The sequence below is a fragment of the Pholcus phalangioides genome, unplaced genomic scaffold (assembly GCF_987345545.1).
Source record: "Pholcus phalangioides strain wild (caught in Gottingen) unplaced genomic scaffold, Ppha-v1.0 ptg000042l_1, whole genome shotgun sequence".
In the NCBI taxonomy this organism is placed as follows: Eukaryota; Metazoa; Arthropoda; class Arachnida; order Araneae; family Pholcidae; genus Pholcus; species Pholcus phalangioides.
This window is the reverse complement of record NW_028301628.1, coordinates 20,182,298-20,254,386: the sequence shown is the minus strand read 5'-3', so window position 1 is coordinate 20,254,386 and position 72,089 is coordinate 20,182,298. Positions and strand designations below refer to the sequence as shown.

The following is a 72,089-nucleotide window of genomic DNA, read 5'->3' as shown; positions in this document are numbered from 1 at the left end:
CACTTGAAATCATCAAGGGGGACAACAACACAACAACTTTCTGTAATTGGTTTTTTTAGGACAGTATGGCAAAATGTAGTTAGTTTTTTTTATATTTTGGTAACTACACAACCTCTTGCATCATGAATGGCGTAGTTGGATGCGGTAGGACGGTCGATAAGATGCTCGCCTAAAGTACCAAAGGATGTTTAGAAGTGTCGCGAGTTCGATCCCCGGTTCGTCCTTGTCAGAAAACTTTCCTGACACAGGGCCACAACAAAAAACGGCGACTTGACCGCAGCAAAAAATTGCTACCGCAGGGAGTCCCCCATCGAGGGGTTAGCGCACCAACCTCTCGATGAGTATAAAAAACAAGCCTGCCGTTCGGAATCGGCAATAAAAAATTGTAGGTCCCGATCTAATTAGCCCTCGTATGCAAAAAATGACCGTGGTGCGACAAAAATCATCAAATGAATGACGTAGTTGAGGTTATTTGGACTTCACGTTATTTGGACACTTTTTCTAATTGGAATTACGCTTCTAGGGTCAATGGTTCGCGAGTTATTCCAGAATAAAGGGACTTTCCTATGCACCATATATAACGAAGAAACTCTTCCGAAATAATCCACTCCCCATATAATATAATCTCATCTCCCATTTTTTCCGCTCTTGGTTTCCAAGCAGGTGCGAAGGACCGGGCCACAAAATATTTACGGGCCGTAAAATGGGAACGAAACATCCACGTATGTCTATTTCATTTTGACTAACTGCTTTACAAAGCCCTAGCTTAAAATTACTGTGGAACCTCCCCTAACGGACATTTTTCTGATCCCCGGTCATGTGGAATAGGGCTTTAATGTATTTCACTGCCCGTTAGCGGACGCTCTCGATAGCGGACAGTAAAATCAGAAAATTCTTGGTCATAAACCAAGATTTCATCATATTCAACTAAGATTATGTTTAGTGCCAAGCTCGGTTTGGTAAATATGGTAAATCGCCAACTAATAACAAATTTAAACAACATTACTATGTAACAAAATACTATTGGTGAATTCGAATGGTAATGTTGGTTTTGTTTGTTGATAACGTGTTGAGAAAACCAACATTAAAGGACTGTAATGTTGCTATGAATGGGTTTTTGTTTTTTCACGCTTATTTTAATTCAATTGAATTTTATTGCAAAATACGTATAGTGTGCATTTGCATATCATGTACGGGTAAAAATTATTTAATTTGTTTAATGAAGAGAAGAAAAGTTATCTTTTTTTTTTCTCAGCCACCTCGTTGGGCATTTTGCCTGTTGTGGCGTTGTATTTGTATTTATATTTGTATTTATCAGACTTTCCAACTTTATGCTTAATCTCCGGTAAAAGTGACATATAAATGTTAATAAAAATCCAATTTAAATTTTCAATTCAAATTCAACTTTCTTTGTCGAGATGGTTGGTGATTATGTATAACCACCGATGTATCACTTTCACTGTAACATATGCATTTTTAACGATATAATGTTTAGGAACCAATTGCGATCGAAGACAAACGTCGTATTACGTAATACGTAAGTCGTAGAAACGAAGTTAGACTGTATATCGTACCTCCTCATTAGCGGACAAAATTTTTGGTCGCGTGGGTGTCCGTTATCGAAAAGTTCCACTATATATGCATTTTTTTGGATGCGTGGGCGTGTAAGAGGTACGAGTCTCATAAATTCCCAGTTTATTCGGTAAACAACATTTTTTTTTTTTGCCTTAATGAATTAAATTAGATCAAAAAAAAAAAAGCACACACACACACACAAAGGTGTTTTTCGCGAATAAAATTTCATTGATTTGGCGATGTGGTAGCGTTGCCATCAACATTTTTCGAAAGTTTCTAACCGAATACCGTATAATTGTACAAATCACTTGCGTAAGTCCCCCATCCCGAGACATATTTTTCTGTTGTTTTTTTTTTTCGTTTTCGACCATGGACAATAAATACCGTGTCTCGATTGTGTTTCGTGGCTAGACACTCCATTAGCTTTTAAATCAAGTTGAAAATGCTATTAGTACTACTACTACTAGTAATTAAAAATACTGTCCACAAAAAGAATGGGGTGCTTAATTGCCACTCGCCACCATCAGTAAATACGTACAGATATGATGTGCAAGAGCAACCAAGATGGTAAAAATTACCGATCATTTCTTTCCTTGGCGTTTTACCGAAGCCCATTCAAAAAAAAAGAAAGACGCATTTCTTTTTAGTTGCATTAAGAATTCTTAAGTTTCTGATTCAAACCATATCAGAAACAGAAGAGGCGACATGACCGCAGGAAAAATTGCTACCGTAGGGAGTCTCCCCATCGAGATGTATAACAATAACAAGGTTAGCACCAACCTCTCGGTGAGTATAACAATAACAAGCCTGCCGTTCGGAATCGGCAATAAATTGTAGGCCCCGGTCTAAAATTAGTCCTCGGGTGCAGAAAATGACCGTGGTGCGACAAAAAGGGATCAAAGGATTTTAAAAACATTAAAAACCGTTAAAAGTCCATCAGGCTCTGGAATGAAGAGGATACACATATTTTTTTTACATCTCGCTCACAAAATATGGCCTCCATCGGATTTTCAAACACTTTCGCTAGTTTTTTCCGAAGGTATCTATTGACATCGGTATTTTGCACTCCCTAATCACCGAGTCAGTCCCTTCAGTGATGAAGGGTTCTGTACCTTTTTTTTTTATGTAATAAATGCAGCGGTGCTGCCAGGGATGGTTCGGGGTCGTGGCTCTCCATCAGGGACTGTCATGCAAAATATCCAACACGTCCCCTATACGTTAGAGGTTCGTTGTGAATATTAACGTGGGGAACGTGTCTGACTTTTCTACCCCCTGATCACCGAAAGTGCAAATTTAAAATACCACTGTCACACTATTTTGTATGTATGGTACTAATATAGGCTACAGCAAAATAAACCCTTTAGTATTAGTGAGATACAATCGACGCTGTTTATAACGACTATACGTTATACGGTTCTCGACCTTTTTTTTCGCAACCCCCGCCAGGGCAATTCAACGTACCTTCTACCACCCTTTTGCATGATGTGACTTCTACCTGTTAGAAAATTGAGTTTTTTCCTGTAATTAATGCCATTAATTATCCAGAAACTGATTAAAACTCACTTATTTAATACCGTTTTCGGTTATGGTTAGTTTTGGAATATTTTTTAAAATTAATTTTAAACGAAACCAAAAAAGGTACTGTTTTTTAAAAATTTTGAAAAAAGATTTAAAAAATTGAAATAGTTCTTCACTCGCTGATTTCTGCCAGAACAACAATATACAGGGTGTCCCATAAACAGAGGTACAAACTTTAAGGAGAGGTAGAGAACATCAAAAGGATCGAGAATTACATAGGAACACCCACATGACCGAAAACCTCATTGGTACTTCGCTAGGCGGCGCTGTTCGTGATTAGCCCTGGGCAATGAGTTTGAAGAATCTTCAAGCGCTTTGGCGCTGGAAGGGAAATATACTGTACTAGACCTTGACCGTGAAACTTATGTGATTTTTTTCTTCATTCGAGCGGTAGTTGCCGTAGGAGGAGCAAGCATGCAACTGTATATACGAACAGGGCGCTGGCAGAAAAAAATGAGGAGTAATCATGCATTTCTCAATAAGCGTTGTCATGAACAGCTCCGCCTGGCGACGTACGATGACGTTTCCGCTCATGGGATCCTGTGCGATTCTCAAGCCTTTTGAAGTTCCCTACTTCCCCTTAAAGTTTGTACCTCTGTTTATGAGACCCGAGAGTTCCTGTATAATACAAGTAACCTTATACAGGGTGACTTATTGTTATTACAGAAACAGGTTTATGTGTGTATAGAAGCTGTTATTTTGGATGGAAAAATTCATCTTTGCCCCCCCCCACACCCCTCCTACTCTACGTGGACTCGAACACCCCGGTCTCTCATGTGCTGGACGAGTGCTCTAGCACTCAATTCAAGTCCAACGAAGCTAGAGATCACGCAACTTTATCCGTCCGATCCTCAGGCATGGCGGACTCAATGTGTTTGGTCATGAGACACATTCTATCTGACACTCTGGGGGATGAACGTAGGGAATAGACTCATATTCGTAGACAAAATATTCAATCGTTGGGAATATATTTTCCAGGTCTGGACGGGGAAAGTCTAGCTTCGTTGACCTTGCGTTGAGTCGCCAGTGGCTCTGTCAATTTTTAAAAAGCTTACAACCCGGAACTGACAGAGCCTGGATCGTGTCTGGTCTGACAGTGGCTCTACCAACTAAGCCAGTAGTTCTCAACCTTTGGAAGACCGTGGACCGGTTGATTTCTTGATTAGAAGGCCCAGTAATGCGCACGCATAATGGGGTATAAATGGGTATAAATGAATCGGTGAGCTATTCACGGCCCGGTTTGACTGATGTCAGGGCTCTGTACCGGGCCGCGGCCCGGCGGTTGAGGAACGCTGAACTAAGCTATGGCGATAGATAGAGCCGGGGTCTTCGTGATGTTCGTTTTTCCCTTTTTTCCCTCTAACGGTAAGAAGGGAAAAAATCACGAAGGCTCCGGTAGAGCACTCGTCCGGCATGCGAGAGATCGGAGTTCGAGTCCGAAGATTATTTTTTTTTCTCCAAAATGTCAACATCTCTACCAAGTCCGGGATTACAGTATAAAAGTTTTATAAAAGTCCTTTTATAAAACATGAAAAATTCAACCAATAAGCTTATCGGTTGCATTTGCTCGAATGTAACCTGTGAGCTTTGTTGGTTGGATTTTTTTAATATAAGTAAATGTGGACAAATGGAGAAAATCCACAAGCAGTCAGACTTTGCTTCTCTTGACTAATTTGTTCATTTTCATTATCGAGGTCTAGTTGCTGCTGACCAATTGGTTAAACAATAAAAGTTAAAAAAAATTCTGACGTTTCTGAATTCAGGTGTGAGAGAAGCGGGTGCCATTTTTTTTTCGACCTTAACTTGTGGCTCGAACGGCCATGCTAATATTTTGTCCACTACTAAACCATACATTTATCTCGTCCGCATTTCTCTGCGGAACTTCTAACGAATCAGTACATATTGGAATGTGCGTGTACGTGTAGTGAACCTAACGTGAAGTTTGATTCTGTGTAGTGCTGCCATCTGTCATTTATTCTCTACCTACGAGTGAAGTGTAACGATTGAATAATTGTATCGTTGTGTGGGCCTGTTGTTTTCTGTGGCGAGACTTTTTAACGGGGAGATCGGCTCTCGCATTGGTGCCTCGAAGTTAGGTATTTCATCAACATTTTGTCTGCTGAGCAAGGAAGGAATTGTCAGGTTAGTCCTAAAAATAACCTCAAATTTTATAACAACTTGTAATAAAAAAAAGAGCACTACGTTTTCCTTTGAAAAACGGCACCCTTTGAATGTGTGTATATGTATGTTGTTTAAGAACTCAGTTCAGTAATAAATAATCGGCTTTGATGATCGGAAACCGGCAAAACCGCATGACCTAAATTTGTGTACCTGACAGTCTGAGTGCGTGTATAGTGTTGCTTGTAAAACATGAAATTCATAATAAGATTATAAATGCTGAATTAATCAGTCAAAAAGTTTTGGATGACTAGTGAGCAATTTCAGAAACGACTGTCTGCATAGAAAGAATTCAAAATGATAATTTGTAAACTTTCATGGGGGGGTTTTTTTGTTGTTGTTGATAATTTAAAGCCTATTTTAATATTGTTCGGCCGGAATGCACCGAAATTGTGAACCATTTGTTTATGAATTGTGTTGTTTATAAAATTAACTTAAATTATATTTTAAAATTAAATTTTATTTTAATAAAATAAAATTTATTTTCATTCCAACCTCTGGAAACCAAATTCCAATGAAAATACAAATGATTAGCAAAATTCGGGAAACATTTCGCAACTGATTATCAGTAACTGCTTCCATATTTTATTCAAATATCACACCTGGTTCGGAATTTTTAACATAGATGGGGCAAAAATCTACACGCGAAACTATACTCGCACTCAGACTGTTAGGCACACTTCCGGCACAATTCAATCGGTAGTAAATTGTCCTTGAGTTGTCAGGGCCGTCATTTCAACTTTTTCCAGGGAGGATGGGCAGAGAACATGTACTCAAGGTATGCATATATATATATACCATTTATAGTGTATTTTCAAAAGCCAGGGTCCCTATGAAGGAATATTTCCTGACTCCCCGCAAATGACGGGCCTGGGAGTTGTGCTCGGTTTGAAAGAAACAAAGTAAATGTTTCCGTAAATCGGGGGCCCCTAAGCATGATAAGAAATAAGTACTACAGTGATGCCGATTCTTGAGTAATGTAACAGATTAGTTATCTTAGGATCCTACGTGAATATTCATGATCAAATAACAATTTGTAGTCATTTTACGGATCCAGTAAATTTTACTTTTGTAATTCGAACGATTTTCGTTGTCCCTTTGAGCTTCGAATTAACCACGTTCGATTGAATAAGTACGTATAAGTCGTCTATCTCAGTTGCCGGTACCCACCATCGCTTACGGGAAGCGTTTCTCAACCAGGGGAAGTGTCTTTTCAGGTGCCCACAATCTCTCACTCGAATAATTCTTCACCGTTTTAAGAAGTTTTTTTTTCTCCTGTAATTCAAAAATCGTTATATTCCTTCTCGGCGAATTTTCTATAATGAAGGCAAATAATAATAATAACGAACGGTTCTCGTCTTTTGCCTTTCATCAGCTAAAGAAACGAAAACTCATCTAAAAAAATCGTATTTTTGAAGCATGAAAATCGCATATGAAATGATTCTATCGTTATCGAGGAAAATCGGATGAATGATGCCTCATTATTTTTATTTTATTCTGTGTTTGTGTCCATTTGCTTATTTTCTTCCCGCTCCATAGACTTTTCGTTAACGAAAATACGTATTTGTATTTATGCACGTAATAAACCTCTTCTCTATCACCAAGTCACGATACATTCCCAGAGTTTAGAAATAACGATAAAAAGGGGGTGGGCGGTGACGGCCCATCGTTTCCTCTTTATCTCTTTCTAATTAAGATCTAGCTACGATAGATGCTCCACAATACCTCGATCGTAATCGTTATATATTCCTCGCTCTTTCTCCGTATATTTCGTTAAACAATTATCTTTATCTCTCTTTTTTTCCTCATTTATATTTGATTATATCATAAGTATAAAGATGAAAATGTGAAAGCGATTGATTATCTTCGCTCAAAGATGAAATGGAACTCGGTTTGAGATTCATACAAGGGTTGCCTAAAATTTTACGCGAATACTTTCGGAGAATGTAGTGGAAAGTTGCCACTCGAACGAAAAAGACCTTACATGTTCAACCCATGGCCAGCGAGCCAAATGTGGCCCTCGGAGTCATCCGGTGTGGTCCGCGACCTCAAACCCAATTTTGTAAAAAAATCGACGAAGTCGATCGACATTCCCAGATCACTTAATTGAACGGCCCGCGATACGTTTTCAAATGTGTGACTGAAGTAGCCCGCACTCTCTCCTAAACGTTGAACACCTCCTTTATAATAGACCAATAATTGCCAAAGGACGTGCCCGTGTGCCGTGAAATTGGTCAGCAGTGCCACGAGATTATTTTGGAGGTGAAATTATATTGAACATAATAAGAGTTGTACACACACTACCCATAACAAGCATTAAAACAGAAACAAACTTTACGTTACGTTCGCAACACGTACACGCGTATTCCAGCATGTACCAAATTCCGTAGAGGAATGTGTACAGGGTGCGCGTACGGTTGAGTAGCGGTGGTAATATTAGTGGGCGGTATCAGCTTTTGTTCAAAGTCTGATAACAAGAAACAGAGAAAGGACGCATTCTTTCCTTTTTCTTCGAGGTGGTATACGATTACACGTACACCATAAATAACGGGAAAGTATCGCTGTTTTTCTCTTCCTTGTATACAGTCGAATCCCGTTTTAACGAATACCGTTATAGCGAAAATTTCGTTTTAACGAACACTTTTCTAATCCCTCAGATAAGTTTACATAGGAACAATGCAAAAACCTGGAATTCCTTTACAACGAAGTTTCGTTATAAACGTTCGTTATAACGTTCGTTCGTCGTAACGAAGTGATTTCTCCGGTCTCTTGTAGTTCGTTATAACCGGATTCGACTGCATATTCCTCTTGAAAACAGGTGGCAATTTCTAGAAGGTTTAGTGATTTCCACTGTGGCAGTTATAATTCGGATCAGAAAAAAAAATGTTAAAAACTGCTTTAAAAGGGTTAATACGGTTTTTTGTCCGCTTATGCGGGAAAACGACGTTTTTATTTCCCGTTTCTCTTTTTTCTACGAAGAAACTTTGATACGTTATTGACATTCGTCGCGCGTAAGCTTTTTGGCTTCACGTTAGTGCGTGTAATATATATTGTCACATAAATAAATAAACATTTCTCTATAATAAAATGCGTACACACGCACGAGTTTACTTACGTACCCGCGAGTGCGCAAGTAATCACGATTGACGCGAAGAACCTCCGAGGAGATGACAACGGGTAATAACACGGCCGTGATGGCGATGATGCATCAGCGCTTCACAATCTTTACTTTTATCGAAGGAAAAAGGTAATAAGTTGAGAAAAAAAAAAATGACGTCGGCCATTGATGAACGAATAAACGGAGTGGAAAGTATCTGAACTTTTTTTTTCATTAGAGAAAAAACCGCTCTAACGAGAGCGAAAATAACACAATTTTCAAGTCTGAGCCTCACGTGTCGGAACAGCTCTTAGAATGTCGTTAAAATAGCGCTTTCGCGAGGGACATCAAACGTCAACTTTTAATGCAATTGACGAATCGAATGTATATTTGTCAGCTGTGCCACGGTTTGCGGCACTTTTTCTCTAATGCAGTGGGTTCCAGGACTTTTTGAAACGTGACCTCTCTTTTGACAAGAATTTTATCTGTGACACCCATCTTACATAGAGTGACCACGTGTCCCGTTTCCCGGGACATTCTTGATTTCTTGGTAATGACGTGCATTAATTTCTGTAATCAATGATGAATGAAATCAATTTGTTTTTCGTTATTTAGTCGACGGAACTGTTTCATTGTGAGATTAGGAAGTACCCACACACTTTTCAGCTTGGAATCTTGCAGTAGATGCCATCAACATAGACGCAAGTTAGGACGGAATGGGTAACTTCCCATTACCAAACATAGGGCCTAGCAGGAGCCGGTCTTCAGTTTGAAATCTCTCCCCAGATACCTTTAACACTATTACTGACATAACATGAAAATTCAAGCATTTACCATCTTCACTTCAAAATACAGAAAACTCATGGCAGCACCAGCAAGAACATGAAACAAGCATAGCTCTGACAACATAAATAAATGCGTTGTGGGCCACACATGCAATCAGAAAACACGTATCGGCAAGTATTGAGAGTAATTCCGCAGGGGAGTATGTAGAAGGTGCATGTATAGAGTTTAGTAATAGTAGTTGAAATGTATTTGGCACACACACGTTGCACACACAGTATTTTTCTTCTTTTAGCAGTGTCCAAAAAGTGCTCAATGACTGTGTCTTATTTCGAACGTGGGAATAAGTAAAATGAGATGTTATTTTCACAGTCAGCCTTCAGAGAGGATATTAATGCTGAGAGTCGCGCGAGCTTTTTTGAAAAGAAAACTACGTTGTCTGCACCGGCAATTGAATCCCTTGCGATCCGGGCAAGCGTCCTTACTAGTATACCACAAAGACACAGCTATTTCTTTTCTTATTATAACACGCACAATAGCGTGAAGCACTGAGTCGAGACACAGATAAGCCCCCGGGGGGGGGGGGGGGGGGGGCGTTGCTACCTGGAAGATTGTAATAAGCGGCCATTCAAGTATTACGTAAGCAGATTTTTACCCATTTTTGATTCCCCCCCCCTTCCCGTCAGCAAAATTTCGTCAGCAGCTTAGAATATTTCATATCTTCAAAAAGGTGGTTGATGACGTAAGCAACCTACAAACCTCCCCTCCTCCTTGTCATCAACAGTCAGCAAATCCGAAACCCCCCCTCGATGCTGACGTAATACTTGAATGACCCCCTAAGGAATTATTATGCACGTCATACATAATAAGAGAAAAAGTAAGTGTGTGTCTGTGTAGTATATTAATGAGTGCGCTAGCCCAGATTGTGAGAGGACCAGGGTTCGTTTCCCAACGGAGACAACAAACTTTTCTTCAGGGGCGGCTTGTAATGAAAGCGCGCCCACCCCATAATATCCCAGGGACGCGCGAGACTCCACGCCCCAGTCATGGTAAATAATGATAGATTTCCCATATTCATGGGAAAAATTGGCTGAAATTGACGCAAGAAAGCAATTTCCTTGTCATTTGAGGAAATTTTGAGTTCAATATCAAACCAAAAAAAAATTTTTTTTTTTTTTTAATTATACATGCAATTTAATAATTTGCTAAGCGTACTTGACTACATATTTTCACCGATAGGTGGCACAGCACATTTTTCATAATGAGGAGAAATTTATACAAAAGGGAAATTTTCCATTCACATCAATAAGGTAACAAAACAGAAGGTAAAGATTCAAATAATTCGAAAAACATTAACGATTTAGTTTGCACAAAAAGACAGGATTTTATTAAATTTCTTCTTTGGTTACGATAGTGATGGGCTAACCACGGTCCGCGGGACAGATGCGGCCGCTTAGAGGTTCTTCCCGACAGATTTCAAAATAATAGTATATAAGTTTTCAATTTGAATGTTCAAAAAATTCATTCGAGTGGTTGTTCCATTGTTTTGCATATAATAGAAAACATAGTCGTGAATGTGTGTGTGGAAATCGATTTAAAAATCTTTGCATACGCAAAAGAAAATTGAACATAATTCAACCAGGTCGAGCGCGAATTTTTTTCTATCTGAACAGACGTATATAAACTAAAATTTCAATACACAAATTATCTAGTTAATTACAATAAAAAATTACAAAAATCATATTTGTGAAAATTGACTACTGGTATCTTGGAATGAAATTTTGTTTTGCCCCCCCCCCCCTCCCACAGAACATTCGGCCTTTATCCGTCACTGCTTTTCTTATGATTATTTGTGGAGATAATAATAACCAGTCTTTCGATGAATCTTGTATTGACAAGTGGAGAGGACGTTTCTATATGCATATGGCCATCTGGTTGGCCTTTGTCATTCACGAGCTATTAGTTGATTGTTGACGCCGTATATGTACGGTGCCTTTCAACATATATATACGCTCCAAGGTTGAAATGTTTTATCTGCTTCCATAGCTTAGATGGTAGAGCACTCGTCCTGCAAGCGAGAGACTGGGGTTCGAGTCCCCGTGGGGGGCAGTGATGGATTTTCTTCCTTGTAATCTTCATCTCCACAAATAACCAGTCTTTCGATGAATCTTGCACAAGTTATCATTTGTGTGCTCCTTTGATGATGATTACGATGACGACTATAGTCGATACTCGCGACTCGGAAAAGGTTGGAGACCTCTGAGAGTTATATGAAAACTTTAGGTGGTACCCCGAAATGTGAGAAAATGACCGGAAAAAAGATTGCCAAATCTATTGTTCAATCACTTTGGTTTCCCCCCCCCTCCCTCGAACGAAATTTCCGGCTACGCCCCTGCTGTTTGTTCTAACCCCTCTTCGCATGTGCATTTTTCAGGTGCAAGCGATTGAATTCAAGTCTGAATTCTTTTTCTTTTTGGGGGGGAGGTGATTGGCATGCATTGTTCTCTCGTTATCGAACGACATTGTGAGTGCTATAGTGGTTTGTCTGTGGTCAATATGGTAGTCATAGACAGTGCAAGTGTATAGATAGATTTTAATTCCAATAGCAACCAAAAAACTGCATGAGTGATGCATTTCTTCCAAGCTAGATTAGTTGCAAAGCCGGAATTACACTATAAAAGTTTGATAAAAGTTCGTTAATAAAACTTGGAAAATGCAACCAATAGGCGGATCAGGTAAGTTAGCTCGAACGTAATAGATGTGTTTATTGGTTCAAGTTTTATAAAATAATGTTTATCAAAGATTTATGATGTAATACCAGCCTAACGCAGTGATTCTCAACCTTGAAAAGCCCTTGGCACAGTTGATTCCTTTCTTGTGAGCGGAAATGCCCCGGTCACACACACACACGCGACTAATGAGAAATGAATGATTAAAAATGAAACCGTGAATCACTCACGACCTAGTTCGACTAATGTCAGGGGTCCAGCGGCTGAGAAACACTGATCTAGCGTGTAACCCAGCGGTTGTCAACCAGTGCTCCGTGTCATGGAGGAAAGAATAATTCTGTATAATAATGTATTCTTTCCTCCATATGGCTCCGTGTACACTCCCAAGGGGCTCCGCTGCCAATCGAGGAAAATAAAAAACAGTTCATTTGAAAAAAAAAATAATTATAAATGTTTTTAAATAAAAAAAATATATCAGTAACTTTGATGTATAAATAAAAAAAAAAGGCATACGGGGCTCCGCCATAGAAATTGTATACCAGAAAGTCAAAAAAGGCTGAGAAGAGCTGGTGCTACCAATACTGCCGACATCACTCAGACCATTAGTCCCGAGAGAATTGAAGCTCGTCATACTGGTTTCAATGTTTAGTTTCGTGGCAATACGCGATTCAGTTTTCTTCTAATGTGTGAACTTTTCTTTTATTATTTGTAGATGAGTTTTTCCGGAACATCGCCCAAAAAGCTCAATCCACGTGATCGAAGATTTGCCGCCCTCTTGATATTTTGGATCGGTTTCTGCTCTGGGATCACTTTCGGCGAAGAAAAGACACAAACTTCGATTGAGAAAGAATCAGCGGCAGCAAGTGAAAGTGGTAAATATGAAATTTTCTCAGTTTGAAACGCGGTTTCTCTCTCTCTCACAAAACGCTCAGAATAAGTTGCTCAACTGCAACGAATTGAAATCGGCCACGAGTTCGTCGTTTCAGTGCTATAATAGAAATTCAATAGTAAGTACATGCATGTATAGAGGGAGAATCTACGTATTTCGAAAACTAAATCTCTGAAGGTCGGTCCTAATGGATTGTAATGAAGCTACCTTTTTTCCACGATATTTGAAAATGTCCCTTTTATATTCATAACCTCTTGTTGAAAGAGTTGGAATTGGATATCGTTCTGAAAGTATCAGCGAGTATTATCATTTTTGATAATCGGTTTTGTGCTGTGATTTCAGATTTCGAAATACGAAAAATACTTAAAATTGGCCATGTGTCACCAAATTACCATTGGATGAATAAGCAGGAATTTTTTTTTGGATGATTCATTTAACTACAATATTTTGAAGTTTTAACTGAAATTAATCGAATATCCCTATAGAAAGCCTTCAACAGCCTCACGGAATCCTCGTCAAAACCAGAACCTCGATCTCTGATAGACCAGGTGCCCGATTTCAGTACCCTCCCTACATGCACGGGCGGAGATACTGGGGGGGGGGGGAGCGGGCGGCAGAGTCAAAAGGAAAGACGACTGAGCTTGCGTATACAGTATAATATATTTGCGTATACAGTCGAATCCCGTTATAACGAACTCCAATAGACCGGAGAAATCACTTCCTTAAAACGAAATTTCGTTATTTATAAAGGAATTCGAGGTCTGCATTGTTCCTATGCAAACCTATTTGGGGGATTAGAAAAGTGTTCGTTAAAACGAGATTTTTATAAGGGTATTCAACTGTTGAAACGGTATTCAACTGTATATGAATTGACATCATCATGCCCCCCCCCCCCCTCCTCAGACTTTCAAGTCCATCTCCGCCTATGATAGCAGTAGACACATACCAGGCTGACAGGTTTCCTAATTTAATATATAGTGTGAATGTGAGGGGCCTCGTGGTGCACCCTATTTAATTCCCTTACGGCTAATGACTTGAACGCCAACAGCCAGGCAGAAGAACATCAACCACCTAAGAACATCATCTCCTATAGGCCTTTCAGTCAACCAACATGACATAAAAGTTCAGGCATTCGACATTATCCCTTCAAAATGTGGAAAACAGATGGCAGCACCAAGTGTAACACAGAACAAAAGGGCGTAGTTTTGACAATATAGATACGTTAAAGCCATGCATATACACATACACACATAACACGTTCCGGCATTTACCAGTTCGTTAGAAATTCTCCAGAAGTTCATGAACAGCTTAGTAGTCGACCCTACCACAGGTATAAAGTTATTGAAAACATTGAGATTCGGGTCCATGGATCTGATACAAGTTTACGCCTACGTCGACCACCCCTCTAACGTATTGTCAATCGACGATTATTTTGAAAAACTGCAGGTGTTTTTTCAATCTTATTTACAAAAATCTTTGAAGGCCGGGAGATTTCAGACAAAATGTTTGACGCGTGCATTGACAATGCTTCTGATTCGACGATCGATTAGAACCGGGTTCCCAAACTGTTCTCCGCCAAAGATTTCTTGGTGCTCCGTGAAGAGGTTGGAAAATAAATAAACCGTTTTTCCAAACTTGAAAACGCCACATTTACTCCAGGTTATAGCTGGGAACCATCTTTTTGAATCGACGAAAACAAAATGATGTTATATATTTAATATAATAAAATATATCGGAGCAAATATCGGAGGTTTCGTTTTTGCACTAAACCGCATTTATCCAATCAACGGGTGAAAAATTCCGGGGAGGTTTTTTTTCCTGGGTTGGGCCAACGCGTTAAAACGGCCCTGCACCATATGTCATCAATGACCTCACTGCATTTTTACTTACAATTTTCCAGACCACTTCCTAAAAGAATTCTGAAGCTCTTCAGCTGAAAGGCTGTTCAGAGTGTCAACCATTCCATTATCCGCTATTGGTGCATTTGGAAATCATACTTACCATAAAGGTCCCTGTGGATTTCTCCAAAATATTAAGTTCTACGGCATTGTAGGCAGAAAATACGTAACAGAAACCTGACTTTTATCGTTGCTGCAGAAATTTATTGAACGCATTGACCAGCAAACCTCTCAATAACATTCTCAGGTAAGGGAACTTTATCCTGTTGAGGGATTGCAGGTGCTGCTCGAGAATTTCGAAATAAAATGACAAACGTTTTGCTTCAGTTTTACTTTATTTATTTATTGTTACAATTTTTGTTTTGAGATCTGATCGCTGTGATAGAAGACTGTACATATCTAAATTCCGATAGTAGTCCCAAGTTACGATTTTTTGAATCAAATCGATCGTATGCCATGAATCAAGATTTCATCGTCTTTGACGGTGTTCGAAAAAAAAATTCCTGTGTGGAATTTCTTTTAGATAACCTGACACCTAACTTGTAAGATTTAGATATTTTTCGCGTAAAAAGCGGTATAAATGAATGCATTTAATTATCGATATCACGATGAATAATTTCCTTATTGAAGAAAGTTACGAAGTATTTTAGTATAAAACAAATAGCACAAATTTTTACTCATTGACATCTTGTTGATTGGAAAACGTGTAAAAGTTTCAATGTCTCTAAATTTTCATTAAAATGGGGTGAAATTATCGCTACTTTTTAATATAAACCTTTTTTTATATAGTTTTACTCAAACGAAAGCACATTGAAGGAAAGTTACGAGATAAGCAAGGTCGTCTTGGTAGCCTCATCGGCTTCCGGGCGGGCAGAGGACATACTGGGTCCATTAAGACACAGATTAGATAATTTTTATTTAAGGTGTTTCGGTTTCGTTTTTAATTTGAAAACAAGAGCGTAAAGAAAGAATTAGGGATCGGAAGGGCAGAGTAGGTGGCCGAACGTCTCATAAGTACGAAATTCAAAGGCGTCCCCGTGCATCGGTTGTATATTCGTGAATTATTGGAGGGCTCAGCCCCCCTCACAAAATTTAATGGGGGAGGCTGAAATGGCCTCAGACCCTTGGTTAGGCACCTATGTGCCCACACCTGCGTTAAAAGATCATCTGTACTAAGTATTGCTTATAAAATTGCTTATTAAGTATGTTTAGGTCGTATAAGTGCTAGGTGAACATTAATGCTCCTCGTTGGACATTTCGCCAAAAAACTGCTCCGCAACCTAAAAAGTTTGGGAGCCACTGGAGTAGAAGAGACAACGTAGATTATAGTCTATTTCAACCGGGTTTTCTTTTTTTTCCCCCTTTCAAACTTTGATTGCGTGTCTGAAAAACATCTATTTAACATGCCGGCGGTAAACTGGGATAATACGGTGTACCTCTATTCAATTTAACCCCTTGAAAGAGTAATTTATTTTTAAAAAAATGCACCCAAAAATGGAAATATTTTTTTTCTTTGTTTGTTTGTTGTGCATTATATCAATAAAAAAGATAAACGAACTCAATTCGGACTTCATGGAAAAGAAAACACTTTTTTGTCACAAATATAATCAATTCTCAAAGCATAAAATTTTTCTGTTGCCCGAACTGGACTCGTTCGGCACTGTGACGTGAATATATTAGAACGTGAATATATGTAGACATACACTTTTTAAAGATGCTTCGATTGACGGTTCCAGTTGAGGTAATCTTTTCATGGCTTCAAGACGTTTAATATACGAGTCAGTCTAGAGCAGCCAGTGCCCGAGTGGCATGGTGGTAAGATGCTCGTCTACCATCGTGAAGGTTGTTGTCAGGGTCCTGGGTTCGAACCCAACGGAGGATATAGATAAAATAGACCGATAGACAGCGCCTTCACTCATCTCACTAATGGCAGTAAATTGCAATATAGCGATATGGCCAGAGTTGGTGAAGTAGTAGTCTAGAGCAGCTTCCTCACAACTTATCAGCCTCGCTAAGTTTACTGATTTAGTTAGTTTAACGTCCAAATAAATAAATAAAAACACTCCTTTGAGTGGCCGCAATATTGTCTTTTATTGATGCGAAGTCACTTATAAGTATATGTATTACCCTAGAGTGTTATTTCAAGCATCGCTCACAAATTAACTAAATTCTTGTTTTGAGTAGATTTACAATTTTTCCATCAAGTTGTCAGAATTTAAAACTGTTCTAAAATACATGTATTAACTTCTAGTGTTTTCTTTTCAGGTATTTTGCTCGAAAACTTGCGTAAAATCTATCCCGAAATCAAAACTTCCGAGTGCATAGGCAACAAAGACGGTACTCCAGAATGCAGAAAAAAAAGAAGCCTGAAAAATTCCGATTCGTTCGACAAAAACGATGCACAAATTCGGGAGAGCAGGGATTCATCAAAACCGTACAAGTCTCAGTATGGTAGTATGATCATAGAGGATATTAATTTTGATCAGAATGCAGAAAATGATGAAAAACAAAGTGAACGTACATCTGACGACCGTGAAAATGCAGCCAAAATATTTCAGCCTTTCCTTAACGTTATCTCTGAAAACTCAGACGTTGGGGAACTTAACACCAACGTTTCTTTGTTACCACAAGTCGGTGAATTCACGAACGCGAAAAAGGGAACTTTAAAGACAAGCTTATCTCCTAACGAACGGAATGATGGTGTGAACATCATTTATTCATCACGTCCATTTTCCCCAAATAATGAAGAATCTAACAATTCACAAAATCGCGAGTTCCAGTCCTCAAAGAAATTAATAGACGTCGAACCACGAAGCTATGAATTCCTTGGACAAAAAAATGCTAAAAGTTACATACCATTCGAAAAGAAAGCTACCGTAGAGAAATATACCGATGTTTCTTTCGGAAAGAAAGCTGGCATAGACAAACACTTTTACATGCCTTTCGGAAAAAAATCAGGTGTAGATAAACACTCTTATATCCCATTTGGAAAGAAAGCTGGTATAGACGAACATTCTTATATGCCATTCGGAAAGAAAGCTGGTATAGACGAACATTCTTATATGCCATTCGGAAAGAAAGCTGGTATAGACGAACATTCTTATATGCCATTCGGAAAGAAAGCTGGCATGGATGAACATTCTTATATGCCATTCGGAAAGAGAGCTGGCATGGATGAACATTCTTATATGCCATTCGGAAAGAGAGCCGGCATGGACGAACATTCTTATATGCCATTCGGAAAGAAAGCTGGTATAGATGAACATTCTTATATGCCATTCGGAAAGAGAGCTGGCATGGATGAACATTCTTATATGCCATTCGGAAAGAGAGCCGGCATGGACGAACATTCTTATATGCCATTCGGAAAGAAAGCCGGCATGGATGAACATTCTTATATGCCATTCGGAAAGAGAGCTGGCATGGATGAACATTCTTATATGCCATTCGGAAAGAGAGCCGGCATGGATGAACATTCTTATATGCCATTCGGAAAGAGAGCCGGCATGGATGAACATTCTTATATGCCATTCGGAAAGAGAGCCGGCATGGACGAACATTCTTATATGCCATTCGGAAAGAAAGCCGGCATGGATGAACATTCTTATATCCCATTCGGAAAGAAAGCCGGCATGGACGAACATTCTCATATGCCATTTGGAAAGAAAGCCGGCATGGACGAACATTCTTATATTCCTTTTGGAAAGAGAGCTGGCATGGACGAACATTCTTATATTCCTTTTGGAAAGAGAGCTGGCATGGATGAACATTCTTATATGCCGTTTGGAAAGAAAGCCGGCATGGACGAACATTCTTACATGCCATTCGGAAAAAAAGCCAGCATGGACGAACATTCTTATATCCCTTTTGGAAAGAGAGCTGGCATGGATGAACATTCTTATATGCCGTTTGGAAAGAGAGCTACCATGGACGAGTATTCTTATATGCCATTCGGAAAGATAGCCGGCATGGATGAACATTCTTATATACCATTCGGAAAAAAAGCCAGCATGGACGAACATTCTTATATGCCATTCGGAAAGAAAGCCGGCATGGACGAACATTCTTATATGCCATTCGGAAAGAAAGCTGGCATGGATGAACATTCTTATATGCCTTTTGGAAAGAGAGCTGGCATGGATGAACATTCTTATATGCCATTCGGAAAGAAAGCCGGCATCGATGAACATTCTTATATACCATTCGGAAAAAAAGTCAGCATGGACGAACATTCTTATATGAAATTCGGAAAGAAAGCCGGCATGGACGAACATTCTTATATGCCGTTTGGAAAGAGAGCTGCCATGGACGAGCATTCTTATATGCCATTCGGAAAGAAAGCCGGCATGGACGAACATTCTTATATACCATTCGGAAAGAAAGCCGGCATGGATGAACATTCTTATATGCCATTCGGAAAGAAAGCCGGCATGGATGAACATTCTTATATGCCGTTTGGAAAGAGAGCTGCCATGGACGAGCATTCTTATATGCCATTCGGAAAGAAAGCCGGCATGGATGAACATTCTTATATGCCATTCGGAAAGAGAGCCGGCATGGACGAACATTCTTATATGCCTTTTGGAAAGAGAGCTGGCATGGATGAACATTCTTATATGCCATTCGGGAAAAAAGCCGGCATGGACGAACATTCTTATATGCCATTCGGAAAGAAAGCCGGCATGGATGAACATTCTTATATGCCGTTTGGAAAGAGAGCTGCCATGGACGAGCATTCTTATATGCCATTCGGAAAGAAAGCTGGCATGGATGAACATTCTTATATACCATCCGGGAATAAAGCCAGTATGGACGAACATTCTTATATGCCATTCGGAAAGAAGGCCAGCATGAATGAACATTCTTATATGCCTTTTGGAAAGAAAGCTGGCGCAGACGTACATTCCTATATGCCATTTGGAAGAAAAAGTGGAATGGATGAACATTCCTACATGCCTTTCGGAGAGAAGGCTGGAGTAAAAGAATATTTTCATATACTTTTTGGGAAAAAATCTGGTGTTGAGAAAAATTATTACATGCCATTTGGAAAGAAAAGTTTAATAGATAAACACTCCTATATTCCATTTGGAAAAAAAGATAGAATAAAAGAACATTCTCACATGCCATTTGGCAAGAAAAATCTTATTGATGAGCACTCCTATATTCCTTTCGGAAAAAGATCTGCCTTAGAAGAAAATTCCTACATGCCCTTCGGAAAGAAAGCAAGAATTGACGAACATCATTACATGCCATTTGGCAAGAGAGCTGGCGTTGACGAACATTCCTATATGCCTTTCGGAAAAAAGGCTGAAGTAAAAGAGCATTCTTATATGTCGTTTGGAAAGAAAGATGATATCAACGAATATTCTTATATTCCATTCGGAAAGAAATCAGGCGTAGATGAACATTCCTACATGCCTTCTGGTAAAAGATCTGCCTTAGATAACCATTCTTACATGCCGTTTGGGAAGAAAGCTAGCATAGACGGGAATTCTTATATTTCATTCAGTGAAAAAAGGGATTTAAATGATATCGTTCATGCGCCATCGCATAAAGCGGATTTTGATCCGAAATACACAATGCCATTTAGAAAAGGTACCGATGACATTTTGTCATCACGGAAGAAGCGATATGATATGCATGCCTATCTTCCTTTTGGTAAGCGCAGTATTAGACAGGTGAACGCATTCAAAACTCTGAATAAATTTCCAGATCCTCTAATAGATTCGGGACTAATTAATTCATTCTTACAATCTGAAGAACGACCGAGTTCAGCAAAAATGTTTCGTCATGCAGCACTAGCGGAAAAGTCTGCAACAAAAATTTCGACTTCGAATAATTGTTCGGAAGTTTCAAACGTCACACGTTCTAATATGTCAAAAACTCGGTGTGGAAATAAAGAATCGACTGCATTAATTTTAATTGATAATCCTGATAGCGACGGCAAAGATACGTCGTCGATGAGTCAATACTTTCCAGAAATGCTGGAGAGTTTAAAAAATCAAAACACAAAAAAACGACAGAACTCTTCCGAAGATCAGAAAGCGCAGCCGATTTCTAGCATCAGAACGAATATGCGCGAAGAAATTGCCTCCGAAAATAAAAATGGTTCCGAAGAAAATTTTAAACACCTCAAAGAAACGACCGAGAGATCTCGTTTATTTTCTTCAGACTTGAACGATAAGTCAATGAATGTTAGCAGATTATTCGCTCGAAATATGTCAAATAATCGCACATCGCCCCTCACGAAAAAAACAAACGTTTCAAAAGGTAATGAAGCGAAGAAAAATCGTAAAAAGAGAGAAATTCCTTGGCGACTATTTCTAAGAACAGACGAGAACATCTCTAACGATTTGAGTCCAAACGCTCTTAAGAAAAATGTGGACATCCGTGATGAAAGTATTAAACAAGTAAGTGATGATTTAGGAAACGACCCTAACGCAAACGGATACGTAACTGCGGATACGCCCGAAGAATTCCGGCCTTCTCATACGACCGGGTCAAAGGATAATCTTTTATTATTTCAGTCTTTCGGAAAAGAGTCACGATTTCCTCTTTCGACAATAAGGAATGCAAAATATCGGTTAGCAAAAGGGTACGAAGACATCTCTCCTCATAAATACATAACAAATGATGCTTCTCAATTCGAGGTCAGACCTGACCCAACAGATAACGGTAACGAAAGGACCTGCGTGGAATGCACCGCTTCAGAATCGACGGAAACACCAAAGAGAAAACGCAAGCTAGACGTTCTGAACGAAATACTTGACAATCAGTCTGAGAAAAATGTTCCCTGCGTGGCCTTGCACGGTTCTGTACTATGTGATAAGTGGAAGAAACTGAGTAAGCGTTTCGTCTTGCCTCATGAAAATGATGATGGGCGGTTCCAAAATACGTTCTTCGACTTCGAAAATGAGCCAAAGTTTAAAGCAGACACAGAGACCCGTTTTTTTCCAGGTACAGTCAACGACTTGGAATTTAAAAGAAGAAAAGTCCTGAAGCAACCGTTCGCGAGACTTTATTCCCCAATCATGGAAACAACAGAATCTACTATTCCATCGGAAGTTGCAATTTTCCCATCTGACTTTAGATATCCTGCGGAAGAGGAAAATGGAATTTATACTTTCAAAGATGCTCCGTTCTTGGCAATCTTTGAACTCGGAAAACAGTGGAGCAAGCTAGTTAAAACGAAACCATCACCAGCGTCTACGAAGACAAATTTCTTTGGTTCCACTGATAACGGAGGCACTGATAACGCAATCTATTACGTTCTATACCGAACCAACGACAGACTTTCCAAGATGCCTAGTCTTCATGGTCAGCCCAGCGTTTCTTCGAACAGTCTTGAAAACGGGGGGAATGAGCTGGCCGCCAAATTGTCCGAAGCAGATAAGTTCGACCCCGATTCAGACTATATCAAGGGAGAAAGGACACTGCACAAAACAAAAATTCACAACTATTTCACGGAATCCAGGTTTAGAAGCCAACCTCCGACGTCGGACGTGAGTTCCAAAGTCTCTTTGAAGCGAGCATCGGAAGACCGAAGAATGAAGCTCTTTCGGACGGACCCGGTGTTATCTCTACGCAGCAAACCCAGAGTCACCAAGTGGCTAGAAATACTGCCGCAAAGATGGAGGAATTCCGGTTCTTTGTCCTACCGTGCCAATAACCATGATCTAGCTGCTTCTAATTTCGAAAAATCACCCGTTTTATCGAATTCAGCTTCGAACTTCGCCCTCTCGGAACGCGAGAGAATGGCTCAGAAGAAAGAAGTACCCATGAACTCTTTCATCCATTTCGGATAAACGCCTTTGATCTCCGATAATAATAATTAATCCTGGTTCTCATCGCAACATTGTAACCAACGCTCGTCCTTACCGTGTGTAACAAATAAACAATTAAAAAGAAAAAAACCACAAGTCATGGAAGCACCTTAAATCAGAGTGAGCGTCAATAACTTGCGACTGATTCAGCCAAAACAAAAACGGTATAAGTCCTCAAATTATGTCGTTCCGTATAGCTCCTAAATTGTAGGTCCCGTATAATAAGTCTATATATTTTTGCATACCCAAGACTCCAGAACTGTCAAAAACATGCACCTCTACGATAGTATCCATCGAGCTTATATTACTGGAGGGAGCATGACGTCAACGGTATCCGCCTTGGCAGTGCTGAGAACGGTGTCGCCGACATCATGCGTCGGAAGATCACGTGACTCGTTGAATATCGGCGCAATCTCCGTTATTTTCTAATGACAAAAATAAGAGTTTAAAACAATAAACGAAAGAAATAATTTCAGCATCGATGAGATAATTCCAAAATCAATCAAAAGAGATAATTCCAGCATTAATGAAAGGTAATTCCAGAATTAAGGAAAGAGATAATTCCAGCATTAATGAAAGGTAATTCCAGAATTAAGGAAAGAGATAATTCCAGCATTAATGAAAGCAATAATTACAGAATTAAGGAAAGAGTTAAATCATAGGCGGAAATACACTTGGAAGTCTGGGGGGGGGCACGGTCATTATTGCTGGGGGTCGCGATTATGATGATGTCAATTCATATATGCATATACACATTAGATCAGTCGACTCCACCTTTGACGCTGGGGGGCAATGCCCCCCCCCCCCCGTATCTCCGCCCATGAGTTAAATCCAAAATTAACGAAAAAAAATTCTAGAATTAATGAAAGATAATTTTAGCATCGACAGAAGTGATAATTTCAGCATCAACGGAAGTGATAATTTCAGCATCAAAGGAAGTGATAATTTTAGCATCAACGGAAGTGATAATTTCAGCATCAACGGAAGTGATAATTTCAGCATCAACGGAAGTGATAATTTCAGCATCAACGGAAGTGATAATTTCAGCATCAACGGAAGTGATAATTTCAGCATCAACGGAAGTGATAATTTCAGTATTAGTGAAAGACATATTCTAGAATTAATGAAAGAAAAAGAAATTCTAGAATTAATGAAAGAAAAAGAAATTCTAGAATTAATGAAAGAAAAAGAAATTCTAGAATTAATGAAAGAAAAAGAAATTCTAGAATTAATGAAAGAGATCATTTCAGCGTCGATGAAAGTGATGATTTCAAAATTAATGAAAGAATAATTCCAGAATTAATGAGATATAATTCCAGAATAAGTGAAAGAAATAATTCAAGCATTAATAAAAGAAATAATTTCAGCATTAATGAAAGAAATAATTCAAGCATTAATAAAAGAAATAATTTCAGCATTAATGAAAGAAATAATTCAAGCATTAATAAAAGAAATAATTTCAGCATTAATGAAAGAAACAAATCCAGAATTGGTGAAAGAAATAGTAATTACTAAAGGAAATAATAATTAATAAATGAAAGAAAATTCCAGAATTAATGAAGGAAATTTCTCAGCATTAATGAAAGAAATTATTGTAGTATTAATGAAATAAATAGTTTAATCTTTTTATCTTCACACAGATGAGTTGTTCTCTATCTTTTTCTTTAATCTTGAAAGCGCAATATTTAGAGACGGAAGAACTGCACATTTATTTCAATGGGCAAATCGCCAGGCAGGAACTGCGTTATTCAACGAGTCACGTGATTTCCTTTGCAACGGCTCGATGCAACCCTCCAGTAAAATAAGCTCGAGATGATAGTATCATATAATCGAGACACGAACATATAAAATGAAACAAACCATTGTTTGTTTTGTCTTCAATGGTCTTGATTTAGAAACAGATTATTCAAACACAGAATTGAACAACCGATTGGGCGTAATCAAAAGTTATTAATTTAAATTAAAAAGACATATTTTCCACTAATAATAATAATAAGATGTATTTTCTACTTAACCCCTTTACGTACAGACTTTCGGCAACGAATTCGGGATAGATAGGTCCAAATTACCAGAAATAAATCTTCAAAATACGTAAATACGTATACCTTTTAATGTTAACAGAAAATGAAATGAAGAAAAAAGATTAGAATAGGTTTCCCCTTCGCAGCCACTCTTTCCCTCATAACTCATATACTGTACATCTATACTTTTTCTAACTTGTCAACCCGTAGTGAGAAAGAGTTAAAAATACTAAGCTAAAAAAGAGAAAACAATTTTTGCTCACAGAGTTACCAATGAAGAGTCTCGATAGAGAGTTTGAATTCGATTCTTCAATTTACTCAGGGACGAGATATCTCGCCCTTTTAAGCAAATAGGTTAAACGCAACACAATTGTTACCATTTTTTCCGGCTCCTGGAGCAAGCTTCGATGTTTAGTATCACCTGAAAATATTGCTCAAAATAATGATAACTCGGAGCAAGAGCACACAAGTAAATACGCAACAAAACTCACATGGTGTACCGCGCAATTTGGCTGACCAGCCTAATGATAACAATGGATTCACGGTTGTGAGTAGGAAAAAGAAAAAAAACAAACATTCCAACCAATTATATTGACTTCATGGGGAAATAACTGGATTGCTGATTTAAATTAAATCAAAGCTGTATGTGAATTTCCCCCTCTGCAAAAACCAACGTATAATAAAATCACTTTTCCAAGTTTTTTCAGAACAAGATCATAGGAGGGTCACAAAAATATTTGATGATAAAAAATTCAGATATTACACCTATCAAACAAATACTAACAGGACATTAAAGTTTGTCATTAGAGGGTTACCTGCAAATGTCAATCTCCTTGACATTAAGGCTGATTTTGAGAAACAAGATATTCCAGTAGTTAAAGTTTGTAATATGAAAAATTATTCAAATGGAAGACTTTTTCCGCTATTTTTGATTGAAGTTCTTATTGAACACAATCACTTTGCTAATCTCACATGCATTGGCGATATCAATATTAGTATTGAAAGGTATAGGGGGATTCAATCCCCGTAGTAATGTAGGAACTGTCAAAAGTACGGGCACAGCAGCTACTTTGGTAGGGACCTACCTGCGTGTGCCTTTTGCTCAGGTAATCATGAGACCCGAAATTGTGTACATAAAGGTGACAAATCTTAATTGAAGTGTCTGTTTTGTGGTGGCTCCCCATACTACAACATTTCCTGGTTGTAGTGCAAGACCAAAGGTCCCAGGTAAAAAAAGGCAGGATTTTTGAGCCCAAGTTACCAACTTCACTTCGGGCTCCTTCGATAGAGGAGTTCCCTACACTCCCGTGTAAAGAGGAAGAGAATTTTAATTTAGTTCACAGCTCATTATTTGTAAGATCTAACAATAATTCTCAGAGATTACTCCTATCACTAATAAATTACAAACCAAAAGTCTTGATTCTGGCACATTTGAACTTAAAAAAAAACAGGAAGAATTACACAATGTTGTTAGAAAAGGGCAACATCCCCTAGGTAGAGGTAAAGTGAATAAATCAATTGATGATGTACATCGAGAATTGCATCAGAAGTTGTATAGCACAGTGTTAAGTCAACTTATCATACATACTGAGGAATTGGGCATGAGTGATGTTGAGTTGGCCAATGATGATAACTATCATACCTCAAATAAGGGAAAATGGACTTTTCTAATCAAAAAGCTATTTCACGGGCTATAAAATTACATGGTGACCAATCTATCACTGTTGATGACACAAAAAATTGCACTGACACTGAAGAATTAATTGCAAATTTTCGGAAATTGTTGGAAGAAGCCAACATTGATCTTAAAATAAAATTCAACAGATTATCACAGTTTTGATTAATATACTTATATCGCCTAACAATAGCTCAATTAATTGATGCACCTCCCCGGCCGCTTATTATAATGGCCTGGAATGCAAATAGCCTTAGAGGCTCTAAACAATTATTTTCACAAACACTTTTTGATCAACAAGTTGATATTGCTCTTATCAATGAAAATTGGTTCCTCCCAAGCACAAATTTTAATGTTAATGGTTATCAATGTGTCCGTCAGGATCGATTGCATAATCGAGGAGGAGGAGTCTGTTTCTTCATTAAAAACTGTATTCCATACCAACAGCTTATACTATCTGATTCCTACGATATTGAGGTTGTTGCAGTTTCAATTTTTATCAATAGAGTATCAATGAACTTTTGCGTAATTTATAAACCGCCAAACAATAGTCTGGACTTTAACTTACTAAATGAAATTTTCAACACCAGAGCACCTGTACTTGTGGCAGGCAACTGTAATTGTAAGTCTTCTCTTTTCTTCTCCAACAAATAAGAATGGTAGACTCCTTAGCAAATACTGTATTGACAACTTTTTGCAGGTAATTTCTTCACCTCAACCAACCCATTTTCCTGCTCAAAACAGAGGGTCTCCTGATGTCATAGACTTTGGTCTGGCTAAAAATTTTTTGTGTGACATTCAAATGCATAATAAGGTTTTACTGAACTCTCCTCACAATCCACTATTTTTCAATATTGATTTTCTCATACCCAGGACATGATTGATTAACATGTTGATTGGAATATATACACATATATACTAACTTTAACATCTCTCACTTATATTGAAAATCCGTCCAGTGACAACATTGATCAAGCGGTTGACAATCTGTCAAATCTCATTAGGGACACAATAAAGGCTTCTTCTGCACAAAAAATAAAAACAGAAAATCAATTTGGCTTACCCAAAGAAATATTGGATAAAATTAGACATAAAAACAGAGACAGGAAAAACTGGCAGAGATACAGAGGTGCTCTGGACAGAACAATTTTAAATAGACTCCAAAAATAGATTAAAAAAGAAGTTGCATCCCACATTAATCATCGTTTTTCTGATTTTGTGGGGAATGCTACTGCAGAAAATGGTAACTTGTAGAAAGCTTAGTGAATTTGTAAGCCCAAGACCACACGAATTAACAAAATTAGAAAAACAGATAACACTATTGTTTATACAGACCAGGAAATTGCTGAAGCTTTTGCAACTACTAACGAAAGTCAATTTACTCCAAACAGAAATCAACCTAATAACACTAAAATACGACTTCGTAGGAAAGTTGCACAGTTTATTCATGTTCATTCCATTAATTCTACAAATGATATGGACATCACTACAAATGATGAAATTCGTGCAATCATTGACTCCTTGGATGTCAAAAAAGCATCAGGTGCTGATGAAATCAGCAATATGGCCCTGAGGTGCCTTCCTGAAAATATAATATCTCACATCGCTTCAATTTTTAACAGTGCCTTAACATTGAACTATTTTCCGAAACCATGTGGAAGCATTCTGTAATTAAAACAATTCATAAAGTTGGAACTGATACACTTTTTGCACGTAACTTCAGACCGATAAGTTTGTTGAGTAACTGGAGTAATATCTTTGAAAAAATTGTTGCTAACAGACTTACTCGATTTATTAATGAAAATGACATAATTAGACATGAACAACACGGGTTCAGACCAGAGCACTCTTGTGTGACTCAGATAGTTAGAGTATCTGAGTTCATAAGTGACGCCTTCAATAATTCTGACTTTGTAGCAGCATCTTTTCTAGATATTGTTAAAGCTTTCGATCGATGTGACTATGCTACACTGCTTTCAAAACTCATTGGTATGAACATGCCTCCTCATATGATCATATTTTTCTACCACTATCTTTTAGGTCGAACCTTTGAAGTTCAAAATACATGATCTTTCAATAAAACATGTACATGCTTCAGTGTCTCAGGGCACTGTGTTCGGGCCACAATTGTTTCTGCTATGTATTAACGATATGCCTTGCCCCCAAAATGGAATATTATCTTTATTTGCTGATGATTGTGCTGTCTTGCGCAACAGCAGCAGAGACGCAAATCAGGCATTTGACGACTTACAGGAAACTATAGATGAAATAGAATATTGGTGTGATCAGTCCGCCATTTAACTGAACAACGATAAATGCAAATTTCTATGGTTTACTAAAAGACGTAAAATTCCTGATAGGCGTCTACACATTGGCACTAAATTATTAAACCCTGTTAGACAAAAAAAATACTTGGGCTGCATACTCAACAAAAATCTGTCATTTTCAACACATATTGACCATGTAATAAACAAGTCTAATAGAATTATGGGAATGCTCAATCGTATCACATTTCCACAGGCAAAACTCTCCTTAAAAAACAAAATCATTCTTTTTAAATCAATAATAAGACCTACTTTGCTATATGCCTCGCCAGCTTGGGCACAGACTTGCAAAATGAACACAAAAAAATTACAGACTACCCGGAATGAAATACTTAGAAAATTAATCAGAGCCCCTTGATTTGAGCGTAGAATAAACATCAGACAAGACTAGGATTTACCTCACATCTTCACATATGTAAAGAAATTGAACAATGATCAATTTGCACAATCGCATGATTAACTCACAATTTGATCATTTAAGAGAAACTATGTTGACTATGATGTTAACTACTTGAGAAAATATAGAAGACCCAAACAAATTGGGCACCTAACATGGGAAAATTTAAAAAATACTTCTTTTATACACAAATCTCATGTACATATGCACTCTATTTTGCATTCATTCATAAGTATCTTCATATTACTCGCATTTATCAGTATTTATTCATATTGTTCGCATTTATTCGCATCTATTCACTTGAACGTTTTTTCTAAATGAATATTTATATTGAACTTCGAAATACTCATAACACATATTTTATTACATGTGTCGAAGGGGGAAAAAAAGAGAAAAGGGAGAGAGAAGAAAGAATGTGTTTTTTATTGAATTTGCACGTATATACATTTTATTGATAACTTAATCCCCCTTTATTTTTGATGCACTGAGTTGAAACAGAACTTTTTACTTACATTGTATTTTTGATGCTACTGCTGGGGATTTTTCGCGTCACGACACACACACACACACACACACGATGTTTTTTCCCCCTTTTCCACTTCAAATAGATATTACTGACTGCTTGTTGTGAGACCTGTACCTTTGGATTGTGGTGGCATTTGCCTGTTAAATTGCCAGACTATGACTCTTTTAACCAAATTTGACCAATTCTTTTAACATTCACAATACATACACGCGCTCATTCTACTATCCACAAACATTACCGCTTTTTTTTCTTCATAGGCCTTCATGGCCAGTTTTTATGCCGACAGTTGGCCCTTCCGGGCTAGAATTCGGCTCAAAAATTTAATTCTGGTCTGGATACTGGCATGAGTAGGGAATTTTTTCCCCGAATATTCTGAGGGAAAAGGGACTACTTACTGACGTCACGAGCAGGTCTTTCTATCTCTAAGAGGTGCTTTTCAAATCCAATCACGCTGAGTTTTAGTGTACTGACGAGTGATGTTTTTTTTTTTTCAGAGAAATATTCTCGAGGTACGTGAGTAGTTTAGTAGTAGGAACAAGTGGCTCACGCGTGTATTTGAATAAATAACACGTTTATGAGAGGTTATTCTTCAATGGGGAAGAAAAAACCCAATTAATATTTCAGCGCTTAACATCATTTAATGTTTATTCTAAACGTCTATGCTCGAGATGCATCGATAATTTTTCGAGATGCAATGATCGATTTTTACGAATGGTTACGTTAGCGAGCCTAATACCTTTCACTGGGAACTTTTCTAATAGGTTGGCTTCCGATGAGAAAGACCCCAGATTTATTAACGCCAATAAGAGAAGGAGGTTTATTTTTTACTTTTGGTTCCTTTCAAATCAAAAGTGGCATTAGTTGGAAAGTCGAGTTGGCATCTTTTCATGACGATAATAATTTAGAAGAAGTATTAGCCAATCATCGTCAGCGTCAATTCGGTCGTTTCAAGTCCTTCAAATCGTCCTCTCCCCTTCATTTCCATTTGGCATAACGACTATTCAGCGGCTCTCGAAAGTTTCCCTCTCAAGGACATGAAATAATTCCGATCGGGAGGGAAAAAAACGGAGATTCTTCTGATTATCTACACACTAGAATGAAATTACAGGGTCGAAGCTAGACGGGGCGGGTGGAGGTGACTGCCCGGGCGGCAGTTTCAAGTTGGGAACAAAGAACACCGTTATAAAATTGTCGAATTTTGAAGTTGTGGGAACGGCAAAAACCCTAGTTACACACGGCCATAGGCGTAAAGTTATTGAAAATGTTGGGGGCTCAGGTCCCATACAACATAACCTCATTTATACGACCCGCCGTATAAAGGAGGTTTCAATCACGCCGTCGAAACAGAGGATCAAAGCGTCATATAAATGCAAAAATCGTACAACTGAAACTTGAGTGAACATGACCCCACTCTCTTCTTCTGTAAAATTTCCCTATAGGGAAATCAAAAGTTAAAAACTTCGTAATTTAGAATCGTATTTCATAAAATTAAAATCAAGAAAAGAATTACTCAAAACACGAAGCTAAGATTGACACATAACATTACTGTTTCTTAAAGCTCAAACACTCTTACGATGTTTTGATCAGTTTTTCAGCTTTTCCCGCATTTAACGCTGTTCTTTGCAAAGTTTCCTCCTTTTTTTTCGAATATCTCTGCGAATATTGTACTTAGAAAATGTGTATTTTTGGCATCAGAAGAGACAGGGAAACAACTTTCTAATTGGAAGTTAGAGAACGGGGGATAGTATGAAAATTTTGATTTTTTATTTTAGGACACACTGTATTTAACTCTCAAAACTGGTACAGGGTAATTTCTGAACACCTTTCGAGCATTTTTCGAATTAGAATCGTTCCTCTACAATGGACGGTCGATGAGATAAAGGCGGTATTAGCACTTACAGGACACCCTGTATATTCTGATGTTACTTACAATAACTGAATTCTTTCGAAGTACTACAGTAAATAGAGACAGAGGGAAACAACGTAACTATACCCACAATGAGAAGCGAACAACAGCTAGACGCGTGTCGGAACTGTATGAAGTTCCTTCTTCAGTAGCAAAGAAAAATGAAAAGATAAATACTCCTTATAGCGGGAATTTCTCGCTGTTCAAGACAGAGTCGAAATGATGTGTTTATCCTAAATATCCATCTTTTAATTTTTTTTTTTTTTGCTACTGAAGAAGGATTTTTATACAGTTCCGAAACGCGTCTAGATGTTGTTCGCTTCTCATTGTGGGTGCAGTTACGTTGTTTCCCTAGTATATGACTACAATGAAATAAATTTTCGAAGATTATTTACAGGGCCGCAACTAGATGCTTGGTCAGCCGGGGTAAGCACGCATTTTGGCACCCTCTCATAATGTTGAAGGAGAGGTTAAAGAGTGAAATTTGCACCCCCTCTAGTTCGGCACCCGGGACACCAGACCCGCCTGCACCCCCTTAGTTGCGGCCTTGTGTGAAAACTGGCAACTCTTTTTCCTTATCCCGCAATAGCGAAAAATCGCAAAGGATTATGAGAAATAGGTATGCACCGCGAAAATCCCCAAGAGGATATGTAAATACAGTATTTTGCCTCCTCTTTCTTTACTCTTCTTTCCCTATGAGGGAAAACAGTCATCAAGCCAGTGCCGGAACTCACGGTGATACCGCAATATTGAACATGCAAACCGGGCTAATATGACTTGAACACGAAACGCCCCCCTCATACTTCTGAACGCCCCATCAATATGACTTGAACAAAAAACGCCCCCCTCAGACTTCTCAGCGTCCACGTTGGGAACCACTGGGTTATACCAATAACAGTACAGGACTTTATACTTCAAGGTAGTATAACTACTTAATTACTTTCCAAGGTCACGAGATAACGCGATTGTGGTATAGATGGTGGGAAGTGGGGAAAAAAATTGAAGTTTCTCCACCCCCCCCCCCACCCCGTATATCTTTTTCCGTGTCTCGGAAAGAACGCTTCCCGTGAACAAAATTTTCATGCTCCTTTTTCCTAAATTAAGGGTATTTGACGTACATCAGTGCATTAGCGGTACCTCAGCGAACCACAAACAAGAATTGGCGCACCGTGCAGCAAGAGAACCGTTTCGGCGCAGCTCTTGCACCCCTGAGATACAAATAAAAAGCTGAAATTAATGTTATTGCATGGATATCCACCTCAAAAGTGGATCTGGCTCATTTTATATTTAATTTTCTGGGCTTCGTTTTTCTAAGCGAACTCAATATTTCGAAAATCAAAATTCAATTCAATTTTTAAATTATTGATGTGGCGGAAAACTCCACTAAATTTCCACATTTCTATGCTAAAATCGGCAATTTTAACAGAGATTTCTGTGGGGATCATCCTGTGCTTGTCATTCAAAGTGATGCTGATAATGATTATTACGTTCTATTCAAAAAGCCACATTTGTTAAATCATCCCCTATATAATTCATGCTACATAATCATGGTAGCATGGGCATGGGCAGAGATACGGGGGGGGGGGGGGAGGAGAGGCGTGGGCAGATCTAATATATTTGTACGTACATGAATTGACATCATCATTCCCCCCCCCCCCCCCCGACTTCCAAGTCTATCTCTGCCTATGCATGGTGGTCATAGTTTCCCAAACTTTTTGGTCCATCGGCCCCTACCCACACCAATCCATAGGATCCTATATTAAACCCAAAGCTTCTACCGCCCCCCCCCAAGGGGGCCATATTGCTCACTTTGGGAAACACTGATGTTAATCATGCGTGCACCACCTTATGGCCCAAGAAATGAATTAGTAACAATTATCAATCCAGGCAACATGAAGAGTACACAACCATCGTGCACATCTGTATTGGCGACTGGAAAGGTTGTGCACTCCTTAGTGTAAACCATTGCACCAACTATAGACACTACAATTGTAACAAGTTCACCATCTTTATTAGAAAGAAAGAATTCACTAAGAAAAAAAAAAACGTGACAAAACTTGTAAAATATTTACTCTTCCTTTTCAAGGAAACAATCGAACATACAAAAATATTTGAAAATAAAAAAGTGCACTGAAACTCCCTGAACAAGCACATAAATGGCCTACAAAGAAAATAAAATTCAATTAGAAACTACAACAAGAACATAATCTATTTAAAACAGCATTTTCAAAGGTTAAATACGAGCGTGATTGAATGATGGAAGATCAAGGACATTTCTGTTCAGCGATTTGCAAAACATTACTTCAGCTACTGCTTAACCAACCATCTACATGGTTCAACCCCTACAAAAACGTATTGATTTTTTTTTTTAAATACAGATGTAAATGTGTGCTATTAGCATATTTTTAATTGAAACAATACATAAACACAGCAATTTAATTAGAGCAGAGTTTCTAATTAGCTAAAATGGTTAATTGGGGTAAAAACACATACAGTTAGCCTTGATTTTAATGTTATTTATACAGGGTGATTACTTAATTCCCCTTGCCACATTTTACTGGTGAATCGTCGATCCTAGAGGCACACTTACAAATAGAAAAATTATCCAAATAAAGTGTGGAGCTCAAATACGCCATTCATGTTGCAAGGAGTTGTATAGTTATTAAAATAAAAGCAATAACTTGTGGGCACCCTGTCCTCAAAAACCAAATTAGAAAGATCTTGCCCTGTCTTTCTTGAGGCCAACAAAAAAATTCCATGTTTCTAAGTGCAATATTTGCAGAGATATTTAAATTTGAAAATAAAGGAAACGGGGAAAAACAGCATAAATCACGGAAAGAAGCATGGTCTCTTAGTTTATGTCTCCTCCCCCAACTTCCATCAAATTTTTAAAATCAAATATCTCAGCGAATATTTCACTAAAAGATTTTTTTTTTTTTTTTGTCTCACAAGAGATAAGGCAGCAACTTTCTAATTAGGTTTTTGAGCACAGGATGCCCATATAAAAAGTTATTTGTTATATTTTGATAGTTATACAACCTCTTACAACATGGATGACATGCTATTTGGATAATTTTTCTAATTGGAAGTGTGCCTCTCTAAGAGAGACAGGGTTGCCAGTAAAATGTGGAAAGGGGGGGGGGGATTAAGTAATCATTCTGTGTAAACAGATAAAATCTTGATGTGCAAAGTTACCACCTTGAAATTTATTGTGAATTTCCTCAATTTTGTGCGATTTTATAAATCTCCGGCCACATAAAATTTCAGCAGTTTTAAAAAAATGACAACAACATAGATTCAAGTATTTCTAAATACAGTAAAACAAAAGGTATAGTACGAGTACTTATGCAGCTGTATTTTCTTCTGAAATGACACTAAAAGATGTACTTTCTAAAATATCAAAAAAATTGAGAAAAGAAATATGTATGACAGCTTTTTAACCATGTACCGTATTCTCCTCGCATTAGCTGGCAAACATTGAGGGAGACCAACATGCCAAAAAAGCCCAAATTTCCCAGCATGCCGGGGAATTCAAATCATGGATTCTGGATAAATATTAGATATATTTATCATAAAAACATATTGCCTGAATGCATACTGTGACTAAATTTTTCAATTTTTCTAGCATGCCGGGAACAAACCAGACCCCAACATTCAAAAATCTGGTGTTCCTTGAGTTCGCCGCATGCCAGCTAATGCAAGAGAATACGGTATATTCAAATGTGAGCTGGATCGTAGAGGGTTAAACATATATATGTTACCCTTAAAGCTCAAAAGTCGTTAATGTGCACATAACCTAGGTAATCCATAGACCTACTATGCCGATCCATTAAAGTGTGTGTCGAACCATCAACAAAATAAGTTTTCTACAATACTTACCTAAGTAATGTGCACATCAACGTATTTTGTCAAGTAAAGTGCGGATTACCAAGGTAATTTTAGAAATAAAATAATTTTCTTCACTTTAACTGGCAGGCCTAGTTAATCAGCAGATTACCTAGGTAATGTGCACACAACCTGATTTCCACATTTTAACTGTAACATATGCATGTCATAGAGGGTTATTTCTCTTGGTTTATTTCTAACTAAGTGGTACATGCCAGAATGAGTGCTTTGATTTTATGTATGGGCTAATTCATTTATGTCATTAGAGTTGTGTGTCTCTCATATAGTATCTCAGTAATTAGCGGCTGGAACCGATTGAACCTTTACAGCTGTAGCCACACAAGAAAGCAATGATCTATCAGTTACTAATTTTTTTTATGCGTCACATATATTGGGCTTAACCGTGCTCAAATTTGAGACAATTTATATAATCGTTGTCAACAAGATTACCTAGTAATTACATCTATTTCTGCATGAATGCAATCAGTGTGCAATTTTGATTTTTATTTACAATGACCACAGTGACACCTGATTATGCTGCTGCGATTTCAGATTTTTTACTGCTAAAGTAGCAGATATGCTCATTGTAGATGCATCTTTTTTGTGACATGAATAGCAGAATGAAGACATTTCATCCAGACATTTCAGGACGGGCACTATGGTGACTAGACGTCCAGTATCTGCAACAATGCAAGCTGCGGCATCCTGAACTGACTGTGTGGCCACGAGTGGAATGTCAGCATCCTAGGTTGCCATTTAGCGCAGGACACTCACTGAACCTCTGGATGCTCCCAGCGTCAAGGGACAGTCGATGGTTGTTGTATATGCAAGATTTCTAGATTAATCATCGTTATTGAGCCTGATCGCCCTTAATCTATAATTATGTTTCCAGGTGCACAATATTGTTATATGGATGATTGCTGAAGCCACTTATCAATTTACTTTTGTTGTCTTTGTCTGAAGTGATAGGTGCTGGAATATTTGTGTTGTTTAAATCTCACGTTGAATGTCAGCCCGCTCTCTCCACAGAGAAAGTCTCTGGCGAAACCGTCAACACGATAACACTGCTTCAGGTGCAGATCATCATTGAGTGCTTGACTTTTGGGGATAGCACAGCAGGTATGGTAATGCCTCCAAGATTCAATATCTTAAATCTGATGTATGGTGTAGGGCATTTCCCACATTTTCACAATGAGCATCCATCTGCCATGCGAATAAAATGGAAAACAGAAAAAAATAAATGTTCTTTGACAGTACTTGCCGAGAACTGTATAAAGACAATGCATTATGATGTCAGTGTGACATTATTCTCGTGCACACTCAAGAGTTTAACTGTCATTAAAAATGTTAAATTCTTATTCTTGATTGAAAAAAAAACCCTTCAAGTATTCAACATTTATTAATCAAATTAATTATTAACGTTTCAATTGAACAATTGAAAGTTCTGCACGTTTTAATCATTTGACAACATATTTTTTAAATTTATTTTTTGACCTCATTTACTATAACAATAGACAAAATAGGTCACAAACGTAACAAATTCAGTGTTTGGGATTTTTTTACCAAGTGCATTCGAACCAGGGATGGGACACATATTGAAGTCATAGTCAATGGTGTTATACATATGAGGAGATGGTATACATAAATGTATATGGTTTTGAGCAAGGTAACTGCAGAGCACTATCTGAATAACCAACATGATCAAACTGGTCTGGCTCTATGGCTGGGATATATTAGTTGGTTTCCGAAAATTTTTTTGTTCCAATAGTAATTTTTGAAATTTTAGTGGGACATATATGTCTCGTTAGTAGTCAAAGAGTTAAAACACAATGAATGATAGTGAATAACAACAAAACAAACTATCTCAAAATTTACAGAAACAGAACTGAAACAATCAAGCGATATGGCATACACACCTGAATATCAAACATATATTCCAACCCACAACAAAAGAAACAATATCCCGAATCCAAGGAATACCGCTGCAACCATTGAAATCAGCATCTCTTTGAAAATGTCTCTCGTGAATTTGGTAGATGTGACTTCATAACTTGATATATATGTCAAGGAAATAGAAGAAAGTGAAATTTACAATATTCAAAAAAATTCAGGAAAAAAACAATTCTTTTAAGAACTGAACTCAACCGAGTATTTAGAGTAGAAGACTGCAACCAGATACTGAGTAAAAATTAAAAACTAAACTAACAAATGGCACTGTAATGCTACTACATCAGTGGTTCTTAACAAAGGATGTGGCAAAGCATTTTTGGGGATGCGAGATTAAAAAAAAAACAAATTATAACGTGTTCACAGATTATTCAGGAAAATTGAGACGATGAGAGAACATGAATTTTTAAATTCTTTAGGAAATATAGAATATACCGACATTTTGACAACTGATTTTTTAGCTTTGGCTTGTCAAAATGCATCAGACGAAATTCGCATTGAAAAGTCTGTTAGCGACTGTATTTGATTTCCATTTTTAAATTAGGAAAAATACCATTAATACCCAAAGTATTTTGTGAATTTTTTTAAGACCTTGTTTTTTCGCATGCTGCACTTAAATTTGATACTGCCACGAGTACAACTCTAAGGATAAACGCCAAAAAATTGAATCAAGTGACAAACAACAATGTATTGTGTTGTTCTGGCTGGAATCAATAAGTTCAACATTAAGAGAGAAGCTACCATTTTCACCACAAACATACTTTGACATGCAATTACACCCGAACTCAGGTACTTGAGAAATTTCATGACTTTTCTCATCTTGTTGAGGCTTTTAAATTCCTCAAGTATGAATATTCTGGGTTTCTTAGTTTAGGGGGTAAAATGAAGTTTAACCTAGAATGACAGCAGTCATTTTGACCATTATAGAGATATTTTACTATTATTATTGCAAAACATGCTGAAATGGACAAGTCCTCTAATACGAACATTAATACTGGGAGAACAGATGTTCTATCCCGTTGCTGGGGTACTAAAATCCAAACATACAATATTCAATAAAAAAAGTTTATAAAAATTTTTAAGTAAGCAGTTTTAATTATTTAACAGACATTGGAGACACACACACAAACATGATAAAGGATACACAAAGAACCACGCCATGAAGAAAATCCCGATACCTAACAGGACGAGAGTTAGGTGAGGATAAACAGCAGGATTAACTGGGCTTATATACCTATTCATTTTCTCTAACATAGCCTGAAATGAGAACCATAAATTAATACAGTAATACTTGTCTTCAACAGAATCACAAGGGACAGAGATTTTTTCCGTTGAAACACAGTCTTCCGCTTAATCGAGGTTCAATTGACATAATGTGTGAAATTATGTAACGATCTCAAAAAAATTTAAATAAAATAAATTAATTGAAAATAAAGTAAATAATTCAAAAATAAATTATTAATTAGTAAGTAATAATAATTATTAAATATTTATCACTTGATATGACACATTAGTTATTAAAAACTCATGCATATACTGCACTTACTTCAACATTACACTATATACATATACAGGATGGGCAAAAATTCCTTAAATATTTAAAAATTCATAAAAACAGTTTGTAAAGTCCTACATACACTGCTCAAAACAATTAGGGGAGCACATGGTTTTAACAAAATTACGCAAAGATGTATACCGATAAGTAACATAAAATGAATCATCCATAATTTAAAGCCTAGCAGGAAAAGGAAGAAGAAAACTTCATATGCAAATCAAAGTTTATGACGTCAAAAACCAGAAAAAGGAGATAAGGGCAGAAATCGGGATGTTGCAGAAACGTCTGTTTTACTGCCGTAACTGTGAAATTCGATTGCGCAGTATTTTTTTTGGAGACAAGGTGACTTGAGGATGTCTCAACAGCGTGATTTACCGGAATGGCATGGCGTGTTATAGGCAGACTGGAATCCGGGCAAACACAACGTAGTGTTGTGGACGCTGTTGGAGTCGCCAGAAGTGTTGTTGCAAGGCTGTGGAATCGATTCCAAGAAACAGGAAATGTTAGACGTCGACCAGGGCAAGGTCGGCCACGCGCCACTACAGCAACTGATGACCGGTATGTACAGTTAACAGCCCGTCGAAACAGAACAAAGAATGCTATGCAGCTGCAAAGACGGTTGTTCTTGGCAACAGGACGAAGGGTTTCCAGCCAAACAGTACGTAATTGGCTTCATGAGGGAGGGCTCTATGCACATAGGCCAATGGTCTGCATTCTGTTGACCCCACGCCACCGTGCGGCCCGAAGAAGATGGGCTGCTGAACATCGAGATTGGAAGCAACATGATTGGAGCCAAGTGCTGTTTACAGACAAGTCCCGATTCAGTCTGGAGTGTGACACTCGACGTGTTCTGGTATGGAGAGACGGGCACTCGAAATAACCCTGCATTCGTTCGTGAAAGGTCACAATACAGACGAGCTGGTTGGATGGTACGGACCTGCATATCATTCGGAATGGCACTTTGATGGCCCGAAGGTATGCAGACGAGATACTGCGACCTCATGTCATCACTTACGCTGGAGCCATTGGAGATTCCTTTGTTTTCCAGGATGATAATGCCCGACCGCATAGAGTTCGTCTGGTGGAGAACATGCTTGAAGCTGAAACAATACAGCGTATGGAATAGCCAGCGTGCTCTCCTGACATGAATCCAATCTAGCATGTTTGGGACATGCTCGGACGACGCATTGCTGCACGACCAAGGCCGCCTGTTACTGTCCGAGACTTGCAGATTGCACTTCTTGAGGAGTGGAACAGTATTCCCCAAAGTCTGATCGATAACCTCATCGCATCCATGGCAAACAGGTGTGCAGCAGTCTTAGCTGTTCGAGGAGACCACACGCCCTATTAAAACTCATGCATCATGTTTAAACAGTACTTTTTTTTATCGTTTACATGTAACCAAATTGTTGCCCCAAATCATCTTTTCATGTTTTTTCCATTTTTTCAAAGAATTAAAGCTTAATTCCAAATTTTTTTTACGTATTTTTTCCGTATTGCGCATTGATACGCGTGTACTATCCATTGTGTGCCAATACGTGGCTGTCGCGCACGGTTTTCTTCACTTTTTTGCTTGCTCCCCTAATTGTTTTGAGCAGTGTATATCATTTGGAAATTCAACCTGAATTGAACTGATTTCTCCCATAGAAAACCATGCTTTTACGAAATATTTCATAAAAGGTTGGTGTATCAAAACAGAAACAATTTCGCTAATCTATGGGTGTATGATATAAAACTAACATTTGTGCAAGCATAGATTGCGTAAAAAATTTTGGGGGGAGCAATTTAACATTTTGTATGATCCTTTAGTCCATTGGTCGCCAAACACTCACAGTGTTCGTCTTTACACTTTTCTTTCATTCTTTTTTTTCTTCCTTACATTTTCCTTTCTATTTCTGCGTTAGACAGGTTCCATTTAATCCAGGTTTTTAATGTGTATTTTGGCATTGAAATCATGGAACCACAATTTTTTTTTCTTCTGTTGAAGACAAGTTTCCGCTTAATACAGGTCCTGTTAAAGACAGGTTATATTATATCATTCAAATCTAAGTAAGTCATATAAATACAATGTGCTCCCTGAAGAGCAACATCCTTTTTTTCAATATTGGCGATGAATTTTTTTTGTCATGCAATAGCATTCAGGGCACCTTCTTTAATAGTTCCCACCATTTATAAGAATCATGCTTGGTTCAGCCATTTTGATTCTTACAGGTGGTTGATTCTTTTGCCTGGCGTTTTATTTTTTTCTGTTGCTCCTATATAGTTACCTAACCTTGATCCTTCTTTGTTTTCCATGCGTGTTGTTTGAAAATAGCCTTCTTTTCTTTATTCCATTTTAGCATGAATAGCTGTGGTGTAGGAACTACCCTTCTCAGTCATCGCCAGGTCGTACCGTGTTTTTTTAATCATGCCTTCTATGTTTAGTGTATCTAAAAATATCAGGATCTTTAACGACGGTATTCACAGACAGAGTTCAACTGCAATCACAGGTTAACCCTTAACTGGCATTGTGAAAATTTGGTGCGTAACTGGCACCGTAAGGTAATTTTAACCCCAGCAAGTATTAATGCATTTTGAAAATCAGGAAAAAAAAGTCTTCATAAAAAAGCAATGAGTTTTTTACATGCCTTCATTCATCTGTCAATCAATTCACTAAATTTTTAAGATTTCTTTAATTATTTTCCCAAAAATTTGAAAATTTGGGACATTTGAAAAAATGGGAAGATACATGCCTTTTGAATTTTTTTTCAATTGTATATTAAATTTTTCTAACGCAACTTTCATGATTAAAAACTGAACAGATATGATGAAAATACACTAAGAAAATAAAATTTACAAATTAAAATAGTGTTTGCTCTATTTTCACCAGCAGTAAAATTAGTCACATTCAAACTCCTGGACAGTCCTTGCAAACAATACTATGACATATTATTGTCTCTCACAGATCTTACGTACAATTTACTAAAAGTACTATCCTCATGCTCACCTTGGATATCCAACGTTTCACCAATAATTTGATACTGTTATCAAGAAAACTGGCGCTCTTCTGAGACGGCATTTTGATCTTAACACCCCGACCATCAGAAAAAAAAAATGTGTTATGCAAATGGCGAGGTGGGGTCATTTTGACCTCACGGAAACTTCGACAAATGAAATAACGGAAAGAAAAAATACAAAAACTTCATAAATTTGTCAAGCACATGTAAATAACCTGCTTGAAAGGTAATGATAACAGGATGCATTTCTTTCTCAAGGGAGTGGCTTGTTGAGCAATGTGTCAGTTGAGGGTAAAAGGATTAGAGATACACAGATTAGTTAAAATCCTGAATTCAACCAATCTCTCCGTGTTGACCTCTAATCTTTTAACCTGAAATTGCAGTTAAACTCTGTCTGTGAATACAGCTATAAGAACCTCTTTTTTTTTGCATAATAACCATTAGAATAATCCGGCAATTGCGTTTTTATTGAACCCTAAGAATTATTTTTCCATGACCCATTGCATTACGTAAAATAGAATCCTTACGTAAATTTCTGTGCTCAGACAGCAAAATGTTATGTCACTTTTTCAAAATTTCACAATTTGCCTCCATTATCGCCTCATAAACTGAAAGGGAAAAAACAAATTTCGCCACCTTATAAAACTTTGACGAATTTCACATTCCCCAGAATGCGAACTCAATTTTCTAGGAAAAAAGTGACTTGTGACATTTTGCCATCTGTGCACACATTTACATTCCAGAGAATATTTATTTATATATCAGGAGGAATGGTTGTATTACTTAAAAGAGAGTTCTCGTTATTTATTATTTCAAATCCTATATCTAGTTTAGGATGTTATATTTTTAATCTTGATTCCCCTATTTAGTCTGAGGATGTTACTGTTGTTTGTTGCGATCCTATTTTATGGCTTTAGCAGCCATCGTGGCCAGGGCCGTCTTAAGAGCATCATGGGCCCCTGGGCCAAGTAGTTTTTCAGAGGTCCTACCTGGTAAATTCTAGAAAATTTCAACCGGATCTCATTTTTGTGAGGCCCTTCTTCTCTTGAGGCCCGGGTGGGCCCATGCGTTAAGATGACACTGATGGTGGCACTTTTTTCTTTGGCAACAAAGACATCCGAAATCATTACTCCGCTTCACTCTTGGCGACTTTTTATCATGCTTTCAGATGCTTTTCTAGCAAAAGAAGCACCTCTGTGCCACCCCCCATCTATTTCAGTGCACCAGCCCAGCCCGACCTCCAGTTGTTGTGGCTTTGTTCACTGTAGCCTATATTTTAAATTTCTGATTTGATTTTGATAAGTGGGGTGAAGTGATCGGGCCGGCCCTTTTGCCATGCCCATTTCCCTCAAAAACGTACGCACTATTGTATCAAATCAGCTCACCCTGTGGGATGGGGGCGAATGTGTTCAAAAGCTTCGTTGAAGTTTGAGGTCGAGCGCGGTGTTGCCCCCAACCCAGTCACGACCTAGTAATGAAGACAATAACAAGTTAATTTCGAGCCGGATAATCGCGCCGCTATCAGTGAACCAACTTGAAACCTTTCTCCGTATTGTTCGGATGAAAATAGGCATTCGGTAATCGTTTTTCAATAAATGTATTGAATAAACCAAAACGAAAAACAATCTTACGAAAGATTCGGCCGCCATAATCCCGAGCTCCAAATATTTCTAGCTCACGAAGAATTTTGGATCGACGAAAGATGATGTTGGTTTCTTTTCCAGCGAAATTCGCGAGCTCCTCCGAAAAAAATGAGAAAATTATCAATATTACACGTCTCGACGAAACTCGCAGTTCAATACATACACCGGGTAATTGCGAGGAGCTCGCCAAAGTCGAACATTTAAAAAAAAAACAACACACTTATTACAAAGAAAAAAAAATGGAAGATTTAAATAAAAAGTGTAGTTTGAAAAATATTTGTCTTTTTTCTGCATGCTTTGGATCTTCATGAACGATTTTCAGTTTTATAGCACTGTAGTTGAAATGACCATATATCCTGCATTTTCCGGGACAGTCCCAGTTGGTTTTTAGCTGTCCCGACTTTCTTCTTGCAAAAACGTCTCGGTTTTTCACGTGTTTTCAACAAAGTGAACTTGACTATTTATTCTTCATATCAACGATTAAAATTATCTTTGCAATTCAGAAATTACATTACGACTACAAACAAGAATTCACTGAAATTTGAAGTGGCGCTTCACTTTTCCGTGATTGGCGATTTTGCTTACTTTTAGCGTAATTTTTGGTGATAATTGGCAATGTCCCGTATTTCGAAGCCCACTTTTCGTCTGTTTTGTGGAAATTAGGAAAAGTTTCGTTGCCAAGGACGTGCGTGTGCAGTTGTCCCAAGTTTTAAACCTGGTAATCCTAGTCAGTACATTAGGGGCCGTTCAAGCAAATTTTTAGCCTTTTTTGACCCCCCCCCCCCTTGTCAGCAAAATTTCGTCATCAGCTCTGCCTAGTGCCGTCTTAAGGCATGGGCCCGGGGGCCTCAAGTGAAGAGGGGCCTCACAAAAATGAGATCTGGTTGAAATTTTCGAAGATTTTCGAGAATTCGTTCGGTAAGGCCTCAGAAAAATCAATTGGCCCGGGGGCCCATGATACTCTTAAGACGGCCCTGGCTCTGCCCCTCTGAATCCTAACTCGTATTTTCATAAGGGGTGGTTGATGACGTAAGCATTATCCAAACCCCCCCCCCCCCCATCAAAAGTAGGCAAATCGGAAACCCCATCTCCCCCCATCGATGACGACGTGATACTTGAAAGGCCCCTTAAAAGTTGTTTGGTTGGAAAATTGGCTTTTCTATAAGGGTAGTGGCACTATTTGTCGTCGCTGCTAAATAGAGCGTTTCCTGGGACACACCTATCCCACAAATAAAAACATATGCATTTGTTTTATACCTTCAAGTAGTTGAGGCAGGGGGGTTAACCGGTTTTCCGGTTAATTTACATGCGCCATAATATCAGTTACGGCTTTGAATTATTCTGGGAATTGCAATTATTTTTGGTGCAGGGAACAAGAAATAGGTAAATTGAAGACACCCCATGAATTAGACAGTGCCTGCATGCGTAATTAGAGATGTTGAGAAGAAAGGGCTGGCTGCACAGGAATGGACAGCACAAATGAACTAAAATTCAAAATTTTAATCTTATACAGACAATTACAACTGACTCATGTGCATATCATTGGATGCAAGAAATAAGACACACATTCTGTACGATGGTGGTTAATTTATTTATAAACACACACTACACTTTGTGACATGCATTAATTTTTTAGAAATTCCCTGGAGGAATGTTTATGAGGTGCATGTACAGTGTAGTAGTAGTGAATTTGTAGAGAAAAAATAGTTTGCACCAGGTACATAATGCTTAAGTCTTTTAGTTCAAGATTAACAAGAACAAAAAACACACAGAAAACAATAAAAAAGTAATTACATGTGTAAAATGCTACAAAATTTATGAAACGTGGCATTCATTTTTGGCGAGATTTTATTCATTGATGCATGAGCAAATGTTCTTGCATATAAGCTCAATATTATGTGTATTATTAAAACAACATGTTTGAGCAAAAAAAAAAAAAAAAAAAAAAAAAACATTCCATAAAAATTTCCTGATTTACATATATAAGTACAATGGAATCATATTGTTTGAAAAAAAAAAATTAAAAAAAAGGTAATCTATTTTGGAATATGACCTATGAAATGAGTAGAGAGGACCAAACGTGTATTAAAAAAATACATTTTAAGAAAATATGTGCTTGAGCAAAGTGTCATTTACAGGCTACAGAAGATATATTTGTTCTGAGAGTGAAACTTCGCTACAACAATACTCGATATAACGATAAATCCCTCTACAATAGTGGTTCCTAAACTTTTTTTTAGGCCATGTCCAGCGAAAGCATCTTTGAAATCTTGATGTCTTCCTGTCAGGGCCATAACTAGAACTTCTGACAAGAGGGGGAACCCCCCCACCCCCAGTAAAACTTCATAGTTCTATAACTAAGTTATTTTATGCCTTGCATTCTAAAATTTTACCACTCCGAGGCTGTGCACCCCCCACCCTGGTTCTGTTTCTTTCCCCCGTTACTTGTAATCAAAGCAGCTCTTAAGGGTGTGCGACAAGTGCAGTCACACAAAATCCTGCGTTTTTTCTTGGGGGGGAAGGGGAGACTGTTTTAGTTCTAAGTTTTCATTCATTCTGGAATTATTTCTTTTATTTTTTTTAACTTTCAGGGGTGCTGGAAACTATTTTTTACTATATAACTCTCCGCCAACTATTTTTCTCATTTTCCATTTATTGATTCTGAATTTCATTAGTTCTTAGACAATTTCTTTCATTAGGTCCTAATTTTAATTGGTTCTGGAATTATTTCTTTTATCGATTTGAAATTTTTTCGGTTAAAAGTTTTTAATAAATCACTTTTTTGTTCATTTACATTTAATTAAGTCTACATTTTTTTGTACGATTATTTTTCAGCATTCTTGTATATTTTGTAATGATGTATGAATTTTTAGATGCTATTCCCTTTCTCCCACAGAATATATAAAATCGGGGCTGAGAGGGCTCCCAAAATTCTAGAATTAAGACATATCTGGCTTTGCTCAGGGCCATTAGGTTACCTTCTTGGGGGATCTAGCCTCGCTATTATTTTTGCTTCGGCTGGTTATTAAAAAAGTAAACTATTTACCTTGAGGGAGCCAAACAAGTCATTTACTCAGTTAAAAGCAGTAGTTCTTATGACTGGAATCTTCCAGGAGTCCTAGGAGCAGAGGCCCCACCCCCTAATAAAATGATATCTGAGAGAAACTGAGTCTAATGCTCGTGATTACTATAGGTGTCCATGTTGAGAGAGCATGTGCATTAGAGACAAATATATGTTTGAGAATTGATATATTTAATTATGAATGGCTATCGGCAACTGTTTAGCAGTTGATATGACGACGACAATGCAGAATCAAAGGCAACCGAAAAGTTCATGCTTCGAATCTCGCCTGTAACGCTATTTTTTTCCCTGTTTTACCCCTTACATCTTCAATTTTTTTAATGATTATATTTATTTATTTTTCACTTGCACTCAAAGCTATTATTAAATGTTCCAACATTCATGGAGATGTGTGGGGTCACAATGCGCTGGCTGCAGGGGATGGCGGATCAGCCAGCCGCTCCACATACGTTTCATTACTTATGCGCTCTCAGAATGAACATCGCGAGTAATCGCGAGTGCTACACATCAGAGATTCTTTTGGATATCCTTTTATAAGCATGGGGGAATGGCAGGGCTCTTGGGGGTTTGTCAGCAAGAATGAGAAAGAAATAAACTCATTGTTTTTACATTGCTATATATAGAATATTTTGTAAAAAGGTTCATGTGCCTTCATTTTTCATTTTATTGGCATATGGGATCCGTTGACTTCATCTTACTGGCACAAATTGTCCAAGGAACACACAACGTTGAGAACCCCTGGTCAAATCCCTTGTAAAAAAACATTAAAAGAAAAGAGCCGTCAAGAAATTGTTAAAAAAGTATAAATTTTTGAATCAATATAAAAATGGGAGTTCTGAAAAGTTCCAAGCCTCGATAGAAAAACTCATTCTCAAATTGGCCCCACATTGGGATTCACAGCTCTACAATTTTATTTTTTGTCTTATTCGGAAATTTCAATATTTTAACACTAAACCACTACCTCTTGATGTAACGATAATCCCTCTACAATAATATTTTCTTTCGGTCCCCAGAGTATTGTTATATCAAGGTTTTGCTGTAGTTAATATTCTGGAAGTTTTAAAATAAAAACCTAATTTGAGAAAATCTCTTCCAAAATATATTTCGAGCGAAATAGATCTATGTTATGCAGAATCTCTTTTATCACAATGGCTATTCAAGGGGTTTACTGGCAGTTCTAAGCCATATTCACTGACCAAGGAATTTATGAGGATCTCCATCGAATTGGAACATGATATCAAAGCACTGTATTCAATAGTGTTCATAATCGTTGCCATCCAAAAACAAAACAGAAACACCGTTGTAGAGACAATGAGCAGGATTCTCAATAACACATCATAAGCATTACCAAGTCGTACAGCCATGAAACAAATCATAATGATAAATGCGATAAAACCAATAATCACATAAAAGCGCCGACTGCTCCTCAATTCTTGAATAGACTTGGTCAGAACTTCACGGCAACCGTTCAATGATGCCAATGTTGCAGAAGGATTAGATTCACACGCTGCAGTGTTATTATCAGCTGCAAGACAACATCCAAGTTAATAAACATAAACACAAACTAACACTAAACTTCATTTTCGATCCAAGGCAAACACAGAGATACATTTACTGAGCAATAAAAGCAAACAATGAATCTAATTTCTCACTTAAGTTGAAATATAATCATCCATAATATCTTACCATTAGACTTGAAAACATGGAGCTCACACACCACAGCTTCGTGATCAGAGTACGGTAAAATAGAATTTGGCACTTTTTTCAGTGGCATTTCACTTGACAGACACTTCACGGATGTACCTGAAATAGATTGTAAACGAAAAATACTTTTAATTCACTACAAATGTGCTTACTCCATTTTTTTCCGGAGAGACAACACAAAAGTAATTCAGTACTAAATGAAGAACAATTAAATAAGTTAGAGGCAAATGCCAATAATTCCTGAGGATTTGAGAATCGAGATCAGCAACCTCTGGAGGAAATCAGCAAAGTCAAGAAATTCATCAATAAATTTCTTGTATTGAATATTCAAAGTCTTAGGGCGAATTTCAACAATTTGTTCTTTGCACCCTTTTAACCAAGTCTATACCCTTCTGAAGATAGGGTCTTCAATGCCATCGCTCCGATAAAGGGGGCCCCTGCCAATATTGACTCGATTTTCACCACAACCAGAAAGATGGCAATATTATTTCACTAAGCAGCCTTAGCAGACAAAGAAGGCAGTATAATTCAGTTGAAGCAGGCAAGCACAGCGAAAATAAACGTTTCCGAGGTGAGACTTTCTGAAGGGGTCTAAACCGCATGCCACCCAGAGACTTGAAAGGCTGGGAGGCACACAATGATGTCAATTCATTGATGTATATGTATACATTATATCAGTCTGTTTCACCATTGACGATGGGAGGATAAGGGCAAAAAAAGGTGATCGAAAAATTGAATAATCTTTTTTGGTGGATTTATGTCACTGTTCCTTTGTGATTTTCTCCTATTGCAGGGGAAATTTTACCAGATTTGATGTAGGGGAAAAATCAGGACTCTGGAAATAAGACTTAAACAGGAAAAATCTTAAGCAGGTGCTTCTTAAACAGAATCTGTTTTACATGATCAAAAGAGGCAAAAAAAAAAAAAAAAAAACTCACTAATGAATTCACACTTTTATATATGCAAAAAAACAGTTGTAATGAAACTTTGATTGAAGCATAAGGAATCAATAGAGTGTGTGTAAGGTTGTGAGAACCTTATAATTGAAACGAATATCAGTTACTGATAAAAAAATATCAAACAATATATTTTGACAATTATTAATCAATTACCTTTTCCACATCTATACATAATGTAGTCAATACGCTTGCCACTAGGAAAGTCTTGAAGTTCTTGACGACTAGTGTACAAATTATCTGGATGACCACAAGTTGCCGAAACTATTTCCGTATCCTACAATAATTGATGACACCAAGTCAATTCAGTAGCAATAAGTTAAACCTACTAAAACAACAAAAAACCCATTTGTGGAATTCTAACCTAAAATTTACTCTGTAAATGATTGAACTACATCTGTGACAAACTCAATTTTATTGATAAGATTCCATAAAAACACAAAAAACCTGTACCTTTGCATTGAAGCTTTCAATATAAGAATCTGAACAGCCAATATTATTTATGATAAGCTGATATGCCAAATGATGGCTCTCTGTGTTGAGATCTCCAGCAATCAAACTTAGATCAGCGGATTCTGATGTCATCTTAATAAACTGACTAAATTCAAATGCTTGAACAATTCTGTGAGGCAAATATTGATCCCGCAAATGATCATACTCTGCATGAAGCTAAAAGATTAAAAAGTGAATTTGAAATCATTGCACATACAAAATGTATTCATTTCAAAAAAATTTCATCTCTCACAACTCAAGAAAGATACTCTAATCTGCTGATGTTGCTCAAATTCAACAAAAGAAAAAAAGAAATGATAATGAATGGGAATGTAATTAGCATTTCTTATATTTGTGAGTAACAGATAATATGAGCAAATGCTTGAGTTTACTCTTTCTTGTATCAATTGGGGGGGGGGGGGGGATTTTACAGTTTCTTCTATTGGTGTTCTTATAACAAGACATCATTAACATCCGTATAAATAAAATTTATTTTGATTTCAAGAGAGAAGGTAGGCTTTTTTTTTCACTGTCACAAACTTGGCAATGATTTGATAATTATTTGTAATTTCTTAAACACTTAGAACTTCTTATACTCTATAACTGCACAAATGAAGAAATAAAACTAAGGAATACTTACATGTGTAATGTATAGATTAATTTTCAAACCGTGATAAACAACTTTGCACAAGCCCACAAGTTTTCCACCAAACCAATCCCCATGCAAGATTTTATGAGCAAATCCATTCAAGATATAATGACACTGAGAAGAATCAACGATCGAGCATTTAGATAATATGCATAGTCCACTGCCAGTTACACCACTGAAAAAGAAAATAATGAAAGCTATTTTTGGTAAATGAGAAAGGAAAATTTACGAATAAGCAGGGTCTGCAGGTTTTTGATGCATATCAGTTTCTGAAGGTTTCAACTGTGATGTAAATTATATCAAAAATCTGAAAAGAGCATTCCAATATAAAAGTTCCCACTCATTCGGAACAACAATATTATGCGAGTAACAAACTGTGGCATGGGCTTAACAAATCCCAGGTGCCAGGTCACCATGGCAACTATTAATTTTTACTGTTTTATTCAACCAAAAAAAAATGATTGGCTCTTAAGAAATTTGGGTGGAACCTAATTCTTTTTAGATTTGTCAAACCCTGACAAGTACCAACATGATTATTAAACAATTGCCTATTTTCTACAGAATTTAACTTCAGAAATATGTATTTAAACAACTGTTGTTGCACTCTTTCCATAACAAAAATGTGTGTTTAAATGTTCTTTCATTTCATATATACAATGTTGATTTGTATTGTTATTGGTGTATTTATTTAGAAAATTCCAGATACTTAAAACAATAACCTTTCGGGCACAACATTAGAATATATAATTGCAAAAAATATAAAATTGGAGAACTGACTAATGTGCAAAATTATTCCGGTTGAGTGCTGTTAGTGTTTATTCTACTATAAAATAGTAGCAGAGCTGTGACGTCACACAGCATTTTTAAGACCAGGCTCACTGAACCAAGGCAGCAAGCGCAACATAAAAGAGATGAAACAGCCTCACTATATAGCCCTGAATTTGTATGTATTCAAACATGGCTGGAACTCTGCCCTGACTCCTATCAGCACAAATGATAAGAACTGGACCAGGTGGTACCTGAAGCAAGTCTGCTACCAGATATGAAAATTTACTGTTGCCTAGGGCAAGTGTCGATTTTGGTGCTCCCTACCTGTAATTTTAAATAGAAAAACAATAAACTCGGTGCCCTTCCTGATCCAGCCCCTGGGGCCATCAGAGCTCCTAGCCCTCTCCTAGTTACAGCTCAAGCTAGAAGGCATGTTTACCTCAGCTGGCTAAGTGTATTTTTCTGTCTGATTGTGGCCATGTAGATTTGAATGATTTAGTATTATGTTAGTACAGTGAAAGTTGTTAGAGCAATAAAAAAAGTAACAAGCATACCTGTAGAAATAATGAGAGTAAGGCAGAACTGTAGCACATTTCTTGGAAATCATCTGGTAATCATCTTTACTCCAAATCTTAAAAAAAATTCAAAATTTCTCACATGAATGCACAGAAAACTTGGTACTAACTGGAATGCATTAACATAATTTTAAATGTATCATATTTAGCATATCGGAACTTACATCTCAGTCAAACTGCATTTGACTACTACTAAACCACACATGCACCTCAGCCATATTCCTCTGCGGCACTTCTAACGAATCGGTACATGTTGGAACGTGTGTGCATGTGTTGTGAACCTGACGTGAAGTTTGTTTCTGTGTAATGCTTGTTATGTGTAGGGCTGCCATATGCCACCAATTTTACTCACTAAACTGTATTTGAATAAAATATAAAACTTGTTCTTCAGCTGCAGAAAGTTGTGGAATATGGAATACTTTACATTTTTAAAACAATGGAAAAGAAATGGAGTTGGATTTTTTCCCTTCTCCTTCCCTAACTCATGTTGGCAAAAAAATATAATAGGGGTGGGGGAGCAAAACGAGATGAAGGTGTGCATATGGAATAATCTTATCCTTGAAGGGTTGCAACATCATGCCAAGCAGAAAGGATAAAATACTTTACCATTATATCTAAAAATCACCCTCGTAAAAAGTTAAAAGATTTTGAGCCGAGTATAACAAGATTTTATTGATTTTACTTAATACTCATAACCATCAAAAAGTCTGAAATCCTTTAACCATAATACTAATGACGACAATTGTTCTCTCTAAGCTGTGTGAAAATGCTTCAGTGTAGGGTTTCTGGCGAGAATTCCCACTCGCCCATTCTTGGGAATTTTATATGATTTCCCGTTCCCGAAATCCAGAGAATTCGGGGAAAATGATGTTGCAACACAGTAATACTTGCAATAGAATATAAAAACTTTTCAAAAAAGTCAATGGGAAATATTCATTGTAAAATTAATTATTTTTCTCTTGGAAAAGAAAGAGGAAAGAAAGATACATGGGAGGGGGTTCATGTTTTCAATTCTAAAAACTGTACAACTTGTGCCTCCTATAAAATCCTAATACTGAGAGAACTATAAAAAAAGCCTGAAGCAAAAAAAAAGTCCCTCTTTCCTGTTCCATTTTAAGAGCATGTTTGGAGAACACCACAGATGAACACGAGATAAGATATGAAAAAGAACATTACTACTACTAAACCAGACATGTACCTTGTCCAGAGCAGAACTTCTAATGAATTGGTACATGTTGGAATATGTGTGTATGTATAGCGAGACCCTTCTGTGAAGTTTGTTTCTTTGTAACGCTTGTTATGTGTAGTGCTGCCATCTGAAATCAATTTTTTAAACTAAGAGTTTTTTCTCAACCCGTAGTGTGTGAAGTGTAATGAATGAATAATTATACCGTTGTAGGCCTGTTGCTCTCTGCAGAGACACTTTTTAACAGAGAGATCGGCTCGTATTCATGCCTCGAAGTTGGGAACCACAGAAAACCAACTTCAGCCGACCATCACTGCGGTGACGGTGGGGTTTGAACCCGGATTCTCGTAATGCAGTGATAAAAAATTCCTTTAGCAAAAAAAGCTTTAGCAAAATGCTACAATGCTAATGATTGATGGTTGGATGTCTACTCGTTTCTTACCTCCTGTAAGCATTTTTGCAAAAGTGACTACTACTTCTTTCACATTCTAAGATTTGTTTTGCATTTTGTGAAAAATGTGACTGTAGCCTAAACCCTGTCGTGATGCGAGTTTGTCACTATGACCACTCAACCACTACAGCAGCTGAAAAGAAGCATTGTGTTTTTAGTAGAGAGTTTGGTAGATATTCTCCTAGAAAGCACCCTGCCTTTTGCGATTTCTTTGATTAATTTTATTTTCCGCTCCACATCCCAATGGCAGGATATTTCACAATTCTAAGTAGAGAAGCCAAAAATAGTGAAGAAAACAAGAGGATTAAGTGGGCTATACATTATACAGCCCTGATATAACAACACCCTGTTTATTAAGCAATCGTCAAGACAGATAAAGATCAGTACAAGATGGACAAGGGTCCGAAACAACACTTTAGGGGAGAAAGAGTGATTCAGGAATTTTTTATTTACTTTTTTTAATGTGGGGTAACCCTTGTCCACTTTTTAAATGCCAAAAATTACCCACCCACTATTATACAAGTGGGAAAATAATTTGCTCACAGTTGTACTACAACTCTCAAACATTTGAAAGAGAAGAGGGGGATGGTCTTTAATGGTCACAAATCAACACCGTGAAAATTTTTTATCATGTCTTGTGATTGCATGGAGAAACAAGTCAATGCCTTTGAGGTGGCCTAATAGTGCAGGGGTGAATATGCGCGATGAAAATTGGGGACTTGAAGATTCAAAAACGAAATCCAGAGAAATTCTGTTAGTTTGAGCAAAAAAACGTATTCATGTTTTTCTATCAAAGGGAAGTGTAAAAATTTGATAAGCATAGTTATGAAAATGTTATAGCGGCAAGTATATATGGAATTAAAGCTATAGAAAAGGTAAGATATATATCTTTTTTTTTTTTTGTCTTTTGCTCAGTCTGAATTTCTTTGTCAGAGGTGAAGGCACCATATCACAAAAGAGAAATTTTACAGGAGAGTCATTGCATATTGTGCTGTATTGTATATTATGGTGCATTGCATGCTGTGCTGTATTATTGCTTATGATTTCCGTAGATTGTGTATTGCTTATTGTAATGCAGTTCATATGGTGTATCATGGTGCATTGCTTATTAAGATGCATTGCGCATTGTGCTGTATTACATATTGTGGTGCATTGCGTATTCTGCATTGATTACTGTGTTGCATCACTGATTGTGGTGAATTGCACATTGTTATGCATTATGCACTGAAGTGCATCGCTTGCTGTACTGCTTATTATAATGCAGAACATACTGAGTATTGTGTGCAGTGCTTATTGTGCTGCGCTACTGTTTATTGGGACTGTACTGTAGATAGTGGTACATTGCTTATGATGCTGCATTACCGATGTGGTTCATTGTGTTGGATTGCAAATAGTGGTGCATAGCTGATTGTAGTACATTGTATATTGTAGTGCACAACGTGCTGTATTGCTTATTGAATGTAGTGTTTGTTGTGTATTGTGCTAAATTACTTATTGGGGGCACACTGAAAATAATGATGCATTTTTGATTGTAGTACAGTAGTTATAGCATATTGTGGTGCTTACTGCGATGCTTTCATGCTTATTGATGCATTGCGCATTAAGCTGAATTGCTTATTGTGGTGCATCAAAGATCACGATGCATATTGATTTGTATTACGTTTTGTAGTACATCGCACGCTGTATTGCTTATTATGGTGCACTGCTGATTTTTGTAGATTACGTAATGTTATGCATTAAATTATGTATTATTGTGCATTATGTATTGTAGTGCATCGAGTGCTGTATTGCTAATTGTAATGCAGTGCATATGACATATTATAGCGCATTTCTTATTAAGATGCAGTACATAGTGTGCTGTATTACATATTGTGGTGCATTGCACATTGTTATGCATTATGTACTGCAGTGCATCGCTCACTGTACTGCTCATTATAATGCAGAGCGTACTGTGCATTGCTTATAGTGGTACACTGCAATGTCATGCACTGCTGATTGTGATACATAGCATATTGTGGTGCACTGCATATACTGATAATCTTATATTAACGGTGGTGGTGCATTTCAAATTGTGCTGTATTGCTCATTGTGGTGCACTGCAAATAGTGGTGTATTGCTCATTGTGGTGCACTACAAATAGTGGTGTATTGCTGATTGTAATACATTGCGTGCTGTATTGCAGTGATTATTGTGTATTGTATTGCAGTGCTTATTGCGTATTGTGCTGTATTGCTTATTGTGCTGCACTTCAAATAGTGGTGCACTGCAAATAGTAATGCATATTGTAGTGCATTGTAATTAGTGATGCGTTGAGTTATATAGCACTGCAAGCAGTGGTGCATTGTGTATTTTAGTGCATTGCATACTGTAATGCTTATCAGAATGCAGTGCTTATTCCATATAGTAGTTCATTGTCTATTATTGTGCTTTGCTTAATGTGATACATCTTGTGATACATATTCTGCTGTATTGCATATTGCAGTGCATTACAATTGAAATAGTAATTGAATAATTTTTCATTGAATTAGAATCATCAAGTCTGTCCATGATAGACTTGATAAACACAGCCATAGGAGAACGTTATTCATCTCTAGCACATATGCATAGAGTGATCACTAAAAAAAGGTATTTGCAGCATAAGTGTGAAGGTGAGGTGGACAATTTTGCTTTCCCCTCCTGGTCACCATATACACCCCCCAAGATATTTGCTTTACCCCCACCGTTTGAAGAGCCTGTATCCGCTTGTGCGGTAGTGGTTACATAGATTAATGAAAGGAAAACAACTGATATAGCATAGCTAATTAGTAGGATTCTGCATCCATTTGCTAAAATATGACAATGTAGAATGAACAAATAATGATCACCTCTTGCAGGAAAACGAAGTCATACTTTGAAGAAGCAATATGAGCAGCGATAGCAGCCATTCTTTCTTTGCGATGACGACTCACACCAACTATGCCCCTTGAAATGAAACATACAAATAGCATTTGATTCAATTATGAAACATTTACAGCTTATATATATGTGTACACACACACACATTGGGGGAGCACTGAAAATAGTGGTGCATTGCTGATTGTAATACAGTGGTTATGGCATATTGTGGTGCTTACTGCGATGCTTTCATGCAGTAAGCACCACATTGGCAAGAAATTTCAGCCAATCAGTAAGGGCCCTGTTCAAGTATTACATCAGATTTTTTAGCCAATTTTGCTCCCCCCCCCCCAGTAAAATTTTGTCAGCTCTGCCTCTACCCTTTAATGCATATTGAGATAAGAGACAGATCTGGGGAGGAGGGGGAACATGCGTGCCCCAAATTTATCAAAAAAATTTTTTTGCATCAAAAAAATATATTTTTAAAAAAATTAAAATTTTGAAAGACAGTCAAAATTTTACATGTTGTTATAATCAATTTCTGTTAATTTCAATGCTATTTCAAGGCTACCAACTATTCTTTTTGAGAAATTCATTGTGACCCGATATATGTGGTAAACCTATGTCTCATGGCCCTTCATGTTATCTGATGCAATCCACCATCAAACCTAATTTTTGTAAAAATGAAAGCGGCACACTTGCAAATCACTTAAGTGAACCGTGGCACAATTACACAGCATTTAAGCTTCCTGTAGCACATTTTCATATCACTCAAGTAGGTCCATGGCATATCCACAAATTACTTATGTAACCCACAACACAGTTCCAGAACACTTAAGCGGTCTGCGGCACATTTAGAGATCCTTGACATGTGGCACAGTTTTAGAGCACTTAAATTACCTTGTAGTGCAGTTATACATCACTCAAGTTACCTCTTACTCAGGTACATTCCCTGATTACTTAAGAGATCTGTGGCATAATTACAGATCACTTAAATGAAGAGCGGCACAGTTCCAGAGCACTTAAGCAATCTGACACATTTCCAGATAACTTGAAGGATCTGCGAAACATTTAGTGATCACTAACGTGGCTCTATAGGGCTTATCAATAGGAAGAATTCAGATGTCCATAAACTAGGGAAACGTTTATTCATTTTTTTTCTCGTTTTTGGAACACAGAAAAAGATGTTACTAAGAATATTTAGAATATTTGATATTTTTATAAAGGATGCTTGATGACTTAAGCATCATTCAAACACCCCTCCCCCACTTGTCATCAAAAGTGAACAAACCCGAGCCCCCCTCCTACCCATCGATATGCAAACGTAATACTTGAATGACCCCTAAACAGCTAATTAAAAACTGAACCTTTGAAAAATGGGAAAGGGGGGTGTTGGTATACCAGCAATTGAGGGTGAGCACGTTCAGCTTGAAATCCATCTTCATATCGCCTTCCAAAGAATTGATGTTCCCGCAGGATTTCGACGGATACATGCGCAACTCGATGTAGCCACAACACCAGTAAAAGTCAGCTGCATCGATAAAAGACTCTCACTCAATCACTTCATTGGCTGATGAACTGTAATGGAAGAGAAAAGGAGAGCAGTCATTCATCCTTTGACAAAACTTCCTCCACGAAATCATAATAATTACTTTTTATTTCTTCATCCCCGAATAAACAGGGGGAAAAAGAAAACAATCAGCTGTTCACTTCTTATCTGTGGATATGGGTCATCACTGAAAATAAATGTTTTTCGATGCTATACGTAATTACGTACAGTTGTAATTTAGACATAGACACCGATAACTATTGGCTCTGTCCAGCAAAGACTTTACGGTTAAGTTACTGTGACTATATGACCCGCACCCGCATTTTACGGGCGACCTCCTTGAATTTTTCTTTATTAGGGGGGCCGTTCAATTATTCTCCACCTCCTAAAGCCGGGTTTTCCTAGGAATAGGTTTGTTGCGCATCGTGAACCGAATTAAGACTATTTCGCGCTGACAGAAACGTGTTACATAATCACGCTACGCGTTTGTGTTTTCCTAGCGAGGCGCATCAGATCAGGGAGGCTATATAGAGTATATGGTTTTGGCATCAGCTACTCTGTCGTCTGCATGCTCCGGTTTGAAGGGAAGGAAAAGAAAACACACAAGAGTGAAGAGAATATCGGCAAAACCGCGGCGCAAGACGCATGTGATTCCTCCAGAAGCAGTCGGCCAATCACGCGCGACGTAAAGCGCTGTCATCAGGCGTATTGCGCTCTGTAGGAAAACAGTCATGCTGCTTTTCTTACCGGTGAGTGGACGGCATGTCGCGCTGGGAGAATCACGTTGCGCACAGCACAGGAAACCTGCTCCTAGGAAAACCCGGCTTAAGGGGTCGTTCAAGAAAAACGTCAGCATCGATGGGGGGGGGGGGAAAGCGGGGGTTTCCGATTTGCTGACAAGGGGGAAGGGTGGGTTTGGATGATGCTTACGTCATCAACCACCCTTTATGAAGATATGAAATATTCTTAATGGCATCTTATTCGGTGCGCCAAAAAAAAATGGAAAGAAACCTTTCAATAGTTATTGGGTACCTGAACTAACATTCTACCTATTGATAAGACCCCAACAGAGCTCCCACTTTAGTTATCTCTAAATGTTTCGTGGGTCCTTCAAGTGCTCAGGAAATGTGTGTGCCCGAGTGGCATGGTGGTAAGATGCTCGTTTACCATCGTGAAGGTTGTTGTCAGGGTCCCGGGTTCGAACCCAAGGGAAGATATAGATAAGATATTTTCCCCAACTCGAGGTGATCACCGATAGATAGCGCCTTCGCTTCCAACCCATTTCACTAATGGCAATAAAGTGATATGGCCAGAGTTGGTGTTTGGTGAAGTATTATCATCGTTGTGAGGAAAAGAAATGATCTAGCTCAAAATTGGCGATTTCTATGACCCACATCCAATCACTATGCGGTATTTGTGAGCCAATCAGGAAGATTCTACGCCAAAATAAAAACAAGCGAAATAGTAAATACTGCAGAGACCTTCTATCTCTAGGAGGTGCTGGTCCGGGCCCGCTTAAAAGTGCTCTGGAACTGTCACTCAAGGGATCTCTAAATGTGCCACGGATCGTTTAACTGTTCTAGAACTGTGTCGCGGGTTACTTGCGATCTTTGAATGTGAAAGTGATCTTTGAGGCCTACTTCAGTGATCTGAAAATGTGCCACGGGTCATTTAAGAAATTTGTAAAAGTGCCGCTCAGTTCATTTTTACAAAATTAGGTTTGAGGAGGGCAAGCCACATCAAATAACCTTCAGGGCCACATTTGGTGTGCGGGTCAAGGGTTTACCATATATGGCTTAAAGGGTGGATCGCAATGAATTTCTCAAAGAGAAATTTTGAGTTCTTACCCTTCAAATAGCATTGAAATTAACAGAAATTGATTATAACAACATATAAAGGAATTTTCTTCCGAAATTTTTTTTAAAAATTTTTGCATTAAATTTTTTTTCTCGTCTGGGGGGCGCACGAGGCCCCTATGCCCCCCTCTGGCGAACGTTTCTGATCCCACCAACATGCGGAGGTAAGGGGCAGTGCTGACAAGGGGGAGGGTAGTCAAAAATGGTAAAACGTAATACTTGAATGGCGCATAACGTATATTGGTGAGAACATGGAGGAGAAATATACGTTTAACCCTATTTCTCCTCTAAGCATGGGCGGAGATACACCCCAGCGTCCCTTTTTCGTTCATTTTCTTACATTTCGGAGGGGGCCTCGTCCAGAGCACTTCAAGCGAACCGGACACATTTCCAGAGCACTAAAGGATCCGTGGAACATTTAGAGATCACTAAAGTGGCTCTGTAGGGGGACTTATCAATTGGGAAAATGTTAGTTCAGGTGTGTGCCCAATGACTATAGAAAGTTTTTCCGTTTTTGGCGCACCAAATAAGATGCCATTAATATTTCATATCTTCATAACGGGTGGTTGATGACGTAAGCATCATCCAAACCTCCCCCCTTGCCATATAAAGTCAGCAAATCGGAACCCCCTTACGGGTAACGTAATACTGACGTAATACTTGAATGACCCCTTACTGAAATCAGAGATTGATATTATTTCCATAATTTATGCCATACCATGATAATAAATGGAAGTATATTGTGATGATTTTAACTGTAAGTAAAAATATTCATCTTTAATACTATATTTGCCATATTTTCACGGTTTTTTTTAAAAAATACCTCAAGTAGTCTCCATTACGACGTGAAAGAAAATTTGGTGATTTTCTCTGAATGACGTCAAACGGAAAATTGTCATTTGTGTCTTTTAATGACCATGAACAGTAGAGGTTAGACAATATTTTGATTATATTGTCTTGATATATTATATATCTGATTATATATTCCCATACAAGGGTATGGGAAATTTGTCCCATTGAGAAATCAGCTTTACAAAATATCTGGTCTCAGTGCTAAAATGAGAGGCTTTTGTAGGGGCAAAATACGTTATCAATGCCGCTTAAAGGTTGCACAATACTGTCAACTTTGAGATTCAAAATCGTTCACTTATTCGTCACTGATTGGCACAAAATGAATGAAAGAAATTCAAAGTTGAGGTGCAATTTAGTTTAAATGGAAATTCAAACCTTTTCAATGAACTGCAATCGATGAAGATTTATTAGACTAAAATTTGTTGATGCAAAGCCGTAGAATTGGGGGCCTACAATATTGGGAAATGGCTGATATAGAGGGTGTCCTGTAAGTGCTAATGCGGCCATCATCTCGTCAACCGTTTGTTGTAAAGGAATGGTTTCAATTAAAAAAAAAAAAACGGAAAATGTGTTCAAAAATCACCCTGTATCAGTTTTGACAGTGGAAACAGTGTCACAAAATAAATCAAAATTTTTACGACCCACGTTATCTGACTTTCAATTAGAAATTGGTATTTGATCTCTTCTGAGATCATCAAAAATCCTGTATTTTTAAGTGTAATATTCGCTGAGATATTTGAATTTAAACTTGGGGAAAAGTTCGGAAGAACAACATAAATGGGGAAAATATCGTTGTCCGTATTTTCACCCTCAAAACTGGTACAAGGCAATTTTTGAATGCATTGTGAGTATTTTTGAAATTTAAATCATGCCTCTACGACAAAGGGTTAATGATATAAAGGCCACATTATTCAGTACACCCTGAATATGGTATAACATTCTCAAGTCTATTGTTCAATTACTTTAGTTCCACCCTTCCAAAATGTCAGCTGTGCCCCTCCAAAATAATTTTTTTTTTTGGCTACAGCCCTGTGTCGATGTATCAACGCATTTTATATAAATTATAATTGAAACCATATCACGTTTCATACCAAAGATCAGAGGATTTGTGAAATCAGTCAGTGAATTGGAAGAAAAAAATTGCAGTGGATTCTTTGAGATGCATTTTGAAAAACTCCCCTTTTGGAAATTATAAACCTCATAATAAATTATTTGTGTTATTATTCCTATCAATATCTTGATTAACGCAATTTGAGAGAATTGCAAGCTGCATAAGTTGATCCTTTCCAATGTATTTTAACAGAAGACCTTAAAAAAAAAAAATAGATGTAAGTATGCAGACAGCCATTGCATTTTTTGTACCAAAAAATATATTCATTTATTAAATTACATTAGACAATTTCTCGAATCATATTTTTTCATGAATGGCAGCAGACACTGAAAGCCAGTCCAAAGCTTCTGAACATTTGTTCACTCCTGCAGGTTCTTGATCCCAATTCCATACAGTGAAGTCAGAAAATTTTAACTGGGAAGAAGGATGATGCTTTTCGATAGAAACACTATCATCCTCAGATGATTTGACTTTAAGAACAGTTCCAACAAACTTTTGGGGCAATCCTATTTTTTGGCCAAGTACAGGTCTGCCTCTGCAACAAAAAGGCAATTGTTTTAATATACTTATTTGTATGTAATTATTTTGTAGGTCTCAGTTAATAATATTTTCAGTTAATTACCAATAATTACAGACTAGAAAAAAAATGTGTAAAAATCAATACTATAGATCTTGAAACAAATTGTGGCACAACATTCAAGATTCACATTTTTTCGAACTACATAGGTATGTACACTCACTGGCATATGCAATACACAAGTGGGAAAATCCTGGGTACACCTATATCTATGTTGGTGTCAAGATAATCTTTTTATGCACAAAAACATAATTTTTAAAATAATTTCGAAACAGTCAGATGAAATGTTTTGGATGATACATAGCATCATAACTCTCAGAAACATGAATACAATCAGAAGCAGAGGCAAATTTAACAGTGGGCGCGTGCCCAGGGCAACAAAAAACACAATTTTCGGGGTGTATTATTATTTTTCTAATTTAAGGGGGGGTCCCAATATTTTCTTTTGCGTCCGGGGCATCGACCGACTTTAATCCACTAATGATCAGAAGCAAATATAAGAGCACACAATAATGAAACAATTAGAATTTAAATAATGTGGCAAGATTTTATAAAAAACTTGAATAAATTAAAAAAAATTCAGACTTTTGACAAGCTCTTCCAAGATAGAGTCGATTTGAGTCCACAGCAAGATTTTGCATTAATTTTTTTTTTTTTTTTTTTTGTGAAAGAAGATTCTAACCATTCCTTCTTGATTTAGTGCTCTTTTCAATTTTGAAAATTCTAACTGCAGTAGGACCCCTGAAATCCACACTCCTTTGGACCTAGGCGGTTTCGGATAGAGTAAGGTGAGAATATTCTCCTGGATCATGTAAAAATTGGAGAATAATCAAGAATATTCATTTTTTATTAAATAATTTAAATTTTTTTACTAATTTTGTTTATAATGTGAAATATAAATCAGTTTTCATTACCTGAAACATTTACAACAAAAAATTTTTTTGGCATAATCACCTCATAATGACATCTTTTCGTTTGAGACTATTCTCCTGGTCATGACGAGAGGTTTTAAAAGTTTCGTTATAAAGATTTTTGAAACCTTTAGATTAAAACTTTAAAAAGTTATTTAAAATTAGACACATTTTCAGAAATTAGGTCAAAGCAAAGCGTAAAACTCAAAGTTGATTGACGAAGGAAGCTATTGTTTTACAATCACCTTCATTCTAAAAGGATTTAGAACTGTTGTTTTCTTCAATGTACATACACTTAAATTCTATCACACATTTCTTTGCAAGTTGTGCGATCCAGTCATATTGGTTTCATTTTCTTACTTTTGAACTTTAATATTGTGGGGTTACAAACTTTAGTATTCCCGTCTTCTTGACGAGAAGAGAGATGGGAGGCAGATTATTCCCTCGAAGGACTACTATTATACGAGTAAATTACCAGAGAATATTCTTATCGTAGAATAATTATTCTCAAATTATTTATAGAGATTGTTTATTTTAATGCATGTTATTACAAATTGTTTATTTCCCAAGTTTTTTTATATATAATAAAAAATTTATAATAAAAAATTTCTTGTTTTTCAGTGTCTGAAAAATAGAAAATTTTTATTAAAAAATGATTATATGGACTAAAAGCAATGCCACCATTATTTCCCTTTTTTTTAATTTTATTTTTGTATTTACAAAATGTGTCACTAAATTTATACAGAATTGCAATAATTTCAGTGGTGTGTTTCTGTTAAGTTTTACATTCAGAAATAATTAAGTAATTGTACAGTGTTTTACAGCTTTGCTAATTTTCCCAACTTAAAATTGAATGCGTATAAAATAGGTTATTTTATTTCATGGAGTAACACTAAAAGCACAGTAGTTCATAATAAGCGTTTGAATTTACGTAATAGTGCTTCTCTGACCATGATCCTATATAATGCCAAACTCGTTATAGTCTCAAAATTCTTTGGGACGGATGGTGGTGTCAAATGGGGGTTCGATTGTATATAGCCCTGATATTAACTTCAATTTCATATATGTCAGTTTTTATGAATCTCATTAATGACTGCAACAATTTCGACGGGTCACTAATAGCACTGGTTCTCAAACTTTTGCTTCCCGCGGCTCCTTTGCCTCAGTCAACATTAACCAGTTGTTCCAGAACAGCCTAATGAAGAACCACTTCATCACCAGCATTGAACAGACACACGCCAATTTTGAATGCTCACCTCTGACAAATGTTAGACATGCATGGGAGCCCACTTTGTGAATTACTGACTTGCAGTTGCAGCCTGTTTACAGCACGTGTAGTTTAGCAGTTAACTGAACTTCAAGTCATCAAGTGTTCAAAAAACTGTCTCAATATAAGTAATCAAACAGTCAGTCATCAATGCCAATAATATTTTGGGTTGGGGTGCCCCTCTCTGTATATCCACCTATGTGCCTACTTGACAACTTAACTAAATGATTTTTCAAAACTTTTTCAAAATGTACAACATCTGCACACATTTTGAAAGTACTGTACAACTTTTCTAATAAATTACTTGACATGTGCAAACAGACCTTTATATGGTCTAATCCCAAAAGTATAATGTTTTGCATTGTTCTGAAACAAACTCTCTGCTGACTGGAAATGTTCTGCGGTAAAAATCCCCATAAATTGTTTTGCAGTAGCGCTAATTTTGTCATATTCTGCTTTGTGGGGGGGGGGGGGGGGTGTCTAATATTTTATTTAAACCCGTGTAAATACTGTCAATATTTACAATGCACATGGACACAATTTTCATTTTATTTACAATTAAACTTCCGTGTTTGTCTGACTGAGGACCACCTGAGCCCATTCTAAGATTATTTCGTGGGGCCCCTCTACGATGAACTTATTGCTTGAAAAAAAAGGATGGAAATCTTTTGAGCCTAGAGCTCTGTTGGCCCTTGTGGAGGGCATGCCTGTTAATTTTTCTGCATGACCATCAGTTGAGACATACTTTGGATTCCTCTCACAAAGCCAGGTCTTCCTAATAGTAGGCTTTTCTACAACACATGAACCGAATTGCAGCATTTTGCGTATGCAGAAATGTAACTCTACACAATGTGTTTGTGTTTTCCTAGCGTGGTGCATCATCTGTCGTCTGCATATCAATGTATTTTTGCCATTTTGCACAATAAAAAGGTAGACAAAGTAAGGGAAAGAAAACAACAAAAGTGAGGTGAAGATCTGCAAAATAAACGGCATATGACATATTTGACTTCTCCAGAAGCAGTCTACCAATCATGTCAGATGTGAGGCACTATGCAGGAAAACAGTCATACCACTTTTTCCATTCGTGAGCAGACGGCATGTCACGCTGGGCGATTCTGGTTGCATGTGTCGTAAAAAACCTGCTGGAACAAGATTGCCGTTTTTTTTCTTTCATTCCAGAACGTTCTTTTTCCTCTATCCTTCCAAATGACATCACCCCATAGACGGAGATGGTTATAATGTACTTTTGTATTGCCGCCTTGTTTAAAAGATTTTGAGAAATGGTTCAAGCATTTTTCTTCCTCCCTTGTACCGTATATACTGCATGGTTTGAGTTTTCCACAATGGAGTGTGTGGATTGGAATATTTCGTTTTGGATATCATATCTTTCATGCCATACCTTTAATATTTATATAACTTTTTTTTAATACCAGCCGTTATATCTGGAGTTTCAATCCCGCCTGCATTTATTTATTGACGGAACCCAGAGAGACTTCTACACCCTAATCCTTTTATTATTCAAAAGAGTCTTCCTTTTAATAAAAGAGAATCCTTTTATTATTAAAAATATGTATACAACCGGAAGAAGGGCTGTTGCTTATTTAAAAGAGATATGGGTTTTTATTTTTTATTCCCGGAAATGTTGTTCATTTTATGTTGCTTAATTTCTAATCTGATCTGGTATCTAGTCTAATCTCTATTCCTTCTAACTTCGGCCCTAATGTAAACAAAAGCATGTGTTCGATGCTCAAAACGATTGGTTGAAGAGCATTTCACCTGTCCTACAGTACAAAACCACCAAAAATATAGAACTTTTATTGTTTGCCCCTCGTATCATAAAACACCTAATAATTTTTTATCTTTATTTATTCTGTATTATTTCAAAGTTATCTGGACGATGAAAATTTTTTTAAAGATGATCAGAGCATTTTTGCTGCTATGTCTATGGTAGGTGTTGACAGGATATCGTCTTTCTCACTCAAACATTACTGCCTTTCTTTTAACAAAAGTATCATGGGGTTTTTATTTTGGTTATTACTATTCCTGGTCACAAACAGATTTGATACGCTTCTTGTAAAAGGAGCTTTCTTCTTTATGGTTTGATAACATAAATATGGTATCAATGACCAGGGCCGCAACTATATATTTTGTCACCCGAGGCAAGCCATCATTTTGGCACTCCTTGAAATGTAGAAGCAGTTAAAGGGTGAATTTGGCACTCTCTTCTGGTTAAGCGCACGGGGCACCTGCTCCCCCCCCCCCTAATTGCGGCCCTGTCAATGACACCATATGGTTTGGACTTCTTTTCTGATTCACTTCACAACTCTAGTCCCATCTCTTTCTCTAAAGCTGGTCTCCTGAATCGTCTAAAACAGCAGTTCTCAACTTTTTTTGATTCGCAGAACTCTTTTTAGTAAAAAAATTCTATGGCGGAGCCCCGTAGGCAATTTTTTTAAATTATTCATCAAAGTTACTCTGATTTATTTTTACTATTTAAAAATATTGATAATTATTATATTTTTCAATTTTACTGGTTTTGCCCCCCTCGAGCGGCCGCGGAGCACCGATTGAGAACCACTGGTATAAAAAAACTAAAGGTCCACTTTACTGGCCCTGATGGGATCCTCGGGTAGGAAAACCTGAAGCGTATCTTACAGTACTGACCTTAAAGTGGAGAAATAAAATACCTGAAGGAGCACTTGTCGAGCTGCTGGCCATTTTTTGAATGATACTGCTTTATGTTAGATTCAAAGAACTTGGAAATGGAGGAGGACGCGGCACGATCACCACAATGAATATGGCACGGCATCAAATGACACGAAGTGTCCATCTCGCCCCACATCAATCGTAAACAAAACAACAAGCCCGCCGACTTCAACGAAGGTGTTGCCAGATTCTAGTTGCAGAAATGTTGCCAGATCCTTAAAAACACTTCCTGCCAAAATCATCTTCAAAAGTAGCCTCAAAGTGTTTGAACTTGTGCTGCTATCTAGATAACAACACACGAACTACAGTTTGACGGTAAACTAACCAGCGCAAAGCACTAGGGGCCATTCAAGTATTACGTAAGCAGATTTTCAGCCATTTTTGACCCCCCGCCCCGTCCGCAAAATTTCGTCAGCAGCTTAGAATATTTCACATCTTCAAAAAGGGGTGGTTGATGACGTAAGCAACCTTCAAATACACCCCCCCCCCGATCATCAAAAGTCAGCAAATCGAAACCCCCCTATAGCTATGTGAGCTGGTTTTGGGAGGACACTACAACCCCCCCCCCCCTCGATGCTGACGTAATACTTGAATGGCCCCTTATACCTATTTATAGTTTTCAGAATTACCTCCCCCCCCCCACACTTCCCCTATCCGTGAGCTGATCATAATTCTTCGAGAAAACTATGGCACATCGCCAATCACCGTCAAAAATGATGTCAAATTTAAGCAAAGTTGCCAACCTGTCTCGAAAATCACTGAAAAAATGCCAATGGCGGGAAATAAAGTACTACTGCAAATTGCAGTGCATTGAAATGAATTTCAGAAAATGAAACGGACAAACGCTTCACGTACAAGCGTTTGGCAAAAAATGTGGATTATTTCTATTTGAAGGCGATAAATATTTTAATCCTGTCTTAACCTAATCGCACGTCAGAAAAAACTAAGGGAGGGAAGAAAAAAACATAAAAGGAAAAAAGTATACACTTATACATTTATACAAATACAACGCCACAACAGGCAAATTGCCCAACGAGGTGGCTGACTTAAGAACATCATGGGTCCCCGAGCCATTTTTTGGAGGCCCCACCCACTACTGCTACACCACACATGCACCCCCCCCCCCCGCGGAACCTCCCACGAATCGGTACATGCGGGAATGTGCGTGTACGTGTAGTGCAACCTGACGTAAAGTTTGTTTCTGTGTAATGTTTGTTATGTGTAGTGCTGTCATCTGCCCCCAGTTTTTCTAACTATGAGTGAAGTGTTATGGTTGAATGATTTACCGTTGTAGGACTGTTGCTCTCTGTGGCGAGACTTTTTAACGGGGAGATCGGCTCGCATTTGCGCCTTGAAGTTGGGAACCACAGAAAACCAACTTCAGCCGACCACCACTGTGGGGTTCGAACCCGGATCCTCGCATCACGAGTCCGGCACTATAACCACTCGACCACCACAGCGGTACTCGACCACCACAGCGGTGGTGTAGATAAGATTTAGATAAGAGAGTTTTTTAGAGTCCCCGCCTTTTCACCCTCACACCGTACGTGTTGTCTTTCTCGCAGACAGTGGAATCCCGTTTTAATGAATACCGTTATAGCGAAAATCTCGTTTTAACGAACATTTTTCTAATCCCCCCATATAAGTTTACAGAGAAACAATGCAAAAACCTGGACTTCCTTTATAACGAAATTTCGTAATAACGAAGTGATTTCTCCGGTCTCTCGGAGTTCGTTATAACGAGATTCGACTGTATAATAGAAAGATACATTATACGTGTGGGAAGAAAAAAAATCTGTAGATAATAGGGTTGCTATAAAGCTTCGCGATGGCGGAGAGAGAGAGAGAGAGAGGAAATAAGAAAACAGAAAATTTGTTTAAATTTATTCCACTGGATGTCCGAATTTATTCCAGGGATGTCTTGAGAGTACCATGGGCCCCCGGACCAAGTGGTTTTTCGGAGGCCCTACCTGGTAAATCCTAGAAAATATCAACCGGATCTCATTTTTGTGAGATCCCTCTACTCTTGAGGACCCCCGGGCCGTACCCAGGTAGACCCATGCGTAAAGACGACACTGGAGTTTGGACGTAATCGTGAAGAGGTTAAAATAGAAAATATGTGAAATGAATAGTCTTTTCTCTGTTGCGATTATCATAATATAATTAATGAGTTAAAAAATAATTTCATTCCTCGTTTTCAACAATGCAAGTAGGCTCCGTTGAAAATTCGTGAAAAGAGACCGGGACATTTTCACAAAAAAAGTTGGGATAGCAAAAATGACGTGAAAATACAGGAACGTCCCGGGAAATACAAAACGTATAGTCACTCCACTTAGTCTATCCGGGAAAAAAATGGGACCATTTCTTTCTACTGAAAATATTTATTTGTAGAAAAAGTTGTGGAAGTCTCTAGGCAAGATACTCTATATTCTCTCCTATAGGCCATCTTAACCTTTCATCGACTGAATTAAGATTTGAATTGATTATTATCAATTTTTTCTGTTATTTTCCCTTCTGATTCTTTAGTCTAGAAATATCAACCATAAAAATCATGGATAAAATTTTCCCGTATGTTTTTTTTTTTATGGACTTGCCCATGTCCATACAAATAACATTAAAATAGGAAAGAAAAAACTAAATTTCATTCTTCTCCTTAAAAATAGATGATTTGAAAAAAAAAATAATTAAATTTATGACATACACTGAAGAGCCAAAAATTGCCGCTGTGTCAATTCGTCGTGACGTCAATTTATATACACTGAAGAGCCAAAAAAACTTGTTCACCTGCCTAATATCGTGTAGGGCCCCCGCGAGCACGCAGAAGTGCCGCAACACGACGTGGCATGGACTCGACTAATGTCTGAAGTAGTGCTGGAGGTAATTGACACCATGAATCCTGCAGGGCTGTCCATAAATCCGTAGGAGTAAGAGGGGGTGGAGATCTCTTCTGAACAGCACGTTGCAAGGCATCCCAGATATGTTCAATAATGTTCATGTCTGGGGATTTAGGTGGCCAGCGGAAGTGTCTAAAGTCAGAAGAGTGTTCCTGGGGCCACTTTGTAGCAATTCCGGATGTGTGGGGTGTCGCATTGTCCTGCTGAAATTGTCCAAGTCCGTCGGAATGCACAATGGACATGAATGGGTGCAGGTGATCAGACAGGATGCTTACGTACCTGTCACCTGTCAGAGTCGTATCTAGACGTATCAGGGGTGACCATATCACGCCAACTGCACACGCCCCATACCATCACAGAGCCTCCACCAGCTTGAACAGTCCCCTGTTGACATGTAGGGTCCATGGATTCATGAGGTTGTCTCCATACCCGTACACGTCCATCAGCTCGAAGCAATTGGAACCGAGACTCGTCAGACCAGGCAACGTGTTTCCAGTCCTCAACAGTCCAATGTCGGTGTTGTCGGGCCCAGGCGAGGCGTAAAGCTTTGTGTCGTGCAGTCATCAAGGGTACACGAGTGGGCCTTCGGCTCCGAAAGCCCATATCGATGATGTTTCGTTGAATGGTTCGCACGCTGACACTTGTTGATGGCCCAGCATTGAAATCTGCAGCAATTTGCGGAAGGGTTGCACGTCTGTCACGTTTAATGATTCTCGTCAGTCGTCGTTGGTCCCGTTCTTGCATGATCTTTTTCCGGCCGCAGCGATGTCGTAGATTTAATTTTTTACCGGATTCCCGATATTCACGGTAAACTCGTGAAATGGTCGTACGTGAAAATCCAAATTTCATCGCTACCTCGGAGATGCTATGTCCCATCTCTCGTGCGCCGACTGTAACATCACGTTCAAACTCACTTAAATCTCGATAACCTGCCGTTGTAGCAGCAGTAACCGATCTAACAACTATGCCAGACACTTGTTGCGTTACATAGGCGTTGCCGACCGCAGCGCCGTACTCTGATTGGTTCCATATCTCTTTATTTGCATACGCATGCCTGTACCAGTTTTTTTGGCTCTTCAGTTTATAAGTGCTGGAATGAATGACATTTGAAATTTTTGTTTTGTGAATAAAGTTCGGAATCTCACCCCTTCAGAGGAAAAAAATATATATTTTCTTTATATAAGAAAAATATTTTATTCCGATTAAATAAAATCGATGTTCCCAATTGGGAAGGAAGGAGCATTGGCCGTGTTAAAAGGTTAACGCAAAGATGGGGGCCCTCGTGATAACGAAATTTGATACAATGATTTTTTAAGAGTAAGTAATGTATGGAGTTGGCAGGCAGGCACCTTCAGGCAACAACACAATAGAGATGCAACCATTCATCTCACATATTTGCTATGTTAAACGTTTTATTTCGTGTTGAATTTTCTAAACACTTCGTTAAACATTTTAACCAGTCTAGTGTTTCTGACTTAATATTGCATCGGAAGTTCTATGGAAGAATTGCAAACACCATTCTTTTGCTTACCAAGTATGTGCGCGGATTTGAGACAAGAATGTAACCTTGAGAATTTTTTCGCGTGAGTACATAAAAACACAATTTTTTTTTTGCTGCTCGTCTTTGCTTGTGTGAGGGTCGTTACATTACAATAATTTCGCATAGAGAGGATTTAAAACTGACTAGTGTGTATTATGAAATTCGAAATCATAAGCCCAATATGCAAAGGCGTGACGTTATTGAAAATACTGTAAGGACACAAAAATATTGTGGGGCGGGCAGGTTCAAACGCAATATTTTTATAGGTCTTATCGAGATGGTGGCAAACATTGCTCATGGACCGGATACAAGTTTACGGCTATGATAATTCGGCATTATATAGTTCTCTGCCCAGTTTATTAGGTATTATATAGTTATCTGCGATCTGCCCATTATATATTTACCCAATAGTTCTTTTTCGACAAGATATTTTACTTGAGGATCAATTTCTCATTTAGCATTTTTGATTTGGTGTACGTTTTATTCCATGTGGTTGATTTATGCATGGTGCTAGAATCTAAATGCTCAGTTTAAGAGGAGGGCATTGAATTCGGGGCGTGGGAAGGTCAGACCCGTGGTGTTCTGCTTGAACTTCACATATAAAAAAGAAATTCTGATTTTTGAATAAATTTTAGTGTGCTCGGACGTCTATTACTTTGGCTGA

General features: G+C 37.7%; 4 protein-coding genes and 1 non-coding gene across 6 annotated transcripts; 2 read left to right on the top strand and 3 right to left on the bottom strand.

The window, feature by feature from the left end:
- Window positions 1–11,247: 11,247 nt before the first annotated feature.
- On the top strand, window positions 11,248–11,320 carry TRNAA-UGC (transfer RNA alanine (anticodon UGC)). Its single transcript has one exon. It is a non-coding gene; the product is annotated as a tRNA-Ala (tRNA).
- A 6,657-nt stretch (window positions 11,321–17,977) lies between these two features.
- Window positions 17,978–22,625, top strand: LOC149064618 (uncharacterized). The gene has a single exon (XM_089255197.1). The coding sequence runs from the start codon at window positions 18,000–18,002 to the stop codon at window positions 22,530–22,532; it is 4,533 nt and encodes a 1,510-aa protein (XP_089111323.1). The 5' UTR covers window positions 17,978–17,999; the 3' UTR covers window positions 22,533–22,625.
- A 10,827-nt stretch (window positions 22,626–33,452) lies between these two features.
- kud (oligosaccharyltransferase subunit 5 kud) lies at window positions 33,453–43,655 on the bottom strand. Its single transcript, XM_089255027.1, has 4 exons — window positions 43,414–43,655; window positions 38,376–38,488; window positions 37,201–37,334; window positions 33,453–33,560 (listed from the first exon to the last, which is right to left on the bottom strand). Exons 1-3 carry the CDS (start codon window positions 43,429–43,431, stop codon window positions 37,208–37,210), a joined length of 258 nt encoding a protein of 85 aa, XP_089111153.1. The 5' UTR covers window positions 43,432–43,655; the 3' UTR covers window positions 33,453–33,560; window positions 37,201–37,207.
- Window positions 43,656–44,910: 1,255 nt separating this feature from the next.
- Window positions 44,911–57,939, bottom strand: nSMase (neutral sphingomyelinase). 2 transcript variants are annotated; one of them, XM_089254730.1, is made up of 8 exons: window positions 57,564–57,939; window positions 56,153–56,249; window positions 51,631–51,707; window positions 50,300–50,483; window positions 49,621–49,836; window positions 49,324–49,444; window positions 48,194–48,310; window positions 44,911–48,032 (listed from the first exon to the last, which is right to left on the bottom strand). In XM_089254730.1, the coding sequence occupies exons 1-8, from the start codon at window positions 57,653–57,655 to the stop codon at window positions 47,632–47,634; spliced, it is 1,305 nt and encodes a 434-aa protein (XP_089110856.1). In that variant the 5' UTR covers window positions 57,656–57,939; the 3' UTR covers window positions 44,911–47,631. The 2 variants fall into 2 exon arrangements, with proteins under 2 accessions (XP_089110856.1, XP_089110857.1); XM_089254731.1 differs by having other exon boundaries at window positions 57,815–57,884.
- Window positions 57,940–61,777: 3,838 nt separating this feature from the next.
- LOC149064615 (ribonuclease H2 subunit C) lies at window positions 61,778–67,173 on the bottom strand. Its single transcript, XM_089254997.1, has 2 exons — window positions 66,973–67,173; window positions 61,778–62,065 (listed from the first exon to the last, which is right to left on the bottom strand). The coding sequence occupies exons 1-2, from the start codon at window positions 67,125–67,127 to the stop codon at window positions 61,828–61,830; spliced, it is 393 nt and encodes a 130-aa protein (XP_089111123.1). The 5' UTR covers window positions 67,128–67,173; the 3' UTR covers window positions 61,778–61,827.
- Between the last annotated feature and the right edge of the window lie 4,916 nt (window positions 67,174–72,089).

Coding starts and splice junctions, on each gene's coding strand:
- LOC149064618 (XM_089255197.1), top strand. CDS start 18,000: ATGCCATTCGGAAAGAGAGCTGGCATGGATGAACATTCTTATATGCCA.
- kud (XM_089255027.1), bottom strand. Junction 37,335..38,375: donor TTCATGGCGTGGTTCTTTGT/GTATCCTTTATC, acceptor ATATATATCAAG/TTATGAAGTCACATCTACCA.
- nSMase (XM_089254730.1), bottom strand. CDS start 57,655: ATGTATCCGTCGAAATCCTGCGGGAACATCAATTCTTTGGAAGGCGAT. Junction 56,250..57,563: donor GTGCTCACCCTCAATTGCTG/GTATACCAACAC, acceptor TTTCATTTCAAG/GGGCATAGTTGGTGTGAGTC. Junction 50,484..51,630: donor TACTCTCATTATTTCTACAG/GTATGCTTGTTA, acceptor TTTCTTTTTCAG/TGGTGTAACTGGCAGTGGAC.
- LOC149064615 (XM_089254997.1), bottom strand. CDS start 67,127: ATGTGGGGCGAGATGGACACTTCGTGTCATTTGATGCCGTGCCATATT. Junction 62,066..66,972: donor CTCGACAAGTGCTCCTTCAG/GTATTTTATTTC, acceptor TTTTTGTTGCAG/AGGCAGACCTGTACTTGGCC.